This window comes from Helianthus annuus, chromosome 9, assembly GCF_002127325.2.
Source record: "Helianthus annuus cultivar XRQ/B chromosome 9, HanXRQr2.0-SUNRISE, whole genome shotgun sequence".
NCBI lineage: Eukaryota > Viridiplantae > Streptophyta > Magnoliopsida > Asterales > Asteraceae > Helianthus > Helianthus annuus.
Window position 1 is genome coordinate 159,573,001 of NC_035441.2, and position 72,089 is coordinate 159,645,089.

The window sequence follows — 72,089 nt, forward strand, 5'->3', positions numbered from 1 at the left end:
ATAGGTCAACACGCCCCACAACCTGTCTGCACATTCAAGAACTTCATGGACTGTCGTCCAGGCACATTCAGTGGCACGGAAGGAGCAGTGGGACTACTCCATTAGTTTGAAAAGCTCGAGTCGGTATTCGAGATGTGTGAATGCCCTGAGGCTCGTAGGGTCAAGTACGCCACTAGCACGTTGGAAGGAATTGCGCTAACTTGGTGGAACGCGCAAGTTCAACTCCTAGGGTTGGCAGCTGCTAACGCCACCCCTTGGAACGAATTCAAAGAACTGATCAAAAGGGAATACTGCTCACGCGACGACATCCACAAGCTAGAAGTGGAGTTTTTCAATCTAAAGATGACGGGGTCGGAGATCGAGGCATATACCAAGCGGTCAAATGAGCTGGCTGTTCTGTGTCCAACTATGGTGGACCCACCTATCAGGCGTATCGAGTTATATCTCAAGGGGTTAGCACCGAAAATTCAAAGCCACGTGACATCGGCTAATCATAACAACATCCAGGATGTTCACGCCTAGCTCATCGTCTCACTGATCAGGCAGTGGATCAGGACAAACTACCGAAACGTATCAGCGCTACTACTGCTACCACTTCAGTGACTACTCCCGCTACTCCCAGCGACAACAAGAGAAAATGGGAGGGGGATTCTAGCAAAGGTTCAGCAACAGTTCAGTCTCAGGCTCAGCAACAGAAGACTGACCACTACCAGAGTCCTAGTCAGCAATCTTCTGGTGGTCATAGGCAGAAGAGATATCAAGGATTTCACCCCAAGTGTCACAACTGTAACAGACACCACAGCAGCCAGTGCAACAAGGGTCGTTGCCAAAGGTGTCTCAAGATGGGGCATGAGGCCAAAGACTGTAGGAGCCCACGGCCCGTGAATCAGAACCAGCAACTGCAATTACCAGCTCCACAAAACCCGCAGCAGCAGCAACAGCGGGGCAACAAGGGATGTTTTCAGTGTGGGGCTGAAGGTCATTTCAAGCGTGATTGCCCCCAGTTAAACCAGAACCAGAATCGCAACAACACCAACAACCAAGGCAATGGTAACAACAACGGTGGGAACAATAACGGCAATGAAGCTAGGGGTCGTGCTTTTGTGCTGGGTCGAGGTGACGCAAGGAACGATCCTAACGTGGTCATGGGTAAGTTTCTTCTCGACGACTTTTACGTTACTTTTTTGTTTGATTCGGGTGCGGATACAAGTTATATATCGTTAAAAGTTAGTCAAATGTTAAAACGTACACCAACACCCCTAAACACTAAACATGTCGTAGAGTTAGCAAATGGTAAGAGTGTAGAAGCCGCACATGTAGTCAAGGGTTGTAACATCGTCTTAGCTGGTCAGACCTTCTCGATCGATCTCATACCCATAGTTTTGGGTAGTTTCGATATCGTCATTGGTATGGATTGGTTTTCCCAACATCACGCAGAGATCTTATGCAAGGAAAAGATAGTTCGCATTCCTCGTTCTGGCAAGGAACCTCTCGAAGTTCAAGGCGACAAGAGTGGTGCTGTGGTTGGCATCATCTCCTTCTTGAAGGCTCAGAAATGGCTACGAAAGGGGCACACCGCCATTTTTGCGCTTGTCACTGATGCATCAGCAAAAGAGAAGAGAATAGAGGATATCCCAGTTGTACGCGAATTTTCTCAAGTGTTTCCTGAAGATTTACCTGGACTACCGCCTCATCGTCAGGTCGAATTTCAAATCGAGCTCGCTCCAGGAGCAGCACCCATAGCTCGAGCACCATATCGTTTAGCTCCAACTGAACTGGAAGAACTGTCTAAGCAGCTACAAGAGCTCTTGGAAAAGGGCTTTATTCGTCCAAGCTCTTCGCCTTAGGGAGCTCCAGTGTTATTTGTGAAAAAGAAGGACGGTACCTTCAGGATGTGCATTGACTACCGCGAACTGAACAAGGTCACAGTGAAGAACCGCTATCCTCTTCCACGTATTGACGACTTATTCGACCAGTTGCAAGGGTCGAGCTACTACTCCAAGATTGATCTAAGGTCGGGTTACCATCAGCTGAGAGTCCGGGATGAGGACGTCTCCAAGACAGCATTCAGAACTCGCTACGGCAACTACGAGTTTCTAGTTATGCAATTCGGGCTTACGAACGCGCCTGCAGTTTTCATGGATCTTATGAACAGGGTGTGCAAACCCTATCTAGACAAGTTCGTGATTGTTTTCATTGACGACATTCTGATCTACTCCAAGAGTCAGGAGGAACACGAGCAGCATTTACGACTTATCTTGGAACTCCTTCGAAAGGAGCAACTGTATGCCAAGTTTTCAAAATGCGACTTCTGGCTTCGTGAAGTCCACTTTCTAGGCCATGTGGTAAACAAGGATGGGATTCATGTCGATCCATCCAAGGTAGATTCGATCAGAAACTGGCCTGCACCGCGTACACCAACGGAAATACGCCAATTCTTGGGTTTGGCGGGTTACTACAGACGATTCATCAAAGACTTCTCCAAGATCGCACAGCCGCTTACATTGCTGACACAGAAAGGTGTTACCTATCGTTGGGGTAATACACAGGAAATGGCTTTTCAGTACCTGAAGGATAGGCTATGCAGCGCACCTATTCTCTCATTGCCAGAGGGCACGGACGACTTTGTGGTTTATTGCGACGCGTCAATTCAGGGTCTTGGTTGTGTATTGATGCAAAGGGATAAAGTTATTGCCTACGCTTCTTGTTAACTCAAGGTTCATGAACGGAACTACACGACGCACGATTTAGAGCTGGGAGCTGTCGTTTTCGCGCTTAAAATATGGCGACACTACCTGTACGGTACCAAGTGCACTATTTACACCGATCACAGGAGTCTCGAGCATATCCTTAAGCAAAAGGATTTGAACATGCGTCAACGAAGATGGGTCGAACTTTTGAATGATTATGAATGCGCCATCAAGTACCATCTAGGCAAAGCCAATGTTGTGGCTGACGCCCTCAGTCGAAAAGATACTTTACCTAGGCGCGTGCGAGCACTGCAACTTACTATTCAGTCCAGTCTTCCTACACAGATACAAGATGCTCAGGTAGAAGCACTGAAACCAGAAAACGTCAGGGCTGAAGCCTTACGCGGCTCAAGGCAACAGTTAGAACAAAGGGAAGATGGCGCCTACTATGTAACAGGACGCATTTGGGTTCCGCATTATGGCAATTTACGCGAGCTGGTAATGGATGAAGCTCACAAGTCACGCTACTCGGTACATCCAGGGTCGGATAAAATGTACCGCGACATCAGAACTACTTATTGGTGGCCTAGCATGAAGGCCCACATCGCTACCTATGTCAGCAAATGCTTGACCTGTGCAAGGGTCAAGGCAGAGTATCAGAAACCATCGGGCCTACTCCAACAACCAAAGATACCACAATGGAAATGGGAGGAAATTTCCATGGATTTTGTTACAGGCCTACCAAGATCCCAGCGTGGGAACGATACTATTTGGGTGATCGTGGATCGACTCACCAAGTCCGCTCATTTCTTGGCAATCAAAGAAACAGACAAGTTTTCCACACTAGCAGACATATACTTGAAGGAAGTAGTCTCAAGGCACGGGGTGCCCACCTCTATCATTTCGGATCGCGATGCACGATTCACGTCAGAACTATGGCAAGCAATGCACAAGGCTATTGGCTCGCGGCTAGACATGAGCACAGCATATCACCCTCAGACGGATGGGCAGACTGAGCACACGATTCAAACCTTAGAAGACATGCTTCGGGCATGTGTTATCGATTTTGGCAACAGCTGGGAAAAGCATCTTCCGTTAGTAGAGTTTTCATACAATAACAGTTAGCACACCAGCATACAAGCCGCTCCATTCGAGGCATTGTACGGACGTAAATGCCGATCACCTCTCTGTTGGGAAGAGGTGGGGGATAGTCAGATCACAGGTCCAGAAATGGTAGTTGATGCTACTGAACGAATTGCACAGATACGACAACGCATGGCGGAAGCTCGTGACCGTCAGAAAAGTTACGCTGATAAGCGCAGGAAACCGCTCGAGTTCCAAGTTGGGGATCGAGTGCTACTCAAAGTCTCACCCTGGAAGGTGTGGTTCGTTTTGGTAAACGAGGTAAACTCAATCCGCGGTATGTTGGACCGTTCGAAATCACTGAAAGAACAGGCAAGGTAGCCTACAAACTAAACCTACCAGCTGAACTCGGTGCAGTTCACAACGTATTCCACGTGTCGAATCTGAAGAAGTGTCTGTCAGATGAGACCCTCATAGTTCCTTTGAAGGAACTCACTATCGACGAACAGTTGCATTTCGTCAAGGAACCTGTTGAAATCACGGACCGGGATGTTAAGGTCCTCAAGAACACTAGAATACCTCTTGTACGAGTTCGTTGGAACTCCCGTCGTGGCCCAGAGTACACCTGGGAACGAGAAGATCAAATGGAACTCAAGTATCCCCAGTTATTCGGAAACCGTGCAACCACTGTTGAGGCTGAAGCTACTACAGAATTTCGGGACGAAATTCTAAATCAACGGGGGGATGATGTGACACCCCAGGAAAACCAGTAAATGATGCAACTTACCTAGCTTCCTCAGTAACCGCATGCTAAATTTCGGGACGAAATTTCTTTCAAGTTGGGGATAATGTGACAACTCGAGTTTCCAAGATTCCACTTTCGCATTTATTGCACGTTCACTGTTTGTTTGGCTGTTTATTTGCACAATTGGTTTGCTTTGTAACTGTATACGTTTTGGAATTGATAAAGTTTATGAATGATTTGGCAAATACTTGAATGTGGTGATGAAACTGTAAATTGTATATCTTGTGCTTGTAATATGTAATAGATAATACTTAAGGGTGTTTAGTGCTTATAGTGAAACTTTAACAACTCTTAACCCTAATCCCCTTCACTAATCACCACACAATCATCAGACGTACCTAAGATTTTCTCTACAATCATTTGCTTCATCATTGGCACAAGCTCTCGATCATCACTCTTGATTCCTCTCTTTGTCTAGAATCCATCCAAGGTAATTGTTTAAGGATTGTTTGTTGTTAATCGTTGATTGATTGATTCATGCTAAAACCCTTGTTCTTCATATGATAGTTCTGTGCTTATTGATTTATTCTGATTATTGTGAAATGAATATGATTAGTTGTGTAATCACTAGCATGACACTAATATGTCTGATATGATGAAGATGTTCATTGTTGATTAGATTTCTGCTATGCAAATGTATGAATTAGGGTTTCCTGATCGTAAAAAACAAAAACGTAACTGTTGCACTGTAGTTGAATGTTCATATGGATGATGGTTTGCCCGATGTTTGATGTTACATGTAGTCCGAATTTTATAAGTGTAAAGCATTGTCCGAACTTTATAATTGAGGTGTGATGTCCGAGTTTTGATTTCATACACCTTGTCCGAATTTTAATTGTACAAGTGTTGTCCGGATTTTTTATTTCGTAAGTGTTTGTCCGACTTTTATATGTTGAGGGGCAAGGGTCCGAGTTTTAAAGGGGATGGATGATGTCCGACTTTTCAAGGGGATGGGGGTCCGACTTTTTGAAAGAAATAAGGGAGTCCGAGTTTTGTGGGGGGATAACCCCTGTCCGAGTTTTATGGGGGGATAACCTTGTCCGAGTTTTAAAGGGGGAACCCCTTTGGTCCGAGTTTCATGCCTAGGAGAATGCTAGTCCGACTTTTTATGCATGTAAAGGATGTTTGTCCGAGTTTATTAACAAGGCATGGTCCGAACTTTATGTGTAATATAAGTGGTCCGACTTTTGTGTTGTTTATGTATAGGGTCCGACATTTGTACAATATAAGGGGATCCGACCTTTGTGGCTAGTATAGGGTCCGACTTTTGAATGCTTATACATGTCTGAGTTTTGAATGCTTACACATGTCTGACTTTCTGAATGCTTATGGTTATACATGTCCGAATGTTATGATGAATCATGGAAAGTCTTGTTAATCTTGTTAAGTATGTGGATCCGGTTTAATCTGATAACCCTTAAGGTGTGTTACTGAGTAACTACGTTAGAATTAACCACGGACTCTGTCATACGACGCATGATTGGATGAACGCGAGATAACTGTTATGTGTTACTTGACGATGATTGCTTAAACACACTTCGTGATATATATTGCATGCGAATCGATGCGAGCTTAACTGATTGTCTATACATGCATAACTATAGGACTTGACTGATTATCTGTGAGCACATAGTTTAATATACCGAGCAAACCAAGGTGAGTTCACACAGCCAAGGCATGGGATTCCCGGGTTGGGAATTGGGTTGTAAGATTTGAATTGGATAATTACTCGTACTTACGCTATTGCTAGACTATATACCATCGTCCTCAGGTTAGTCAGGACACTTACGTAAATCCTACGTAAACTAGTATCTACCACTGTCTCCCGGGTCGGGAGGACACTTACGTAAAGCCTACGTAAACTCATACCTACTACTGTCTTCCGGGTCGGAAGGACACTTACGTAAAACCTACGTAAACCCCACGCGTACCACTGTCCTCGGGGAAGGGCACTCACGTAAAGCCTACGTGACCTTGTACGTATTCCTGTTCCCGGGTTAAGAAGAACACTCATGGTTGCAAATAGTCTAGTAAGGATAAATATGGGATGCCCCCATTAGTGATAACTATAACCACGGAAGCCCCCACTAGTAGTACATACATACATGGGAAGCCCCCACTAACGAACATACGAATTACCATTACGTACATACTTTCTGTGAACTCGCTCAACTAGTTGTTGACTCTCTGTTACATGCCTTGCAGGACCTTAGGTACTTATGGAGCTTGCACAGGGAGGAGCAGGTCGTTGTGGGATGTGAATCGTGGATGTTATGTTAAACGCTTAACAATTTGAACTTATGACTTACATTGGGTTTTCATATTATGCTTCCGCTACACAAACTATGTTTTGCTGAACACCAGTTATATTGTGATGGGTTGTATTGATTACTTTTAATATTTAAATGTTATGTTCAATATGATTGGTGGCTTGATCCTGGTCAGTCACGCTCCCAAGCGGTGATACTCCGCGTGTGGATTTTGGGGGTGTGACAACAGCTATGAAGAGCTAAGCGAGAAATTCCTGAGAAACTTTGGCCAGCAGAGAAAAGTGGTCAAATATCAAAATGAAATTCTGCACATAAGGCAGAGCGACAATGAGCGAATAGACCAATACATGGAGAGGTTTGTCAAGGAGAGCATGAACATCAAGGATGTCCCAGAGGTCATGAAGATCAGCAGTTTCATAAACGGGCTAAAGCATGCACAACTATGTGAGAAACTGGGGGAAGAGTTCCCTCACTCGTTTGACAACCTCATGGATAGGGTCAGAGCTTTTGTCAGGGGAAAAGACACAGTCAGCAAAGCTAAGGAGACGGACGTCACACCCCGAAGGGTCACCCCAGCTGCAAAACTTCTTGACAAAGGTACACCCTATTCCAGAAAACCTACTTTTGATAGAATGTTGCACGATAGAGCCCGACCCTCGTACTCCCCATACAGGCCTCGGGGGAGAGGCCCACCCCCTTACTCTGACAGTTTCACCCCTCTCACCAAAACACCGAGCGAAATACTGGCCACTAAGAGGTTGAAAAACTCCTTCCCAAGGCCACCACCCATAAAACCTGTGCCAAAGGCACAACCAAGCGAATATTGTGATTTTCACAAAGGATTTGGCCACAAAACAGACGACTGCATGTACCTAAAAAGAGAAATAGAGGCCGCAGTGAAAACGGGAAGACTGGCCCATTTGGTTAAGGAAATTAAGGAGGGAGGAGGGGATCGCAAAGGGAAAGATGCAAGGGAGCCTGGGAGGGCAGACGTAGATATGATTAGAAGGAGGAATGAATTTGATACTACCCGAAGTGTAAAGGCCAGAATCCTGGGCTCCCCAGACTGCATGAGAGCTCCCATCCTCATGCCACACTTGGAGGAAAACGAAGTGCAACGACTCCCCCTCAACATCTCAGCCATAATAGCTGGTCACAAGGTATCCCGGATACATGTGGACGGGGGATCCGGAGTGGAAGTAATATATTAGCATTGTTTCCTCAGATTTGACAGGGATGTAAGAGACCAGCTCGAAGAAGACTCTATCCCCTTAGTAGGGTTCAACAATAGTATGTCACACCCCTTGGGAAAAATCAGACTCCCATTCACAGTTGAGGTAGGGGACCGCGTTAGAACTATAAACCTAACTTTCACAGTGGTTCGAGCACCCTCAAAATACAACGCCATACTGGGAAGGCCTGGAATTGGAGATTTACAAGCACAGGCATCCACCCCATACGGAGCCTTAGTATTGCAGACACCAAATGGCTTTGCCTAGGTAAAATCCTCATATGAAGTAGTTTCTTCGGTGTCTGAGGGGGGAGCACCCGGGAAGCCCCGGAAGGAGGGGGTCGAAGAATGGGTCCTTTGTGACAGGTTCTCAGAGCAGACGATTAAAGTAGGGAGTCACCTAAGTGACAAGTGTAAAAGTGCCCTAAAGGAGTTGCTCCTTCTCAACATAGATGTATTCGCGTTCTAGCACGGGGATATGACAGGGATCCCAAGGAGCTTAACTGAACACCGACTCAATACTTACACCTGGGCAAAGCCAATCAAACAAAAGAAGCGGAGCATGGGCCCCAGCAAAAGAAGGGCCGCCTGCGAGGAAACCAGGAAGCTGCTCAGAGCCGGAATAGTCAGGGAAGTAAAGTATCCATCCTGGGTCGCAAACCCAGTTATGGTTCAAAAGAAAGACGGGGGATGGAGGATGTGTATCGACTTTCAGGATCTGAACAAAGCATGTCCCAAGGACTGCTACCCCCACCCAGAGATAGACGTACAGGTGGACTCCTTGTCGCAATACCCCCTGAAATGATTTTTGGATGCCTACAAAGGCTATCATCAGATACAGATGTCGATAGAAGACGAGGAAAAAACAGCCTTTATCACAGACGAAGGGACATTTTGTTATACTAAAATGCCCTTCGGTCTCAAGAACACTGGGGCCACCTATTAAAGGTTCATGAATACCCTCTTCAGGGAGCAGCGAGGACGAAATTTGGAGGTGTACGTCGATGACATTGTCGTCAAAAGCTTGACCGAGGCAGCCATGATAGATGATATAGCTGAAACTATCCATACCATGCAAGATGTAAACATGAAACTGAACCCAGGGAAGTGCTGTTTTGGGGTAGAAGAGGGGAAATTCCTAGGGGTAGTGGTTACCAAAGGCGAGATCAAAGCTAACCCAGAAAAAACCCAAACCGTGGCCGAAATGAGATCCCCCAAGTCCCTAAAAGACATCCAGCAGCTGAACGGAAGGCTAATTGCCTTGAATCGTCTTTTATCAAAGGTAGTCGACAGGACCCTCCCCTTCATGAAGGTGCTGAAGGACTGCTTTTTAAGAAATGAAGACTTACATCTGTCAACTCCCAACCCTAGCCACCCCAATCCCCGGGGAACATCTGCTCCTATACCTATCCGCCTCGAAGACAACCATAAGTGCAGTTATGATGGTAGAACGGGAGGGAAAGCAGATACCAATATACTTCATCAGTAGAACACTTAAAGGTCCCGAGGAACGTTACATGCCACTGGATAAGTTAGCATTGGCCCTTGTTTTTGCATCTCGAAGGCTCAGGAGGTACTTTCAGGGACACAAGATCACCTTGATGACCGATTAGCCCCTACAAAAGGTGCTCAGGAGGCCGGAGCTGTCAGGACGATTGGCTAAATGGGCCGTGGAACTGGGCGAACATTCTTTGGAGTTCAAACCCAGGACAGCCATGAAAGGACAAATACTGGCCGATTTTTTAGCAGAAGTTCCGGAGGATAAAGAAAAAGAACTCCTAAAATGGGAAGCCTTGTAAAGAAAAGAAAAAGGGGAGGAAGACAAGGCTGTATGGAAGATATTCACAGATGGAGCCTCCAGTGAAGAAGGGAGTGGAGCAGGCATTACCTTGATAAGTCCTGAAGGGGTTGAGTTAACTTATGCCATAAGACTGGACTTCGAAAACACCAACAATACCGCGGAATATGAAGCCCTTTTAGCAGGGATGAGGCTAGCAAGAAAGATGAAAGCAAAGAACGTAGAAGCTAGCACCGACTCTCAACTGGTGGTCAAACAGTATCAGGGAGAGTACGAAGCCAAAGACAGCACCATGGCTCAATATGTAGCAAAAGTAAAAGAAATGGCTGCAGCATTCAAAACCTTCGAGCTAAAATACATCCCCCGCGGGAGAAACAGAAAGTCTAACGCCCTCAGTAAGTTAGCCTCAGTAGCATTTGATCACCTGGCAAGAGAAGTTAAAGTAGAAGTCCTGACCACCCCCTCCCTCGGCACAGAGGAGGTGGCTGCGGTCGAAAATGCACAAGAAACGTGGATGACACCAATTGTAAAGTTCCTCAGAGACGAGACTTTACCCGAGGGGGATTGGGCAGTCAGAAAAGTGAGGGTCAAGGCCCTGCAGTATGAGTTGATTGATGGGGAGCTGTATCGAAGATCATACCTGGGCCCGTCCCTGAAATGCGTTGACATGCAAGAGGCTGAGTATGTGATTAGGGAAATACATGAAGGGATTTGTGGAATGCATTCGGGGCCAAGGACGATAGTAGCAAAGGCAATGAATGCGGGGTTCTATTGGCCTCGAATGTACGAGACAGCTTCCGAGGAGATTAAAAAATGTGACAATTGCCAGGTACATGCACCCATGACTCATCGACACAAGCACCCAATGATATCCGTCTCAACATCCTGGCCCTTCCAAAAGTGGGCCATCAATATCATCTGTAGATACGGGGTCCCAAAGGAGTTGGTAAGTGACAACGACGTCCAATTTGCTGGAAGGCCCTTCAGACCCTGGTGTGAACAGATGAATATACGGCAGGTGTTTACTTCCGTCACCCACGCTCAAAGCAATGGATTGGTAGAAAGAGCCAATCAAAGTGTTATCAAGGGAATGAAAGGAAGACTCGGGAGGAAGCAAAAAGGATGGCTGGAAGAACTACCATTTGTGTTATGGGCATATAGGACCACTCCTAAAGATTGCAACGGGGAGACTCCTTTCAGTTTAACTTACGGAACGGAGGCTGTCATCCCGCCTGAAATAGGATCCCCAACTGCCCGAATGAAGCTCAGGGAGGAGGAGAATGAGCAGGACCTCCGGATGAATCTGAACCTTTTGGAAGAAAGAAGAGAAGTAGCAGCAATCAGGGAGGCCAAATACAAGAAACAGCTGAAAAATTTATTACAACGCCAAGATGAAAAAGCTCAGCCTCGTCCCAGGGGATTTGGTTTTAAGAGCAAATGAAGCCAGCCTATAGGAGAACACCGGAAAGCTAGGCCCCAACTGGGAGGGGCCTTACCGAGTCATATGGGCAAACGGCAAAGGGAGCTGCAAATTGGAAACACTCCAAGGCAAGGAGGTCCCCAGGACATGGAACCTCATGCAACTTAGAAAGTACCACATGTGAGGGGTAAGCCCTCGGAAAAAACGGCCAAGGAGCCACTTTTGTAATATTTAACTGATAGTCTGGGGTTCGCCCCCAAGGACAGATCTTTTGTAACAACTTATGTTGGGAAGTTAAATCCCCCAAGTGAATGAAAAATGAACAATTAGCATGTCCTCTTTTGACAAAATAGCAGGTATTATATCTAGGCAGACGTGCCTAGAAACACTATAAAGCCTAAGTAATAAGTAAACACACGTGTACAAGTTATATCAAACATGACAAAAGCCCGGCCGTGGGGCAAAATAGGGTCTAGCTAACCCAAAGAAAGCGGAAAAAACAAACCAAAAACATAATCTCACATTATAAACTTGTCCTATGATTGGCCTCGAACAGACAATCCTGGTTTATCAGGCAAACCACAAGTATAACACATTTTTGTAAACAAAACTACAAAAAGAGATCATCCTTTATTCATTTACAGAACAAATGTACAAGGAAAAGCCTTAATAACGTCGGCAAAAAACAGCTAAAATACAAGGCAACAAAACACAACGAGATCAACCAAAAAAAATACCAAAGCACAACTTCCTGCAAAACGGCCCAAAGGTCCTCAGGAAGACACCAGCTTGATCCTAGGCAAAGGTCCCTACAAAACAACAAACACAACAAAAGGCAAGCAAGAGACAGGATAACAGCATACGGTCATAAGTCATACGATTAGATGCTAAGGAGAACCCCTACACAAATGTTCCCCTTCCAAACACAAAAAAGTTTAAAGTATCCTAGGGAAAGTAGTTATTCAGGTTACAACCATATCGAAAAAAACAAATGTTTAGAAATCATTGGGGAACATCCCCAGACAAAGACGGTGGAGAGGAAGGACCAGCAGAGGAAAATAGGGCTTTCAGTTCATCTATCGATATCATAGGATGCTCCAGGATCTTCTTCAGAATGGCCGGGGTCTTGCTCCCAAACTCCTCATCCAGCTTGGATAATTTCTTCTTAGCCTTGGAGTTGTACAACGGAGTCTCCTTCCTACCCAGACCCTGAGCAGAATAAGCGTAACCATCCTTCAGCCCAGCCTGGTAGCCAACATCCCGGTAGGCCCTATATACCTCTTCCAAGCCACTCTTAAACTCCTCTGACTGAGAGACGGCGGAAAGGAAGGCTCCAAATCCTTCAGTAATTAACCAATGTTTCTCCCTGGCCAACCGCTGGTTATCATCAGAAGTTATCCCATAATCTGCATATATGGTATTAAACTGCTCCTGGGAAACTGAGCCAACTTCCTTCAAATGCTTTAACTCAGCAACCAGCTCCTCCTTCTCCTCCACCAGCACCGCCAACTTCCTGAAAAAGCTCTCACAAAGAGACATGCTGTACTGATCCTCGAAAATATCATCCCTCAAAGCGGAGTTCACAAACTTATGGGAGGGAGGAACAACATGAGTAAGAAAGTCCCTAGCAGCCTCAGGAGTCCCTATCACTGAAGAATGAGATACTTTCCATTTGGGAACATATGTGAGAGGGATAGCATCAGCAAACAGATGAGCCAAAGGGGATCGATAAGTAGGACCTTCAAGGAGAGTGGGTTTACTGGTCCCCGTAGCATGAGAAGGAGAAAGTTCAAAAGCTGAGGAAAAACGAGCTATGCCCACCTCTGAAGTATTATCCCGAACACGAGAAGAGGAGGGACCAGTGGGGATTTCTATGGGATCATGAGAACTCCCCTGTATAACAAAAAGAGGAACATTAAAAACAAAACAAAGGTAGAAAAAAGAGAACGGGGGAAAAAGAGACTTACCAACAAAGGTGCGTTCACAAGACTTAAAGACCTCAGGTGTTTAGACAAGGAACCCTTGACTCCAATAGGGGGAAGATTGGAAACAGCCTTCGACGAAGGAGGGGGCTTCTGTCTGCTAGCACTTCGGAGCCTTTGCCGGATATCACGGGGAGCAGGGGTTGGCTTAGGGCTTGCAGCCTTCCTCTTACGAACCAAACGGACTTCCAGTGCTTCATCATCACTTTGATCAGAATGCTGAACAGGAGGGAGATCAGGGGAACTCTCCTCCCCATCGGAAAGAATCTCCTCATCTCCTCCCACAGCGACGGAACCCCCAACCTGGGCAGACCCTCCGGTAACCTGCACCTCCACATTCAAGCCAGGATCAACTTCATCACCAACTATAAACTTGACATCCTTGGAATCGCCTTGAAGCAACCTCCACAAGGTCAATTCTACACAGGAAAAGCACTAAAGATGACTGTACAAACACCAAGGGCACAAAAGAAAATAACAGCGAACCCAGAGTAAAAGATACATTTTTTGCCAAAGAAGGCCTTGGGACGAACCGGGTATGAAGGGCTCAACCCCCCCATGGCAAGAATCCCCTTGGAAAAAGTAAAGGCCCTCGTTGGGTTTTCATACATTCGTTTCCACAGAACGGTCTCGGTAGCAGACAGGGTAGGAACAACATCCTCAATAACGGCCTCAGCATATCTCGGCAGTGGAGATTCCGGTATTATCGTAGCGGAGACAAAAATAAACCGACTCTTCCAATCCTTCGGGTAAGTAAAAGTTGGCATAAAAGAGTAACAGGATTTTGACACACTGTTCTGCCGCTTAGCAAAAGTAAACCAATCCCCGTCGGAGATTAGTTTATAGAACATGCAGAACAAAGGGATAGAGGGCTCGCCGGAAATGGCTGCACAAGACAACTCAAAATGTACCACTCTCATAAAACCTAAGGGATGCAACTGAGAGAAGTGAACCCCAAAGTGGCGAAGCAAAGCAACCTTGAAAGGTGAAAGAGGATACCGGACTCCACAAGAGGAAAATGCCAGTGTATAAAGAGGAATTTTGTCCGTCGTACACTCAGCCGATTCATTAGGGCCCGACAAAGAAGGAGAAAACTGTTCAGGAATGTTATATGTCTCGACAAAAGACTCCAAGTCCTTCGCTGTCAAGACTGATCTTATCGCTGAGCGGCCAGAACGACTCATGACAGGTGCAGAAATGGTAATCGGAGAAATGTTAAGAAAAAACAGAGGATAATAATGGAAGTAGAACAAGTAATCAAGAAGGCTAAAGGGGTATTTAAAGAGATAATTGATAGTGGAAATAACCGTCACATCACCGTCCTTTCGAAATTAAAAAAAAGGGGCACGTGTATTGATGGGATTAAACCCCGCCATTATACTCGGCAGTCTAGTAGAGGGTGAATAATAACCGCCTAGGGTACGGGCCCACATTTGCTAACCAGAGGATTACCTTTCGAAAATAAATATAGCTCAGCCCCGGATCATGAGCCTCGGGTCTCAGAACCAGGGACTAAAGATGACTTGACGACGGGCCAATGGATTGCTCCATTTACCCGATTTGGGCTGATACCATAAAAGCCCAACACATGAGGCCCACAGATGAATTTACTTCTCCATTAAGACTTTGCCCATGAAAATATGAGCGGGAAACTAGGATTCAGAAAAGAGGGAAGCATTTAATGCCTGATGTGAAGGGCATCTTGGCTGGCTTTGTACTTCTCCAGCCGGAAGTATTAAATGAGGCCATCATCCATCCGTTGGGGGTCAGACACGTGTCTGAGCCCCCCGAAGATTATCAGAAATCGTTGGATCATTCCAACAAATATCCCACATGCAAGATAAGGTCATATGCTTATATAAGAAGAAGAAAACGGTAACAAGGAGGTATGAACACATTTAACACACTCTCATTTACTCTCCCTTCATTGGTTCCGACCAATATTCTTACACATTAAACACACTCAAGCATTTATTAGATTCACACCTTAGAGGAACTATTCCGGTGATCATACTCATCGGAATAAACTCCTTTCATTCTCCGGCAAGTTTACTTACTCTCACGCCGGAGCTTGGTCACGGATCCCCCCTCCCCCCGGGGTCCCCCGTGACGAGCCTAACGGTTTATTCTTTTGTAGTAACGAAGACAGAGGCATCTTGACGTCAGCGAAGATCCATCTAACGTCTCAGGGATTTGGGTATTCGACATATCTGAAATCCACACGTATCATACAAAAGATGCTTGACGATATTTTAAAACCAAATTGACGTACTTGAGTTTAACAAATTCAAGAGAAGAGATTTCCTCAGTCCATTTTTTTCATTCTTATTCATGTGTATAAAAATTTTAAACAAGTTATAATATAAAATAAAATACATTCTTTCTTAGAATAACATATTCTAATTCGTAACGATACACACAATGTAATAATATGTATAAAAGTTAAAACCTAAGAGTTTTATATTTATATATTTACGTGTCATAGACTCAGTCACGATAGCTAATTTAGAAATTATGACTAACCCACGAAATGTGAATAAAACAACAATGAATCAACGAACATGACAAAAAGGGAAAAGATTCGAAACCCACCGCCAGTTCCCACTTCCCACTTGTAGATGATACTCTTGTCTCTTGCACACTCTTAAACATAATAAAGTTTTAAAAATAACAGTAAATAGTAATCGTGTTTTAGTGGTTTTAACTATTTGAGTTCAAAATCAAAATGTTTAACGCATTGAGTCTCTAGACGTTCTTTTATAACAATTTGAGTCAAAATTTTAATCTTTTGAGTCCAATTTTTTTTAACAAAATTTGACTTAAAACGTTACAAAATTGGACTAAAAACATTATAAATGAACGGTTAGTGACTAAGAGCGTTAAACTTTTTTATTTTGAACTCAAGTGGTTAAAACCGTTAAATCACTCAAAATGTAATTTGTTCTAAAAATAATAATATTAAATAATTTCGAAATATCATATTTACCTATATTTTATTAAATGACACTCTTACACATATTGTAAATCTTTAAAAATAATATCCTATGAAAGATATGTTTACCTATTTTATTAAATATAACTTATAATATGATCACTGTAACTTAAATTCAGAGGTGTTTATGTAAAAAATATGGAAAATTAGTTAAATACTACGATTTTTAACAGGTAATGCAATATTATTTAGCTTTTAACAAGATACGTAATTCATAAAATATCCCCCAAAAAAATCTTTTAATTACACATCAGCAAAGTCATGTTCTTGAATTGTGATATATTTTACAGCATTTTTCTTGTGCCTGCTAAAATGGCATCAAAGTATTTTTTTCAGTAACTTACAATCAACCCCTATCATCACCCTTAGAAGAAGATGTAAAAATTGGTGAAACAGGGTTCTAAAAGAATTCGCTCACTACAACACATCAAATAAACCGCATTATCCTTACCGTTATCATTACCGATTGCTTTCTTCAGCAGTATGTTCAGAATCAAGGCTAATCCACATGGCGGTGGTCATTCATCACACACACGAACTAATTACAACCCATGAACATCCGCCACTTGTAGTCGTCTATCTGCATTGTCTTGGTCTAAAACTCTCCTCTGACAAAAGTGAGCTCACAAGCTTCTGTAGCCTTTGCGCCCCACTTGTAGGATCAAGCCGTGTAAGATTCCCAGCCACTGAACACGGGTCTGAACCACTTTCACGACTCCCGGCACACCACCCACCAGGAACAATCCTATCTGGCCCTCGAAACAATAGTTCAGAGTCGATCCTATCAAGCACGGGTTCATCTTGATGGAACTTTCGTGCAAACGGGGCGTTGCTGTCGATCATCCTAGTCATGTCTTGTAACGTAAGGTAGTGAGGGTGTTGTTTTGGAGGGTTATCCCACGCTATAAAGTGGAGATCACTGTTTACGGTTGTATTTCTGAATTCTTTTGTGTTACATATGACTGTATGAAAATAGCCTTCGGGAGATGATATGAAATTCGCGTAGTACATAAGGACCGTTCGAGGTAAATTGTCCCATCCCCATATACAAAAGTCAACAAATTGACGAGACAAAACCATCCAAGCAGATCCTGCAGTAAAATGCAAAAAGGTGGAAAAAAAGGGAAAATGAGTGTTCAACCGAAATAACCTATTAATTAATTAAAGATCAATTATCATAAAGCAAGTATCAAGGATTAATTATCATAGAGCAAATGAAATATCAAGGATTCAGGATCAAGGAGCAAAGACGTAGAATATGCATGGTTTAGCAATTTACATACATATTATAGCTCATGAATCTTGAATAATACTTTTGGATCAAAGAAAGACTTGGTAACATAACAGATAAGATGAGGCAATGATCATAGAAACTAATAAACTATCATAAGCATTTTCTTTCAAATGCTTTCCTGCAGAACCATAGCCTGTTTTACTGTCAAACTTATGCTCCATGATTACAACTAGATCTCTAAAAAACTAACTCCTTGAGTGATGTTATTGGTGGTACAACCTATATCGGGCCTGGGAATGAAAGTTACAAAAAAGAACAGCTAAAACACGAGAAATGGCCAATGCTCAGCTAAATCAAGTAAAAGCACATGTCGAAGTGCCCATGAAGTTCTCATAGATAAACATTAGAAAAGAAAAAAAATTGAACTTTTTTCAATTTCAACAGATTTCACATCCAAAATTGAATAATCTGGTAGTACCATTACCCCATACCTAATTACCTATATGTCCATATCACAATATTCAAAGGCAATCCTATAATTACTAACAGATATAACCTAAATCACTCTCTGTATTAAAAAAGATGCCATAACAAAAACCTGTAAATAATTTGAAAGCTGTTGGCACACTCCTCCTCTGTGTAATCCAAAACACATCACTCTTTTCACTCATATACAACCCAGGATCCACAATCACAGGCTTCGCTCTTTGAAACCTGCATAACACATGTAACATCTTACAGTTAAATTATATATTACAGTAACAAGTATCTATATCTCACAATTTGAACCACAAGATCTTACTCTTTCCATCCAATATTACTCGTATGATCAATAAAATTAACATCCCTCGCTAACGTAGAGAACACATAAATCAGATCTGAAACAAACACAAAAATATTGCTGAAATAACAAACATTCAAAACAGAATACCTGAATAACAAACATTCAAAACAGAATAATAACAGAATAACAAACTAACCGTCTTGAGTGACCAGTGGATAATCAGAAGCACTCAGATTAATAAACCAGTCCCAATCTCCACCGTCTCTCAACAACATCGCCGCCGCGTGGAGCGTATTCGCCACCATAGTCGGTCCACGGTACGTCACGAGGTTCGCCTTCGTGATCATCACCACATTACCAAACTTCATGAACAGTGGATGATTAACCACAAACTCATGCAACCGTAACCGCTCCTCCGGCGACGATTCAGCGTCTAAATGAACTACATAGCGGTTATTCGGATGGTACAGAGCGAGAAGCGTTCGCCGGAGCATATCGCCGTCGTGATTTGAACCGGAAATTAGGTACGCGAACCGGACCGGACGGACAGCGTCGGAAATACCGATCGGCCGGAGTTTGTTTTCGATGAAAACGGAGGTTCCGGCGGTTGTGTAGTAGTTGTAGAGGCGGTTTCCGGCGAGTGGAGTTAGGGTTAGGAGGAATAGGAGGGAGAGGGATAGGGTTGACCCGAGGGCTAATGGATAGATCCATTTGCGTTTGATGGTGTGTGGATGTTTCAAGTGCATGTAGAAGCTTCTTAATTTCTTCATAATGTAGGTGATTTGATGGTACAGAGCATCAATGGAGTTTGGAAGAAGATGGTGGTGAGTACAGATGGAAGCAAAACGTGAAGACCGGTCACGTTAGCCGGCCCGCCACCACTGTCCCGGTGATGTGGGGGGCGTCCCCCTCGGCTGTTTTTGCAGCGACCTCCCGCGTCAGAGACTAACGTTTAGAGGCGAGAGGGCAAGGGCTAACCCAAGTGGGTAAAGCAGAGTAGTCCGGAATCGAACCGCCGCAGTATGGAAGCAAACATTTCCCCCACTTTAGCCACTGGGCTGCGCCCCTGAGGACGGTGGTGAGTACAGATGGGTGAGTTGTTGGATGAGGAAAGAAAAATATGGTGGTTATGGAAGATTTTGTAAATAAATAATAATTCAACTTGTTTGAAATTATGATGACTATTAAACTTTATAAAATGTATTTTTTAAATCATAGAAAATATTTTATTGATACATATATCAGGTTCTTAGATGGTGAAGTGCATGTAATAATTTTAATTTATAAAATTAAAACTGAATAAAGTATAAGTTTACTTCTTTATCGATGAAGTTAACTTAAAGAAAAGAAAACCATCAGAATGTATTATGCTTTCAGACACATCTACTAAAGACAAGTAAATATGGGGGAGTTTCTCGTGTATTTTTGTGTATACACAAATCATGAATAATGTAACTTTAAAACTAATGTATACATTTTTTGTTTACTTTGTTTCTTAAGATAAATATTATTTACAAAAAGGGGAAACTTTACTGGGAAGATTTTTGGAAGCAAATAGTATTATTATTAGCGATTACATCCATAAAAAATTAAGTTTAAAAGTTAAATTCGTAATTTGCCCCAAACCAAATTGATCATCGTGTAATCTATATACTAGGTTCACCTTTTATAAAATGTAATTACAAAATATATATTAACGTGACTCTCGTTATTCGTAGGAAATATCATAGTACAATACCGGTTGCAGTAACTAAATAAAAGGAATATAAAATATAATTATATATACCAATTTTGATTCAAGCCGCATCTCTAGTGGGTCCTTCACGCGCACTTTATTGCATCTTAGACTCGAGTATTCATCATCTTGAGTCTTGAAAAAAACTCCTTGATTGCAATAAAGAGCACACTAAAACGTTGACGATTTTGTTTGAGGCACGTGTTCAACACGCTTCCCTTAAAACAGATTTCACGCCTCTACCAAAGACGACGCGTCTGTCTCCCAGTGTACAACAGTCGAAGCAGTCTGTACTGCCGAAGATGGCCACGCGCCCGAGGTTACACCGGGTCATTGTAGTGTTTGAACTTATGGAGCAAATAAAGATGTGACGGTGGTGAAATCGAATAGAGAAAACATGTCTCTCTAAGTACCCAACACATGGGTCTTCAAGTATTTTTTTCTTTTCAATAACTCTCCATATATTCATGTAATTTTCTTGTATCTTCTATTGTATTTTTCTTGATGTTCTTCCTCTCAAATGAGGCACATAGCCTATTGTTATACAAGAGTTAAGGATGAGTGAAAAGTCTCACTTAATTAGAGACTTAATTTGAGACATAAAGACTCAAACTAAAAGACATTAAGACTTTACTTAAAAATTTAGTCTTTAATTCACCATATACCATACGAAGAGTTTATTAATAATTATAAATTCATTAAATTATAATTCACTAATATCCATTCACCAAAATTTCCAACAATCTAGAGTTCTAGACTGAATAAAAGGTTTGTAGTCCAATAGTATTAAGATGTTACACTGGTGTCTCTCTTCTTAATTGGTGAGAGTTCTAATCTCGTTAGAGACAAACGATGTAGATTTTAGAAGTAAGTGTAGTTTCTCGATCAAAATTATATTTACAATAGGGTATTTTAGGCGTTAAAGTTGTATGTTCTAATGATTCAACCCGACTTGCTTCTTCATTGACTTTCCCGAGCACGTAACATCCATGGAAGAAAACCATTTATAAAGGACCAAACAAAGTGATTAATTTGTGAGACCGGAAATAAACTGGGCTTTTTTCGTTTACTTAAATATATGTTTATTTTTTTTCATTTTTAGTGGCTTATATACACTCCAATTCTAATCTACATATTTGTTCAACACAAGACTTAAACCTCAAGTCTCAACTACATAAAGATAAACAATTTTGCAAAATACTTTGATACGGTTAGCCCACATGCCAAGAAAACTATATACTAAAAGTTAACGTTATGAGGTTTGTAGGTTATTGCAAAGTTGATAGGACAGTCTCACAAATAAATAAACAATAATGTTTAGGTTTTTTTTTTTTTTTATTCTAATAGGGTGTATGGGATATCTTTTTCCACCTCTTATTTTCTTTTTCAAAAAGACACTCTCTCTTAATTTTTCCATTTCTCTTTTTCAAAACATTAAAATCTCCTTTTCAATCCATTACCCAAAAATTATTTTCTAAAAAACTCATTTTTTCAAAAAGTTATAAATCAATAGGTTATTTTATAAGCAATCCCAAACACCCCTAAATACCAATACTGTAAAAAAGGTCTCTAAAGCCTAGTACTTTCCGAATAATCACTACAAGGTAGGCTGTCGATGCGACTTTTCTTCAACTCCGCCTAATTGCTTGGAATCGATCAAAAGCGGTCAACCTCGGCCAAAATCAAATATAGTATGCCAACGCGGGTCGTGTTTAACTTTAAAAAATTAAAACATATGTCTATTGTATAAAAAAATAAATATCAATTTTAAAGGAATGCATATCAATTTTTGAAATACTTTATTATTTGAACATGTATATTTTTTTTAATTTATATTGATATCCAAATATTTTGTTATAAATTTTAGTAAATTTAAATATCATGACCATCACACTTTATGGGCTTTTATACCTCATTTCAATTTGACTTTTAACAGTGTTAACTAAGTTAATGTTCCTAGTTGTATACTTCTTATCAATCACCAAACGAACATTATAATTCAATTTACTAGGTTCGGGGATGCTACGACCCGACTTAATTTAAATCCCGATAACCCGACCATTTTAAAAACTTTATTTTTTTAAGAGTTAATTGCTCGGATGGTCCCTGTGGTTTCAAGTTTTTTCACGTTTAGTCCCCACCTTTTGAAAATAGCATGTATGCTCCCTATGGTTTGTCATTTTGTTACTCGGATAGTCCCTGAGTAGATGTTAGTTAGTTTGAAAATAGCAGGTATGCTCCCTATGGTTTGTCATTTTGTTACTCGGATAGTCCCCAGAGTAAATGTTGGGGGACTATCCGAGTAACAAAATGACAAACCATAGGGAGCATACATGGTATTTTCAAAATGTGGGGACTAAACGTGAAAAAACTTGAAACCACAGGGACCATCCGAGCAATTAACTCTTTTTTTAAAAAGCATTCATCCACATTTTATTTAACATTAAGTTTATTTATATAAATCCTAATGTGTATCGGATTAACTTTTACCATTAATTGTATTTTACCGGCTCATCCCTAGTTGATTTGGGTTAACTACCAAATCTATTTTTGGGATCTTACACCAAAACATGCAACTCTGAAACCACTACATATTTGGTGTGATTCGTTCACCGTCACCAAACCCTCAAATCGTTAACCAAAATTCAAACAAATCTGGTGCGATTCTTATAGATCCGATGCTTCATATAGGATGTTTGAATCTGATTTTTTTTAATCTTACAGGTCTGGTTCTTTATAGCGAAGGTGGAGACGATGAAGATGTTGGTGATCCAGAGACCTAGCTGCCATATCTAGCGAAGGTTGGTAGAGTTCTGGACAATTCAGGCGGATACTTCGACGTCGTCTCTCTCTAGCTTCATTCTGTTTGTGGGAATCACGCCAGATCTACAAAAGGTTTGCGATTCTGATGGTGGTGGTGGTGGTGTGGGTGGTAGCGGTAGTGTACGGTAGTAGTATTTATTTGATTTGTTCTTGTTCTTGAATTTAGGTTTAGTATTTGATGACGTTTTGAATTTGGTTTAGTATTTGATAAAGTTTTAGAAATATAATTGAAGAAGATGTAATTTGGATTCTGATTTTTGTTATTTTTACATATTAAATTTTATACTGTGCGATTACAATTTTACCCCTTGACCTAAAGGTCAAACTAACCGCATCTTAACGGATGGACTCAAATCGTAGCTCATTTCAAACAATAGGGACGCAAGAAGCAAAATTTTAAGTTTCGGGACTCAAGTTGGCACCGACCTCATTCATCAGAGATGCAAATTGCAATTTACTCGAATATTAATGATTCGAATATTAATGATGATTTTGGTAAAGAATCTAAAATGCCTCTAACAACACATAACAACTAGCTTTATAATATGGTTCTTGAGTAAAAAACATCATCTTATCTTAAAATTGTAAATATATTTAATATGGTTTTTTTTATATATACTAATTTGATTGATCATGAACGTTTTTAAAAGCTAATTATTTTCTTTAAAACAAGTTTACCTTTTTTTATAATACCAAATAATGCTAATACATGTCATAATACCGCAGCAATGCGTCAAGGATTACATTCTAGTTTTAGTTAACTTATAATATAATAGATAGTATTAAAGTTAAAACACTTCTTGCAGCTCTCAATCTAAATTGAACATTCATCTATACAAGATAACTGAGCCCAAATAATCGCGGTTAAAAAAAAAATCTATACAAGATAGCCGTCTAAGGTTAAAGGTAAAACAAAACTATATTAATTTATTTAGGTAGTGTTTGGTATGCAGAAATAGAAGATGCAATGGAATGAACTATTATGAGTGCAGGGCCGGTTTTGGGCCCGGCAAACCCGTGCCGGCGCCCGAGGCCCAAAATTTCAAAGGGCCCGAAAAATATTTAAAAGCTTGTATATATTTATTAAATTATATATTTAGTATATTCATCTGTTTAATATGCAAAAAACATTCGTGGTGTAGTGGCAAAAACCATCTTAAAATAATGCAAAGGTCTCAGGTTCGAATCTTTGCTCCATCACTAAGTTTTTATTTTTGTAATTTATTTACCCTTAATCATAATTTTGGGCCCAATTGTTTTCGTCGCCCGAGGCCTAAATTTTTTCAAGAATTTTCGGGGACGGCTCTGTATGAGTGAATGAAAAAAAATGTGTTTGGTTGGTCAACGTAATAGAATCACCCATTACATAAGTCATTTCACTCCTTTAAATTCATTCCATCTATTCCCCCTGTTTTTTTTTCCATTCCATTCCCTCTCTCAGCCTACGTCACAAACACCGCCCATCACCTCCACCATCTGCCACCACCACCACCTTCCGTCGTCACCACCCTCCACCAACCTCCGCCGACCACCACCACCGTCCTCCGCCGCCCGTCGCCATCGACTACCATCGCTGCCACCCGCCATCGCAAACCACCGCCACCCCGACCACTACCGCCACCCTCTGCCGACCACCACCACCATCCTCCGCTGCCACCACCCGCTACCGTCGACCACCACCACCCACCGTCGTCGCCACCACCACCACCCGTCGCCACCACCATCGAATACCATCGCCGCCACCCGCCACCACCGACCACCGCCACCCCGACCACTACCGCCACCCTCCGCCGACCACCACCACCATCCTCTGTGGCCACCTCTCGCTACCGTCAACCACCACCACCCCCCGTCGTCATCACCACCACCATCGACCACCATCGCCGCCACCCGCTGTCACACCCCAACCGATGGCGAAAACATCGGGGTGCGAGCACTAAGCGTTCAGATTGCTCATTAGAATTCCATAACACTATTATTTCAATAAAAGTTAATTGATTTCATGCAATAATCTAAACAACGTCATCACAAATATCACATTACAAACCAAATCACAAATTGTTCAAAAGACTAAATTAACTAGGCGACGTTTCTAAGCATCTCCTAGCTTGGTTCCCATGTTCCATCGCAACCTATCAGCCTGCAACATATATTAAAATATCAATACAAAAGTATTGGCGAGTATACAAGTTTGGTAATAGAATAATAGATTAAAACAACTCATATCCACAGTGTAAGCAATAAAAAAAATAGTTTCAGCCATGCTAGTGTCGCAGTCCACGCAGTGATAGCCCAAGTGTCCCGATGCTTTAGTTGTTTACCAAAGAATCAATGAGGTAAACTAGAATCCTCCTAACAATACCCCCTGAGAATAACGGGAGAGGTGCATCTCCTATAGCGCTACTATTGTTAAGGCGGAACTACACACTCTGGATTAAACGTCACATAGCACAAAGAGTCAAGAATCAAGAATCACAAGTTTCACGTACACATAGGATAAAGTTCAAGTTTCCAAAGATTCAATTTTAAGTTTCGTAGAATACATATTGCACCCCAAAAGTTTAAAGAAAAGGGGATCGAGTATACTCACAGTGATTGCTTAACAGTCGCAACTGTTATTGGATCAAAGGGAGCTCTTTTTAGAATTAGACTGGTTAGATTAAAATTGGATAAGAATTCGGGCAGAATAAAAAGATTGATCAAAGTGCCAAATCAGCCACTGGATCGGATGGCTGTCCGATCGGATGGCAATCCGGTCGGATTGCCAGTCGATTGGTGACCTGGGTGAGAGAGACGAGTGGCTGTCCGATCGGATTACCTCTTGTTTCAAAATCCTCAAGGTGATGGGGATAGGGTGGCTGCTCGATCGGATTGCTGTTTGATCGGGTTGCCACTCGACCCAAGTGCTAAGTGTTCTGGTTCCTCTGATCGGGTGGCTGCTCGATCTGATTGCTGTCCGATCGGGTTGCCGTTCGATCAAGGTTCCAAGTTTCAAGTTTCTACTTAAGTGCCATGGTCATCTCAATCGGGTGGCTGCTCGATCGGGCGGCTCTCCGATCGGGTTACCACTCGATCAAGGTTTCCAAGTTTCAAAAGATTCTAAGTGTCTGAAAAGTTTCAAAGTTTCAAGACTAAAGGACAAGTGTCACCTGATAGGGTGGCTGTCCGATCGGACGACAGTCCGATCGGGTTGCCGCTCGATTGGGCGACCCTTGTTCTTGTTTACCATTTTGTAAATTTTCTAAGTTTCTAGCTTAATGGTGACGACATGACACGTATTGAGACAATGGTAAACTTTTCAGTACACACGCGTCCTGGTCGGGTGGGAATCACCCCTGTCCGGTCAGTCGTCTGTCCCTAACGAGTTTATGTCGGAATCCGTTGTCATGCTCGTCTCCACCAGTAATAACTCGGGTTCAAACCGACCTTAGACTACTTATCAAGCCTATAGGTCATTTAGACCTGGTTTCCACCGAATAAAGTAAAAGTTGAAGAAAAGATGAAGAAAACTTAAGTTTCATTATCAAAACTCTTAGATCTAGTGTGAGGGTGAAGAGAAGAGGAGACAGTGCAACGGGTCGGGTGGTAATCCGATCGGGTGGCAATCCAATTGGATTGCCACTCTGGCCAATCCCACCCTTTCGCGTTCCCGTCTTTGATTCTCAAGTTAGATTAAGCGTTGCGTATTATTGAGTAATAGTTTATCATAAACATCAAGAGTTTCATAGATTCCGCTAGTGACAAGACTCCAGTCTCTCGCTTAACCAAGAATCAAGTTTCATGAGTCTCAAGAGTCAGTCACCAAATAAGTTTCAAGAGTCATAATCATAGCTTCTCAAATATCAAGAATCAAGAGTCCAAGTATCAAGTATCAAGTATCAATAATCATCATAAAGAATCTAGCTTTCATAGTATTAAGGATCAAGTATCTAGTTATTCATTAAGAATCAAGTGTCAAGGGTCAAGCATCTAGATTAAGTGTCAAGTCTCGTAGTTTAAGTATCATGATTCAAGTATCTTGAATAAAGAATCAAGCATCATAGTGTTAAGCATCAAGTATCAATAAGATTCAAACCAAAAATGCCAAAGTATCAATATCACATAACAAAAGGGACCAATACTAACAATAGTCTAATCTTCAGGGACTAATCTTGATAAGATCCTAAAGTTTAGGGACGCTGGGCGTTACAGTCTCCCTTCCTTTAGGAGATTTCGGCCCCGAAATTTTAGAAGAAGACTGCTCGAAGAGCTGCGGATACTTGGCCTTCATATCACTTTTCAGCTCCCAAGTGAATTCGGCACCACGCTTTCCTTCCCATCGAACCTTAACAATGGGAATTTTGCTGCGTCTCAGACGCTTGACAGTTTGATCCATGATTTCGACCGGTTTCTCCACAAATTGGACAGCTTCATTTATTTGCAAGTCTTCAAGAGGAACCTGAAGTTCCTCGTTGGCTAGGCATTTCCGTAGATTAGACACGTGGAACACCGGGTGCACATTGTTTAGTTCCTGTGGCAAATCGAGTTTGTACGCCACCTTGCCAATCTTTTCAGGTATTACAAAAGGACCCACATTGTTTAGTTCCTATGGAATGTAATGATCCATTTCATTCCTTTGTCCATTCCATTAACTCGTCCATTTCATTTCATCATCTATTCCATTACGCCATACCAAACAAACCCTTATGCTTATAGTCATATCTTCCTATACTAATAATCAAAAATCTTTTTTGGACACGTGTCACTTTCTGTTGCTTTCTCACCATATTTTCCTATGTATCTCTTACATTAAATAATAATAATAATTTTAACAGAAAATTAGATAAAAATAAATAATAATTTTTAACAGAAAATTAGATAAGAATAAATATTTGTTTTTCAATAAATAATTTTAAACAAAAATTTAAATAAGAATAAACGTTTGTTCTTTTATATAATCATAAAATTATATCTCGAATATTATGAGTAGGTATATATACTTCGGAGTTCGGTAATTTAAATTATGGTAAATTAGGAATCAAACGTTCCCATGTGATATATACTTAATAATTGTAATGCTGCTTTTATTTAAAGATGCATTTTCTTATTATTTAGTATATAAATTATTTATACAACCCGTGTGATACACGGGGTTTTAACCTAGTACATTATTCAAGTAAATAATATATTAAAATATAGACAAAAGATCAAATACAAATAACTTTAACGTACAAAACGTACGAACGGAAGGAAAAGACAAAAAAACGCGATGTTATTTTCGTAATTATCAGTAACTATCAAAATTACTCTACAAATGATCGTGTAGAGTAATTTTGATCTTTTGTAGAGTAATTTTGTAAAATGTTGTTGTAGAGTAATTTTGTTCTTGTAGGGTAATTATCAAAATTACTCTACAAGTGTATCAAAATTACTCTGCATCAAAATTAGTTTACAAGTGAATCAAAATTACCCTGCAAGTTTATCAAACAACATACAATTCAAAATTACTCTACAAATGATCCTGTAGAGTAATTTTGATCTTGTACAGTAATTTTGTAAAATGATCCTATAGAGTAATTTTGATTTTGTAGAGTAATTTTGTTAGCTATTAGTTATGGTGTTTAGTTTTATGGTTTAGTTTTTAGCGTTTAGTTTGGGTGGGGGGGGGGGTTTAGTTTTTTTTTTTTAGTTTTATTTTTTTTGGGGGGGGTGTGGTTAGGTTTTCGGGGTTTTTTTGGTTAGGTATAGTTTTTTGATCAAAATTACTCTACAAGAACATTTTTCAAAATTACTCTACAAGATCAAAATTACTCTTCAAGAACATTTTACAAAATTACTCTATAGTATCGTTTTGTAGAGTAATTTTGATAATTACATTACAATCAGATAATTACAAAAATGTCACAGTGTACTTTTTGCTTTTTTCATGTTATTCATACGTTTAGTACGTTAACTTTATTTGTACAGGAACTTTCCCCTTAAAATATATGTGCATATTATTAATAAACATTATTTATTAAATTGTTTAAGTTTATTGTTGTTCCAACGTTTTTAAAGTCTTTAAATACAAAGTGAAGACCCTTTTGCGATTCAAATAAAGCTTTTTTGTTTACTGTTGCTTTTTATTAATTTTTTGTTTTTTTGTCTTTTTGCTTAACCAGATTCAAAAGTTCGAATTCAATTTAACATTTCTAAAATATAAATGTATTTAAGAGATCAACAATGAGCTCTAAACAACAAATTAAAACAAGCAAACAAGCCCTACACAACAAATTAAAATAAACGAATCAACCTTTTTGGATATGAGTATATCTTACTTGAGTTCCAAGTCAGCAATTCAACAAATAAACATAAGCAACTGTCTTCCAAGTTCCAAGCCAGGGATTCAGCGAATATGCGATACCAAATTACCAATCGTCTATTCGTCTGGCTAAACTGCAATACCAAAATACCAATCGAAGTACTAAAGTATCAATTAATCAAATAGCAAAACTGAATGTATTGTATGTTTGAGGCTAAGCAATATATATATATATATATATATATATATATATATATATATATATATAGGTAGATGATCCTGTACAAAGTCCATCTTTTGTAAGAAGTGTAAGAAATAATTTGGGAATGACAAGTGTCTCTCATCTTAATTAATTCAAAAGGGTATATTAGTAATTGTACATTCTTGTCAATTAATTGATTTCCAATATAACTGGAAAAAAAACTGGCGATGAGAATGTTTAGGGATTGATCATTTCATCTCCATCTCTGATTCAGATCATATTCTCCGACCATTTTGTTAACCTTCCGTCATCATCATCACAGTTCACGTCATCTTCTCCGATTTGAACACCTGCATCTCCGACCACCGTCACCAATTTCTTTCGTCTCCACAAATCATTCACCGTCACCGTCATCGTCTTTCATCTTCGTCATCCTCATTTCTGATCGTGACTTGAATCATAGTCATGGTGTTTTAAAATCTGGGAATGTTTTGTATTGATTGTCCAGATGTTAAAACACCATGGATGTAATCACAATACAATGTTTTCTGGATTCTAGATAAAACACCATGACTTGAATCATAGTCAATTTATTCAAATGTTTTAAAACACCACGCCATGAATCTGATTATACAATGTCTCCATATAAAACACCATGACTTGAATCATAGATGTTTAAAACACCACACCATGAAGAATGCCTACAGATAAAACACCATGACTTGAATCATAGTCATGGTGTTTTAAAATCTGGGAATGTTTTTGTATTGATAAAACACCACGCCATGAACAATGTCTCCTGATAAAACACCATGACTTGAATCATAGATGTTTTAAAACACCACGCCATGAACAATGTCTCCAGATAAAACACCATGACTTGAATCATAGCCATGGTGTTTTAAAATCTGGGAATGTTTTCTATTGATAAAACACTACGCCATGAACAATGTCTCCAGATAAAACACCATAACTTGAATCATAGATGTTTAAAACACCACGACATGAACAATATCTCCAGATAAAACACCATGACTTGAATCATAGTCAATTTATCCAGTTGTTTTAAAACACCACGCCATGAATCTGATTATAGATCTATTTATGATAAAGTATGAAGAAATTCGCTGATTTTTTGTCGATTGATGACGGTTACCATATAATTCGCTGATCTTTAGGAGGTTGATGGGGGTTTTGAAAACGGTTACCATATTTGAAACGTTGGAAAAGTCACTATTGCCCTTCAATTTTTACATAAGGTCATTCTAATTAAAATACAATTTACATTTTATACCCTATTGATCTCAACCATTAGATCAAATATCTAATGGTTTAAAACACTTCTTACCCTTCTTACATTTTACACACTTTTTACCATATCCCTACCCTATATATATATATATATATACACACACACTAAATACTAAAATTAGTCGTTTATTACATGTTGTAATCTTCAATTGAGATTGAGGATTTGGATTTGCAATGATATCATTACCCCTAAATCCCTAATGGCGGCCATAATTTCACCCAAATACAATAAATTTCATATCGTTTACTCAACTGTCGCCCATATAACGAGAATCTTCATCGAATTGTCGCAGGCTAGAGGACTGGTCGAGTGGATCTGGAGTATTGTATAGTGCCACATATAGGGAATTAAGGAGATCATGTTTGACGTTTCAGCGTTTTTAAGTATTTGGGCTTGCAGTATTCAACTAGACTTTTTATATGGGCCAAATATAAAGAAAACTAATTGAAAATTTGTGGCTCTAAAATTGTGGTGGCCCGACTCTTAAACTATTGGAGCTGAGTTTACATAATATATTAAAAGTAAACTAGTAGTAAACAAGTGAAATTAATAAACCATAAATATGTAATAAAAAATAGGCTAAAATGAAACACAACAAACAATGGATTTCCACCCGACACTAATCTTCCTAACTTTTAGGATACGAGAAGACAAATCTCCTAAACCGTAACAATTGGGTATAACAAAAAAATCCAACTTATATTTACAATTTTCATTGCATGGATTCGACGTGAAAAACGGACTATTTACATTCCTAATTGGAAACCAAATCTTGTTCAATCATCTTTCTTGATTTCAATCAATTTAGGTCGACTATTCGACCTCCGACCGAGGTCGATATGGAATTATTTCCGAATCGATCAACGGTTCGCCTCAAAAGCTATCGAGACAAGTATCTATTTGCGGAAACCGATGAAGAATCGGTTACGCAATCTAGAGATGGTTCAACAAGAAATTCTTATTGGACCGTCGAAATTGTTGATGAAGATTGTATATCGTTGAGAAGTTGTTATGGAAAATACCTAACCGCGTCTAACAAACCTTCGATACCTGGAATGAGAGCTCGGTATTTAAAAGTAACTCAAACCCGTCTTGGGAATCCGAATCCCAACTACTCGACGATGACCGTTGATGATTCTTCGGTCACGGGAAAATGGAATTCCGCTCTCCAATGGTTACCGTTGGTGACCGAGGTTTCTTCGGAGGTTCGATTGAAGACACATTATGGCAACTACTTGCAATCGAACAAGGGTCCGCCCCCGTTAGGGAACATGGTTACACATGATCTTCCTCGGAAAGAAGGACCGATGAACAAAAGGATTTCGTGGAAAGTTGAATTGGTTGAACCGCCTTCGGTTGCGTTGACCCAGTCCGACTCATTTAAATCACGAATGACGCTTTACGCGAAGACATTTGTGTCCGAAATGCATAAGGGGAAGGAGAAGATCAAGGGGTCTGCCAAAGGTATGATCAAGAAGCCATAACCATCTACCATAGGTATGATCAAGAAGAGATAAGTATTGACCAAGTAGAAAAAAGAAAAGATGATGTATAAAAACTTCATTCAACTAATTATCTTATAAACAATTTCATTCAACTAATTATCTTATACACAATTTACATATGTTATATGTTTTTGTTTTCATAAATCTAGGAAATTGGAAAAAAAAAATTGAATAACGGATATCACATTCTATTTTATAAGGTAAAAATATTTTTTTTTGTCATAAATTTAGCATAATAAGATTTAATATAAAAGTTAGTAGGGTTTATAAGTTTGATTTTGCTAATTAAAAGTTAGTGTTTGTAAGTTTTCGACTAGTTACAAGTGTCCAAATTGTAAGGTCTTGATCCCTAAGTTGTAGGTATGTTTTGTTTCTTGTTCATATAATTTCTCAAGATTTGTTTATATTCGATTTGCAAGGGTTTGGGTAATTGTTTGATTTGCGTTATTTGTTTCTGTTCGATTTGCAAGAGGAAGAACTTTGACATTCGAGTTCGTATCAGATTTTGTCAAAGACGAAGAACATGGTGGTTTTAGCCTTTTACATGCCCGGAGACACTCGATCTTGAACATTTGAACATCTTAAGATCATAAAGTAAAAACTCGCAAATTTTATAATTGTTCAAGTCAAGTCACCACATCTAATTAATCTCATAAAATTAAGCAATTTAAAAGCTTCACCATATGTATTCTTGTGGACATTCACATTTCACTTTCTTTAGAAGTAATATGTACTCACCTATCTCAAGCGCTCCAATTGCTCGTTCATATCCAAGCTATGTTGAATTTTAAAAGCCAACCAAATAGTGTGCTTCTTTGAACACACAACTTAATTAGTTCCCCTATTGGTTAACTTAACCAGTTTTTAGCACAATCCAATTCTAATTCACCGTGTTCAACTATAGGTATTCACTTGACCAGGTTAAAAACATCTAGAATCATTTATACCATAAACTATATGTAGAGAATAGTGGAGAGAGGAATTAGAGAAAGCCATGAAGATAGTCCCCTACCAATGTGTTCAATTCCCTTTTTGTAGGGAGGAGATATTAGCAGGGGCGGATCCACATAGAGTGGGTTGAGGTCCCTAGAGCCCAATGTTTTTAAAAAAATTAGTAGATTCGGTATATTAAATTGTATAAGGACCTCATAAATATAATTAGGTGGACAGTTAAAGACACCGTTGAAAGAAAAGGAAACGTGGTGTAGTGGTAAATCCCTCTCTTTACCAACAAGAGGTTATCTGTTCAATCCTTGTATAGCTTGTTTTTCATTTTTTTAATCTAGTTCAAACCTCGCAATGACCCGACCCGAATGAGGACCGACCTGAAAATTTTAACGTTTTCTTATGAAAATTTTGAAAACCGAAAAAAATGGACCATATCGAAAAAAATCCTGAATCCACCACCGAATATTAGGTGCAATGGACATAACTCATGAGCACTATATTCGGTCCAAAATGGTACTACATAATTATAGAGGAAGTACCTTAAGAGTTCAAAAAGAAAAAAAAATATAAAAGGGATCAAATAATCTCCTTTATGTATCCACACAAAAGGGTTAATAATTTTGGAGCTTTTATATCGTTGGATATCTTCTCACGGTATGAGAGTAGTAGCAACCACCTAGCGAGTACAACATAATAACTTTATACTAAGGTTGTGTATTGTTGAATCACGCCCCATGCCACATCAGCTGGTTGGGTCGTCAAAATCCGCGCCGGATAGTTAACTGGAGGCGCCATCCGTGTCGTTTAGCCTCTCATGTGGGGCCCAATTATTTTAGAACCAATTATATTTTTTTGTTTTTCTTTTCTTTAATTTATTTTTTAGTTATTCCACAACACCTAGTTATTGGATGGTTTAGTTATTAACCCTTCGTCTACGTAGCGCTAAGGTGACAACACTTTTTGCTAGTTATTGGAGTGGTTAGCCTATGGATACTTGAGGAGCTATACCATACATTATGATTTAGAGCATCCACAATAATGGATTTTTTCTCATTTTTAGAAGCTAATGTAGGAGAGAGAGTGGTGAGGTGGAGGAGAGATGATGTTGATTAGTTTGTGGTGAAATATGAGAAAAAATGAGTTTGTGATAGGGGGAAGGAAGAGAGAGTAGAGAGAGGAAATGTCAACATGGCAACCCAAAAACATCAAAAAATGGATGGTTATTAGGGATGCTCTCAGAAAGACATTCAACTCACACCCATAACCTCTTGTGACCAATATATACTCTCATTGTGAGCTGAGTGCTTGCAATCCAAAGCTTCATATACGATCACCAAACCATCCATATGAAATTGTGGAAGCTAAACTGTGAACACTCACTCGTTAAGGAAATTTAAAAAATTCCAAGAACGGTATAAATCTTTTTATAAGGCTGGTGGGTGTGGTATAAAGCCTCTAGAGGCTTTATCACGCAACATCAGCTCCACCTAGGCGCTACCTCATATGGGGGCTTTAAAGCCCCTTCCTTTAATTTTGCAATGGTTTAAAGCCCCTTTAAACAATATAAAAAAAGAAAAAGAAAATCAAAAAAGAGGGAAATGTAATCGGTGGAAAAGAAATGGGTCCCACATGCATACTTAATAGCGCTCGTTATTGGGCTGGTGGAGGATCGATGCCGCCCCCCTTTGGCGAACAGAGGATGGGTAGGAGGCGCTAAGAGGCGCTAAAAATGATGATGTGGTCAGGGGCGATATACCACACCCATGGGCTTTTTTTGAAAGGTAACTTTTATTCACAAACACCCACCCCCAAAAACAGGGCAGGCAGCCAACACTACAACAGAAAAACAAAGACTACATGATATCGAAATTACACCATCTCTTCCAAGACACCAACCTATCTTTGGAACAGTTCTTATACCACAAAAAACCAAGCGACTTTATATTACGAAAAATCTCCTCCGGTCTAGCTTCAATATAAGAGAACCGTTTGTTATTTCTGGCTAACCAAATGCACCAACTCGCCACTATCATAATCCCTTGGATCGGTTCCTTCTGTTTCCTTCCCACATTGCAATATTTATACGACTCCACAATATCTTTGACCGAGAAAAACAGGAACGGATAAACCTTACACCACCCGGTCACATGGTTCCAAACTCTTGAGGCAACACTGCAAGAACAAAGGAGGTGCTCTGCTGTCTCGCGACCGTCCTCACATAAACAACACGAGTCGTCGCCATGGAAACAGTTTCGGGACCGAAGGGCCCATAACGTAGGAATGCGGTCCATAGTAGCCCTCCATATAAAAATATTACATTTTTTGGAGCCCATTTAGACCACTTAAAAACAAACATGCTGTTGAAGTTGAACCCACTGTATAGAAAACCTTTAGCAACCTTGACCGAAAAAACTTTATCGGAACCTCCCTTCCATTCCCACGAGTCAGCTTTGTCTACCAATTTAATGTTATCAAGCAACCCAATCAGATCACTCCATTCTTGTAACTCCACATCAGTGCTGGGACTTCTAGACCATCCCCAAACCCCCGCAAATTTCTGCTCACTAAGGTTGAAATGCTCCGAAACAACGCATCTTTTTTCTTGTTCCAGCTTAAACAAATGAGAGAAACAGGTTTTTAAAGGAACATCCAAGAGCCACGCACCTAACCACATTTTAATACACAACACCCATGGGCTAAAACCTCAATTTGCAACCAAATATAATATAATAACTATTTGGCAAGTTATCTCAGTGGTGTCACATCCAGCCGATCTACGCTTTTGCAATAAAAGACCTGCTTGATATGCACCTGTTTTCAGGTCTCTCAACTGCAGGAAAAAAGATCCTTCATGCTGTCATCCTAACAACATTCTGGAGTGTGTGGTGGTCGAGAAATGCTGCGTTATTTAGGGATGTAAAACCAACGGTCTCGCACATTGTGGAGGAAGTGAAGGCTCTCTCTTTCTTGTGGGTAAAGTATCGGTCTGACAGAAGCAGTCTCCCGTGGGAGAAATGGAAATGTTTTAGCTTGTAGTTTCTAGCAGGTAGTTTATTTTTTCTGGTCTGCGGGCTTTTGTATCTTAAACCAGCTCCTTGCTGGATGTTTTCTTAATAATATAGTGACGTTTTTGTTGGCCGTTTAAAAAAAATATAATATAATAACTACACATCCATTAGAAAAGTATGTTCTTTTACCTATGATCTTTGACTTTGACCTTTGATTAAATAGTTAGTAATTGATTATACTAATAATAATAAATTGTGCCTTCAACGACATTTAATTTTTTTTTTTGATAAAAGGCGGAATATTATTGAACCTGAGCAAGCTGCTCAAGGAGAAAAAACAGTACATGGGAAAAAAAAATAATAGAGAAGATACAACCTCAGTCATGTGTTACATGATCTGATATTACCATATGAACCTAAACTCCCTCCAATTCATCCATTCTAATTTCAGTTTTGCCGCCCTTGAACTTAGCCACAGAAACGACAGTGCTTTTACCTCCCCCATCATCTTCGATAACTGACAAGCTTTGTTGTTGAAGATTTTGTCATTGCGTGCTTTCCACAACGACCAGCAAACCGTAGCCGAGATCATGTAAACCGCCTTTTGCTTATTCCCCTCCATCTGTAGATTGTTGATGTAGTTTAACAGGTCAACCACACTTAATAAATAACGCGGCAGGGTAATTTTCATCCACTGTGATACCCCAACCCACAACTGCTGCGCGAACTCGCATGTTATCAGAAGATGATCAGCCGATTCTAACTCTTTGTTGCACATGACACACACAAGGGATGGCATCGGAACATTTCTAATAGCTAGCGCCTCCTTGGTTGGAATCCGATTTAGAACGACCCGCCAGAGAAAATAGTTAATCTTTTTCGGGATCCAGCTAGACCACTTCAAAACTTTCGTCTCAGGAATAAATGGCATCTGGTCCAGTTCACCTCGTATGTCACACGCACGAAAAGGAGCCAAAGTGTCACTCGTAAGCCACATCCACTCGTCTGGTCCGTCGCCCAAAGCTTGACGTTCCAGCAACCTTACACAATCGTTCCAATCTTGTAGTACCACATTTCCATTTAATCCACTTGCACTGCCCCATGACCAATTAATTTTCCCCTGTGTTGCGCAGTACCGCTGATTCACGTAACAAAATTTATCCGATTCTAAAGCAAAAAAGTCTTGGAAAAAGGTCCCGCAAAGTTGTTTCGGCAGCCCAAACATCTAACCAAAAGTATGTTTTATCCCCCCGACCCATCTTCACCTTTAGTTTTTTTTTTGAACATCAATCAGGCGGTTACCTGTTCTCCTTCCCAGATTCACAATGCTTTTCCAGATTCCACCGAGAGAGCTCTTTAGTGGTATGAAAGAGAAGCCTCGTCCACCAAAATGAAGTGCCTTAATGATTCGTGCCCATAGTTGCGTAGGGTCACTCTTTAGCCTTACACTCCACTTAACCAATAACGCTTTGTTTGTGGATAATAAACTTCCAATCCCCAATCCGCCTTGGTCCACCGGTGCTACCACCTTATACCACGACACCCAACTAATTGCATCACATTTGTAACTTGTTAAATATTAAATGATTAAATTTAAAGTAAAATATTTTGCATAATAAAAAAAATAGTTATTTAAATGTCATCCATAAAAGCAAATCTAACGTTCATCACCTTTCTGTCATCACCTTTCCCCATCTTTCAGAACCTTCTTCCGTCCCCACTCACCTTCTCCATCTCATAAATCCAAACTCCAAAATCATCCAATCCCCATTCTCTCAATCCATAACTCAATTGAACCATCCCCCAACCCAAATGGAGTTTTTCCAGAGGGCAAAATCCGTCCGGCTAAAAAGCTACCACCACAAATACTTACTAGCCGACGAAGACGGGGAACACGTGTCCCAAGACCGTCAAGCCACAGTAAAAAACGCTCGCTGGACGGTAGAATTCGACCCCGATTACGACAACGTCATCCGGTTAATATCCTGTTACGGCCGCTACCTCACCGCATCAGAGGACCACCACTTACTCGGTGCAACCGGTCAAAAGGTCATCCAATCCGTTCCCCGTAAAATTGATTCGTCTGTTGAGTGGGAACCCGTTCTAGAAGGTTCCAAAGTCCGGTTGAAAACCAGATACGGTAATTATTTACGAGCTAACGGTGGAGTGCCTCCCTGGAGGAATTCGATTACTCATGATATTCCTCATAGGCATCATAATTGGATCTTGTGGGATGTTGAAGTTGTGGAGATCAATATGGATCCACCGAAACAGGTCCCGGATCCGGATGTTGATGTGGATCTGGATCTGGATAGTTCTTCTTTTCGCCTCACTTCGGATCCTTCAATTCTGGTTTGTGAATTGTTTTCTGATTGCGCCATAATATATTAGTTAGGGTTTATTGTAGAGATAATTGCAAAGAAACCTAATTAATTCATATTTTTCGATTTACTGATATTAGATAGAATATATTAGTTAGGCTTTAACTAATCGAAAAATATGAATTAATTAAGCAACTGAACTGTTGTGTGTGAATTTGCAGGGGAGTGATCAGAACTTTGGGTCTGGGAAGAATGAAGGGAGGATGATTTATTACAAATTGGCGGATGATGATGGTGTTGTTGTTGATGCAGAAGGGTCGTTTTTGTTCAAGGGTAAGACCGTAGAGGATTTGACTCAGAACTTGGAGGAAGAAACAGAACTGGAGAATATAACTGTGTGTTCGGTTAACCCTTTGAATGGCAAGCTTTATCCCCTTCGGCTAGCATTGCCGCCAAATAACACTACTATGCATGTTATTGTAGTGCCTGCAACCTCCAAAGGTTAGATTTTAAAAAGTATTTTTCACATTTTGGTTTGGTATAATCACGTTTCATTTTTGATCAGATGGATGGAATTTTGTCGGCAATCGAAAAAAGCTTTCTGTCTAAGATCAAACCTAAGGGGCAAAATGGTCAAAAAGGGTGTTCAATATATTTAAATGAACTACATTTAGATGATTTTATGCATATAGAAATTTAATAACATTCTGGGTGACTTTTGATCACTTTGAATTGATCAAACCATGTTGGGTGACTTTTTATCACTTCACCCATGCTAGAGATAAGGTATAAACCGAAATGATATATACGCCCATAAACAGGTTGAATTGCCACTTCTAGTTGACATTCTAAGAGACGTTGTGCGTTTTGTTTTTCATCAAACATTCTTATTTGGAGTAATGTTTTCGATAAACTCTTATGTTAGAATCACAAGGCCAGTGGCGCAGGCGCCCGACCCCTCGAACTTTTCGCTCAGTAGTGTTATGTATGTAGTTTTCGTATAGAAATTTTTGGGTATATACGTTTTCGACCCCCTGTCGGAAATCTCAAGCTTCACCACTGCACAAGGCACACAAATATTGATATTAACACATGTAAATGTAAGAATTAACATTACGTGATTCAACAACTTGTTTATACCCATTATTGAATGAGATAGTACATCAAAAGATCAATATAGGTTTCTTTCTTAACAGTAATTGAGAAGAATGATAATCTTGAAAAATGTTTTTTTTTTTGATCATGCAAATCACTTTTTTGTGGCTCCAATGGGGTCAGCCAGGGGCCCAGGATCGCTGATCAGTAGAATCTAAACTCAAGTTATGCTTGCTTCATGTAATGAAAATGTACTTGGCAAGTTTCTTGAGGAAAAAAAGGTTTTGAGTGATTTGATTGTTTTTAAAATATGAAATCTTCAAAAGGAGAGAGAACTTTTTCTTGCATCTTGGGAAACCAGATGGATGGCAAACAACCCATGTGGGCTCATGAAATATTGAACTTTTTGTAACTATTTTATTATTTATTTGAGGTCCTTTATACTTAAGTTAAGCTCTTGTAAATTGTCATCTAGTAGAACTTGTATTGAAACGTACCCAAGCGCTTCCTATCTGTCCACTTTTGACTTTTAAAAAGTCAAGTGAGTCATAGTTCAGATTCAAAATTGGTAAAACAGTTTAGAACTTGAAATAAACAGTACCCAATGTGGGTTCATTATCATTATTATTTATATACTTGAATCAAGCTTTTTGCAAATTGTGATTTATTAGAACTTGAATTAAACAGTATCCAAACCTTCCTGTCTGTCCACCTTTTGACTTTTAAGAGTCAAATGAGTTGTAGTTCAGTTTCAAAATTGGTAAGAACAATTTAGAATCTGGAGAGAAGATTGACAAGTTCATTAAGCTGTAAAAAGTTGTTGTAAATAGAACATCTATGTATTAGGTTTGACTTTTCACAATTAAGAGTGGACTTTCGTTGTCATGGTTTTCTTTTTTTGTTTTAATCTTTAACGGTAGCTAATAGACAATTTTTTATGTGTTTTGATCAGCGGCAAAGGATTTCTAGCCGAGGAAACTGCACATTATTATTATTATTATTATCTGCATCTAAACTCCTAAGCATGCACGATATCAAGACATGCAAGAGTGATGTATATCTTGTATCGGTGAATCATGAAGAGACAATGAGTGATTCCTGTGTAAGTTGCGATTCATTCTTGGAAACTTTAATCCGAATCTCTTCACCGTCACAACTTTTGTAACATCAAACACATTTGATTTCAGTGTATTAAAATTTAATTTCATACCCTGAGTTTAATGCCTTCTTTCTCCCAGTATGGGTATGTGTATAGTTAGTCTTGCAACTAACACCGTGTGGTTCCTTAACTTGGTTTAGACGACTGAAAAAATAGCCACTTGATTAGACATGCTTGACGCAGTGGGTCGGGTGACTATGAAGAATTATAAATTTATTAAGGTTTTTCGATAGTATGAATTTAAGACTTAGGATGGCTTTCTTGATTATTATTACATCTTTTATACAGAAAATAAGTGGTTCACAGCGGTTAAACATGTTTTTGAGCTACAAAACATTTAATAACCTGATACTAAATAAAATGTATGAAACAGAGAAGAGGGTGTGTAAAGGTTTGTACTTTCTAGTGGCACATCTAATCTAATCTAAGACGGTAATAAACGAACAGGTTGTCCTTCCTGGGTAGAGGTGTTCTATAATTTGAAAAGGCATGAATGTAAAAGGCTATATAAAATGTAAAAATATTATAGATCCAACATTTGACCTACTTAAATGGGTTGAGTTATTAGATCAATGAATCCATATATGGACGCTTTTCTTTTTCTGAACAGCAAAACCACTATATATTTTAATATATAGTGCCAGCAAGCTGCTGGAACGCTTACAACCCGAGCCAAAAAGGCGAAATGACAACTACAACATATTCAAAACATTAAATTATGACCAACACTCCCAAGACATAACTGGGCGTTTAGACCTGTTGGTGACCCACAAATATGACTTGTCCTTTATACGTTGAACCATCTCACGCACCGGGATGAACTTGTTCTCGAAAACCTTGACATTCCAGGCTTGCCAGATGTTGACCCCATGGATGGGCTTTATCACAAAAATATATCATATCACCCATTCATTTTTCTTAACAAAAAAAAAAAAAAAAAAAAAAAAAAAAAAAAAAAGACAATTTAAACCCCCTTCTGCACCTATGTCTCCGGACCTTCTACAAGCCTCGTCTCCTCACTATTCTACGTCTGTCAAATGGGCTTGGATGGCCCATCTTTCACTAGGTCTCCTCCAATTGTGGAATGCCAATAACCAGAGGTGCACAAATCGTTTTTTTTAAACCTGATTCCGGGTATGATCATGTATTGAGAGAAATTGGGTACAAGTATTGAGTAGAAAAACCATACCCAAAGTACCCGAGTAGGGTATGATCAGGTTCAGGCATAACCTAGTATGAGTCCAGGTTAAAATCCCCAAAAAATAAATTTTTTTATTAGTTTACACAAAGTTTAAGAATTACATTTGGTTTGTAATTTGTAAAAAGTAATTATAATAAACTATAATAACATAAATTCACTATTTTACAAATTGTTTGCTTTATAATATGCATTAAAAAAAACTTAAATATAAAAGTGTTAAAGTAGACATAAAAATATACTTTAAATATTAGGGTATTCTACCGGATGTTACAAAACAATATCGGGTATAAGGTATAACTGAGTATGGTATACGGTATTTTCGGGTATAAGTTTGGTACGGGTATTCAGCTCAAAATGTATACGCTATCCATACCATACGGGTAGGGTCAGCCTTCGGGTTTGGTTACATGTATAAAATACCTGGGTACAAAAATAACCAGTTTCGGATTTTTTTCTCGGATCCGGTTCCTCCGAGTACGGGTTTTTCTGTGCACCTCTACTGATAACCGGTTGCGAATGAAAAGGCCAAAGTGAATCCACAGAATCACATAATTTTATTTTATTTTTGCCAATTTTCAATTGCCACTATTTTTGCCAATTTTCAATTGCCGCTAGTTTATTTTTTAAATTTGGTTTAAAATTTAAGTTTTTTAATTGGGTTAAATTAGTTTAGATTGGTTAAATGACAAATGCGCTTAGATGGGCCAAACTAAAATCGTTATTGAGATTGGTTAATTGGGCTGGTTTTATTTAAAAGGTTAATGGGTTTTAAAGTGTTATTAGGTTTTAAGCTTTAATGTTTTTTTTTAAATCTATACATATAATAAATGTATATAATAAAGTAAACCAATTTGAGACACATGGCAATCATTGAGGCTATCTAGAATTCTATTTTCCCGCCTTAAATATAATCCTTTTAGTTTCATTAGTTAATCCTAAATTCAAAAAAAAAAAAAAAAAAAAAAAAAAAAAACTAATCCTTAAATCTTGGAAAAAATAATTTAATCCCTACTTAACATTTTTATCCAAATTTTAATTTTCAAAATCAAATTAATACGATGATATGTTGTTAATCATGATAACATGTTACGGAAAAAATATACATTGTCTATCAACTAATTTTACTAAGTTTAAAGTTTTATTTCATATTGGGTTTTATTTAGTTGATTTACTAAGTTATATATTTCGATTTTTTCTTTTTTTGAGGATTGAAAATGTACTACAATCTATCTATACATATAAGTAAATCAATTTGAAATACTTGAGGTTATCTATAATTCTATTTTTCTGTTTTAAACATAATCCTTTTAGTTTTATTACTTAATCCTAAATTAAAAATTTAATCCTTAAATCTTGGGAAGAATAAATTAATCCCTACTTAATATTTTTATCCAAACTAGTTACTTTCCGTCCGCGCGTTGCGGCGGGACCCAATGACTACAAAAGGCGTGTCAGTAACGTCAAACAGATACCGAATATCAAATCATAAATAAAATGACATGGTAAGGATAGTCACCCCGTCATAAAAAACGATTTTAAATAACCTAATATATAATAATAGGACCTACACGTTGGAAATTCGGTTGTTTTCAGTTCAGTTATTACGGTGCTAACACGTTAAAATATGGATGAGCTCGGTACTGGTAACGGCAGCGAAAGTACCGATCCGGAAAATCATCGAAATTAGGTACCGGCACCGAAAATGCTCGGTACAATACGGTATGGTATTTGAAGGTAAAAATCAATAAATACATGTATGGTGCTAGACCGGTGTCGAACCGAAAGTAACGATTCTGAAAACGACAAAAGGTGGGTACCAAATTGGTACCGAAAATGATTTGGTATAGTAAATTTGTTACCGATACGATACCAATTTGTTTACAGGATTTGATACGATTTGCTTATCAATATTCTAAATATCCAAGTTAATTTTACATGCTACAATTCATTCATTACAGAAAAAGACAAAAAAGAAAGCAAAATAAGTTGTTGTGTATATAAAACCTCATCCAAACAAAATACAGTTTACTTACTGTGTGTATGAAAAGTAATCTAAACGATGCAATTACTTGCATTGCTGCTTTGCTACAGGATTTGATGAGCTCGGTACCAACCGATACCGAAAATACCGTTACCGAAATCCCCAAAATTGGGTACCGGTACCGAATATACCTAGCATGGTACCGGTCGGTACTGGTACGACACCGGTAGTTGAGGGTAAAAACTGGTGAATACCTGTGCAGAACCGGTACCGAAAATACACTGGTTTGGTAAATTTGAGACCGGTACCTATACCCGATACCATTTGATCATCAATGATGTTACTATTAATTCCATTCTAATTTTAATTTAAAAAATAAATAATAAATCAACTTTCTTTTTCACTGTTCATTGACTTTCTTTTTTATTATATATAGATTTTAATTTTCAAAATCAAATTAATACGATGACATCTTATTAATATTGAGACCATGTGTAGTGGGCATTATAGGGCAAAAAAACGCCCCCTCCGCCATTACATAGGGCATTATTTTTGAAAAAAAATTGGTGGGGCATTATATATAAAACGCCTAATTCAATTTGTGGAATGGTTGACTGGGTTTGACCCACCAATGAGAAAATAGTTTGTTTTTTTTTGTTTAATGATTGGAAGGGCATTATCAGGCATTATTCCCACTACGCCACTTTTGCAATAACGCCCCATGCTGACTGGACTGCCACGTGTCGAATAATGCCCCATGGTGGGGGCATTATTTTGTTTAACCACTCCACATGGTCTGATTACATTTTATTAATATTGTTATACTTATTTTTGAAATCTACAATTGATTACATTTTTTTAATATTGTTATACATAAATATTATATCTTTTAGCATAACTATTAATATATATGTATGACAAAAAGTACTATTGTTTATTAATATTATCCAATGTTGGTTTATTTTCAGTATTACTGGATTCACCTATGATCAGTTGTATCTGACATTATTAATAATTAAGAGTAGAGACGAGGTAAAACTACTAATTCTAGATAGAGGTGGTAAAATTATGAATAAAAGATTTAATGTTGTGTACAAATAAATATATAGATATTTATGAATTATGTGAATATTTTTTGGATACAAATTACTTTCGGTAATGTGCGAGTTATAATTGTAACCTTTTATTTCTCATTATATAAGTGTAATGTAATACGTAAATACAATAATGAGTATTATATAATATATTTATTTTTGTATTATTTTAAACGACAATTTGATTACATGTTTTTTTGATTAATTTTATAATACTAACATAAATCATCTTTATATTAACTCATTTATATCAATTTGGTATATAAATGTCTCCGTCTTTTATTTACATTTACAAGAAATATTTATTATAAAGTTTAAATTGTTCGAACCCGTGTAACACACGGGAAACTAATCTAGTAACTATATATATAGGAGAAGGATCCGTTATGAATCATCCTTTATTGCGAGAACCAATGTGAACACAACCAAAAATACCTAAAAATAACTAAAAAACACATAATTTTTTTTAATATTTTTTAAATTAAAATCACTATATTTCGTTACTAAAAAAATTATTATTTTTTGGCTACTAAAAGTAGCGATTTTTACATAAAAAATATTAAAAAAAATTGTGTGTTTTTTAGATTTTTTTAGGTTTTTTAGGGGTTTAGTTTTTAGCATTTTAGCTTGGGTGTGGGGGGGGGGGGGGGGTAGGTTTTTTTAGTGTTCACATTGGTTCTCACAATAAATGTGGTTCTCAAATGAACCTTGCCCTATATATAAATATATATATATAGTGTAAGGTTCATGCGAGAACCACCTTTATTGCGAGAACCGCGAGAACCAATGTGAACACAAGCTAAAATAGCTAAAAAAACCTAAAAAAACTCTAAAAAAAACCTAACCCCCACCCCCCAAAAACCTAAACCCCCCCCCCACCCCCCCCCAAAAAAAAACCTAACCCCCCCCCCCCAAGCTAAATGCTAAAAACTAAAACCCTCAAAAAACCTAAAAAAACCTAACCCCCCCCGGCCCCCACCCCACCCCCAAAAACCTAAACCCCCCTCCCCCACCCCCCAAAAACCTAAACCCCCCCCCCCCACCCCAAAGCTAAAATGCTAAAAACTAAACCCCCCAAAAAACCTAAAAAATCTAAAAAAATAAAAAAAAAAATCTAAAATTTTTTTTATTTTTTTACTATTTTTTATGTTCAAATCGCTACTTTTAGTAGCCAAAAAAAAAAAAAAATTTAAAAAAAAAAAAAAAATTTAAAAAAATTTTTTTTTTTTGGATACTAAAAGTAGCGATTTTTATATAAAAAATAGTAAAAAAATAAAAAAAAAATTTTTTGGGTGTTTTTTAGATTTTTTTAAGTATTATTGTTTGTGTTCACACTGGTTCTCGCGGTTCTCGCAATAAAGGTTGGTTCCTAACGGATCTTTGTCCTATATATATAAATAAATATATATATATATATATATATATATATAGGGAGAAGATAATGCGAGAACCACCTCTTATTGTGAGAACCGCGAGAACCAATGTGAACATACCAAAAAAGCCTAAAAATAGTTAAAAATCACACAAATTTTTTTTAATATTTTTTATATAAAAATCGCTACTTTTCGAAGCTAAAAAAAATTTAAAAAAAAAATTTTTTTTGGGCCACTAAAAGTAGCGATTTGGGCATAAAAAATATTAAAAAAAATTTAGATTTTTTTTTATTTTTTTAGATTTTTTTTAGGTTTTTTGAGGGTTTAGTTTTTAGTATTTTAGCTTGGGGAGGGGGTTAGGTTTTTGGGGGGTGGGGGAGGGGGTTTAGGTTTTTTTTTTTTTTTTGGGGGGGGGGGGGAGGGGGGGTTTAGGTTTTTTTTAGGTATTTTAGGGGTTTTAGTTTTTAGCATTTAGCTTTGGGGTGGGGGGGGGGGTGGGGGGGTTGGGGGGGGGGTTAGGTTTTTTTTTTTTTGGGGGGGGGGTGGGGGGTTTAGGTTTTTTTTTTTTTGGGGGGGGGGGTTAAGTTTTTTTGGCTATTTTAGGTTGTGTTTACATTGGTTCTCAAGGTTCTCACAATAAGAGTGGTTCTCGCATGAGCCCCTCCATATATATATATATATATATATATATATATATATATATATATATATATATATATATATATATATATATATATATATATATATAGTGGAAGGTTCAAATGAGAAGAATTTTTTTGTAAGAAGAAAAAAGAAGAAGTTTCAACCAATAAGAATGCTTCATTTTACTTCATTTAATATTTGCATTTAATTTTAATATAAGGGTATATTGGTAAACTTATATAAATCATTAATTTGTATTCTTCCATTTTAATAACTAACTAAATTAAATTTGTAACTCATTTTCAAAATACATACTTTTTCAAAATTAAAAAAAACAACTTAATTTAAAGTGTAGAATAAATTACTAGTTGTGTAGGATAAATTACGAGTTGTGTAGGATATATTTCGAGGTGTGTAGGATAAATTTTGGCTGTGTAGGATAAAATTCTATAATGTGTAGGGTATATGTAGGAAAATTTTGATATGTGTAGGTTTTGTAGATTATATGTAGAATAATTAATGATTAGTTGACTAATTAATTAAAGAGAGAAAAATTAATGATATCAGTTATAAATGAAATAGTATTTTACTAATATGCCCTTTCTTCTTTTTCTTCTCACATTAAATTTTTCTCAAATGAACCTTCCCCTATATATATATATATATATATATATATAGAGAGAGAGAGAGGAGGGGGAGAGAGATTGTTTAACATACAAGACCATCTTATCGTGCGAAACGTACACGAGCATCTCAACCTCACATCTGACCTACTCTAGGCATTTAATTGAACGTGGTGGCACAATAGTAATTAACTTGACATAATGACGCACGTTATTGCATAATTACACACATTATTGCGCAATTACGCATGTGTTGGGTTAAGCCCTAACTACGCACCTTTTACTACATAATTACGCACATTATAATGCATAATTACGTGTGTTAGAATGCATAATGTCACACCCCAACCGATGGCGGAAACATTGGGGCACGACACTGAGCGAAACAGATTGTCCAGGAGAATCCATAACAACTATATTTACCAGATATTTAACGTCATGTCCCATACCATAACATATCAAAATAAAACAGTTATTACAGACATAGTGTTCTCAAAGACAAAACATTGTTCTGACAACTCATAAATTATTTAGTTCGTTTCTAGACTCCCATAGCTTGATTCCACAAAAACAGATATAGCATAGCATCCTAAACACCTATCACATACGTTAAAATAAAGTCAATACACATAGTGTAAAGGTGAGCATACAAGTTTAATAGTATAATAATAGCGAAAGCGATTTACGCATAACCGGCATGTAACACGTAGAAATGTGACGCAAGTAAGTTATCGACAATGAAATATGCACAGACATGACTGCGAGTTGTAGAATGCGCAACACATATCACCACTGTGACACGTGAAGAAATACCCTTAACAACCCCTGTCCACGACAGGTGCTGAGTCCAAACTATAGTACTATCGTTGCTAAGGTGTCAGACAACAATCACTGTGTAAACATAACATACAAGCATTCAGCGAATAACATGTATAACATGCAGAGCGGTTAGCGTATAAAATGTGTTTGCGTTGTGTGTCGATGTGATTTAGTATAGGTAATGTATGTAACACCCAAAAGTGCGTTAAGCAAAAAGGGATCGAGTATACTCATAGTTCGTGTTAAATAAATAACACAAGCTTGGATTGAAGGGAACGCTGAGAGATTAGCCTGATCAGATAACGACAGTATAAGCGTTGAACAGTGCGTAAAACGGTGTTGAGTGAGCTGAGTGACGGATAGTGATCAGATCGGATGACCTTCCGGACGGATGACCATTCGGTCGGAGGGTTGTCCGTCTGGGATGGATGTGTTTGTGTATGATGTGAACTTTGAAGTTTTCGTTGTAGCATTTCAAAAAGTGAGAAGTATTTCTACAAATCAGGTCATCCGGTCAGATGGTCATCCGGACGGATGACCGTTCAGTCGGATGGCCTTTCGTTTGCAACTGACATGCTTTGAGGTTTTGTGAAAATGTTTAAGTGTTGAACATACCAGTCACCTGATCGGATAGTCATTCGATCGGATGGTGGTCCGGTCGGATGGCTATCCGTTCGAGCAACCTGTTTCGTTTCAAACTTTGTAAAATCCGTTAAGTTTTGCGATTGAACCGAGACGGTATGACAACGTGTCAAACAACGGAAACCCCTTTCGGGTCCAACTCATCCGGTCGGACGGGAATCACCCTGTTCGATCTAAACCAGTTGTTCATGACGGTGTTTCATGTTCAACCCGTGAATCGGTTGTCTCTCCGATAAAAACCCGTTCTCAGCTCGGTTCTCTACCAGAGAAAGGGGTAGAACACCCGAATGAGTACTGGTAGAGAACCGAGCTGAGTACAGATTCTAACGATTTTGAGTGAAAAGTGAAGAATGTTTGAAGAAAAGTTTGAAACACTTGATTTTGTTTAGATTTAGGTGAAATCGGTGTTTAAACGTTGTAGAAATTCTTTAGATCTGAGTTGTTCTTGGTGGAATGAGGTCACACTTTGGTGTTCATGAGAACTCCATGATGACATCACCCTTGAACAGCCCAAATCCACAGATTTCCTGGTGAAAAGTTGAGATTTGTGCGTGAAATTGATGAGAAAGTGTGTGTAGATCAAGGAAGTACAAGATTTGAGATGAAAACTTACAAGAATCGCGAGGAATAGAGGGAAAAAAGGGCCGAGAATGCGCTGGTCAGAGGAGAGCTATCACATCATGAACAGTGATGTGACAGGTGAGTATTTATAGGGGAAAGAGGAGAAAGGCGGTGGGAGTGATTCGATCGAAGGGCCTTCCGATTGGATGGCCATCCGATCGGATGGTCATCCGGACGGATGACCATTCGATCGGATGGCTTGAGTGAGTTAGTTTCCGACTTTTTGTTTCGTGTGTTGAGCGTTGCGAGTAAGCGATGCGATAGAATTAAACAATAGTTACACAAATAACATAGCTACTAATAATCATAAAAGTATTACTTAGTGTTCTTTTCCGCGATGAGATTGCGTTGCGATAGAGTTGCGATTGCGTTTGCGAATAATCACCTCAAAATAAATATAAACATGCACAAGTAACGCATAATAGCACACACACATAAAACAATATCCAGAACTGCGATTCGAGTTGCGATGCGATTGTGATGAGATAACGTTAAGTAGATTAGCGTTTAATTGCGTTTATTGCATTGTTATTCCACATAATACAACTAAAATAACGTAAACTAAAGTATCGATTATCGGGTCGAAGAGTACAGGTAATAATTAAGCAAGGAATGACATATCGAATTAGCAATCTTTTCTTCCTTTGACTTTGACTTCAAAAAGTCGGGTTGTTACACATAATTATGCAAGTTATAACAAATCAAAACCCGCATGCCACCAAACATGAAAATCATGTTAAATTCAGAATTACGCATGGGTTTTTTCAACCCTAATTACGCATGTTATATGCATAATTACGCACGTAATTAGGGTTGAAAAAACCCATGCATAACTTATATATATATATATATATATATATAGGGTAAAGTTATTGTAAAAAAGGTTAAAAGTGTGAGAAGTGTGAGAAATATTGTGGAGATGACATGTATCCTCAATCTAAATTAATTCAAAAGGGTAAACAAGTAATTTTATCATTGATTCAATTACTTCAAAACCTTCCATAACTGCCACCTTATTTATAGGAACATGATTTTTTTTAAAAGATCTCTATAAAAACACTACGAATAACACTGCAGCCACCATTCAGCACGTATATAACACCATTCAATAATTATATAACACCATTCAATAAGTATATAACACCATTTTAAAGATCTCTATAAAAACACTACGAATAACACTGCAAAATCACCATTCAACACATATATAACACCATTCAATAATTATATAACACCATTCAATAAGTATATATTATCATTCAATAAGTATAAACACTATTAAAGACACTACCTCCATTTCTAGAATGTGGTCTTAGTATAATGTTCATAGTATGGTTATTGTACATTGTGTTTTAAACCTGCATGCATGGTGTTTTACATCTGCATGCTAGTAGATGTTCCAGATTCCATATGTTAAAACACCATGGTGTTTTAAAACCTACATTCCAGTAGATAAAAAAACACCACGCTTTCCAGTATGTGTTTAAGACACCACACTTTGAATCACAGTACAATTAAAACACCACTATATGAACATAGATAAAACATCATGGACTAAACAACTGATCGAAACATATTTTTTTTCTATATAAGTATTGCAATATGGTACTCATATTAAAGATAAAAAACGCTCGTTATTATGGTGTAATTTAAAAAAAAAGTTACGTATAAAAAGTTATCGGCGTTTAAAAAAGACAGGGGAAGTTGCATGTGCATTAATGTTAGTTTCTTAATTTAAAAATGTTAAATTTACCTGTATACTCTTAATCTAGAAAATTAATATGTTTAATAGTAAACATTATTTACAATTTTGTCATTATGATCTCAACCATTAGATCAAAGATCTAATGGTGTAGATTCTTTCTTACCTTTCTCACAAAAAAAAACCCTTTTTTTTACAGGAACCTCTACCTATATATGGTTGGGTTCAACGAAGAACACTAAAAAAGTGAGGGGCCGAGAGGAGCAGACTTAAATGAACTCCGATTGGAGTCATTCGAGTGGCATTGGAACTAGCTCGTCGAACTCTAACTAGAAACTTTAAATCCTAAATTTTAAAGCTAAACCATAAACTCTAAACCTAAACCATAAGACTAAAACTTAAGCTAAATTGTAAAATCTAAACTATAAACCCTAATATAATACCATAAAAGCCAAACCCTAAATCCTAATAGCTAAACCCTAACCCTAAAAGCTATATATATATAGGGGAGAATTTAAATGAGAACACCCATCTTTTGTGAGAACAGTGAGAACAATTATCAGCCACACATTTATATTCCTTGGAATTTTAATTAAAAGGTTAAATTGGTAAATCTACAACCCAATGATTTAGACCACCCAGTAAAATCACCATTCCCCCAGCTTGCTAGGAGCTTAAAACTGTCGCCCCTGGTTTCAGTCGCCGGAAAATACGCGCATCCATGATTCAAAATTCGCGTGCAGTCACGACCTCCCTAGATCTCTGATGAACTGGTTCGATTTTATCCATTACTCTGATTCGATTTGCAGATTGGTAGTTGTAGTTTTGCGGTTCGTTAGAGATGGAGAAACATCAGATTCTTCCAATTTCTTGGATGCGACGACTACCAAAACCCTAACTCTGATAATTGGGCATTTGTGTGGTATGTACACTATTTCATCTTTCCATTAAGTGTCCTGATTTTGTTGAATTTAGGGATAAAATATGGGCATGAAAAGGAATTATTGTATCATTTCTCATTGCACATAACCTGTTTGTTAAAATGCCAAAGTGAGTTTTGTGTTTTACATAGTGTAAAGGTAGTTCTGGTGGTCAAAAGCATTATATAAATTCAATATCATATTAGCTAAAGCAACGTTTAAAGTGTATCCTAATTTTGATTTGGAATCGTCGGGCAAGTAGAACGAGTTGTATATTTGGTATCGCATGCTATCTGCTGCCCTGCCGTTACATTTTAATTCGCTGCAAAGTTTGTTCGAAATAGACTTTGTATATCATTAATGATGGGAATCCTTCCGAGAGTCTGTTTTCCTACTTTGGTACACCTAATATTATAGGATCCCACATTCAGTTTTGGTGTGTGGGCCCCCATACAGACGATTGGGTTACAGAGGTTGATAAATATTCTACCTACTGATTAATTAAAAAATAACAACCAGATTGGTGGATCTACTTCTGCAGGTGGTCTACACACATCTGGGCCAGGCATTATAGAGTTAAAACATGTCATTTTTGACCCATTTGGTTTGCTGAGTAAATGGGTGATATTAGAACTTGAGCCCATGTTGCTCATTCGAAATGTTTTTCTAAATCTAGCTATATGGACGAACTTTGTATGTGTATGTTCTGTCTTCTTGTCTAGTTCTGTTCAGCTTCACTGGTCTTGGTAGCCATCAAATTAAAGTGGTACACTTAAATACTGTTGTATTTAGTTTGCTTTTCAAGTAGTTTTCCCATTTACTCTCAACTATTAGCAACATGGGTTTTATCTAGTTTCTTATGTAATCGATCTGAAGAATAGAAGATAATCAGAATAAATAATCCTAGAAATTGTTTTGTTTCTTCATTGATAATAATCTTTGTTTCACTGCTATTTCCATGTTGGAGGGTTGAGAGGTGTTCTGTGGAGTCTAAGTCAAAATTATGTGGTATTATCTGTGGCACTTTAAACCAATTTTGTTGATATAAGTAATAGTTTGCATCAAACCATTTTTATTTTAATTAAAATTCATTCATTCTTATGTAATAGGTTTGACACATGTGTAATATGTTCATTGTCACTAGTCGGTGTCGAAAACCATATCGGTACTGGTGGGGCATGAAAAAGGATCACTGGCAAACGAGAGTTATGAATGTTAATAGACAAAAGTCGTGTTAAAATACTTTTGACATGTGCTACTATTGTAAAAGACTATTTCAAAGCTGGAAGATACGAGGACATGTACGTATACGTACGTAAGTGATGTTTAAGTGAAAAAGTAAGGCTGCATCGGACGAGTGAGAATGTTAATGGTGATGTAAGAATTTTTATGTGTCTATTCATTTATGTATGTGTAACAGTTGATTATACATATGCGTAAGTGTATGTTTTACAAATGTGTGAGTGAATACTGTATTCTTATGATGCTAACCTTCGTTTTCATGGGTTGTTTGTCCAATGAATTTGGTTACATTTGAGACAGAATATGCACTTAAAAAACTAAGTTGGTTCATATTCCATTGTCACGTATCTTTGTTTGTTTTAAATATATGTTGTTGAATTACACATGCGTAAATTGTTCACTATCACATATTTGTATGAGTTTTACACATGTGTAACTATTCGCCGTTACATATCTTTGCATGTATTACATATGTGCAGATGAATTACACATGTGTAACTGCCCTCTGTCATATATTTGGGTCTTTTTTTACATAATGTGCAACTGGTTTACATATGTGTAAGTTGTTTGTTTTATACTTGTGTAAATTACATGTATTCTTATGTGATATGTCTTGCACATTTGAAAATTATTCAATGTAACTTATTTGATTCTCTTTTACACTTGTGCATCTGAATTACACATGTGTAAACCTTTTACTATCACTATATGTGCATTTGTATTACACATGTGTAAATTTGTTCATGATCATTATGTTTGTTTATTTTATACACATTTGCAGCTGTATTACACACATGTAAAATGTGAAGTTAAACCAAAATAGTATTATAAATAATCAAAAATATTAAATTGCATAACAAGTCATAATCATTGATATACAGTAACCATGATAAGATGAAAACATAAGTTGTAATCCTTGATATACGCTAATTACGATAACATAGGAACAAGTCATAATCCACAATATCATCCAGTCTTTTTTTTCCCTCTCAAACTCCAATATCTTCTTGATCACATCTTCTCGGTGAATATTCACTTTTCAAAGTACAATCTTCGCATCATTTTTCGGGCTTCCACAGTTGACCTCTCAAAGTTCTTTATATCATTTTCCAACCAACAGTAGAATGTACCATTTTTTTCTAAAATGTGCCTGATCAAAGTAACAAATGTACAATACTATTAAGCTATTTGTTTTTACTGTTACTCTAAACAAATAATTCGGCTGACTTACACATGTGTAAATGATCAAAACTGCTCACTTACACATGCGTAAATTGCTTATTCACACAAATGATATATTAACTAAGATGATTTACACATGTGTAAACAACTTACACATGTGTAAACATCTTGTGTACACATGTGTAAGTTGCTTAATTACACAAATATAATATTAACTAAGATGGTTTACACATGTGTAAGCATCTTACTTACACATGTGTAAACATTTTTTTTACAGTGAACTAAATTGCACCCGAGTTCAACCACAAATTAAGCTTTAGATTTTCTCACCATGACTCCTGAAAGCACTGGTTGTGTATTCGATCACATTAACCTTGAAAGAATCTGCATTAAAGAAAATTTAAGATCAAGGGGAGAGCGATATATTTGAAGGAATCTGATTTTAAGATAATGTTAATTTATTTTGAGGAATATGTTAAAATTTGTTGCCCCAAATATAGTCATCTACAAACTCCAACATGATTTACACATGTGTAAACCTTTAGATATATACTTTTTTCTTTACCAATTTTTTTACCCATTATAATCAATGATGATTGGTAGCATGATATCTTAATGAGTAGATTGAAATCTACAAAATCAGTATCTATGATGTTAAGTTTGTATGCGCTAAACTTTTATTAAGGGTTATCAAGTTTTAAATCATATTGAGCAATAACTATTCAGTGTAAATCCCAAATATCCACCATGAAAATCCCATTTCACAACAATGCAAACTGCTACTGCAACTTATTATGCTGAAAACTAATAACACTAAAGTAAAAATCCTATTATTTTATCTACCAATTTCAAACAAAAACTCAAAATACGATAAGACCCTAAGAGTCGTAAAAACCCAACTAAACAAAATCAGACTCTGTATTGAAACCATACTGTTGCTGTATCTAGTGAACATAAGATGGCACGTGATTGATCAACAATCACTATTCAAAATCAATTTTCATGTGATTGATTAACATCAAATCCGGAACCTGATAACTAAAAATCACATCAATGTCCAAACAAACTTGACAATTTTAGAGTCCAATTCAATCATAGAAACCCCGATTCCACCAATTCTCCATATACATAACTAAAATTAACATCAATTTCCAAACAAAGCTAACGATTTCTGACTCAAATTCAGTCATAGAAACCCTAGTTCCACCAATTCTCCATATACATAACTAAAAATCACCTCAACGTCAAAACAAACCTAGTAATTTTATACTTAACTAACAGAATCCAAATAATCGTACTTTAAACTATCAATCAGATCCAAATCACAATAAAAACCAGACCTGAAGAAGAAGAGCAAAAACGTGAATCGTTTCAGAGACTGATTCTAGATTCTTCAAGTGAGTGAAATCGCATTGTTCTAATTGGAGGATTATCTAAATCGAATCCTAATCAAAAGATGTTGATTCTTCGCATTCCTCTGTTTTAATCGAAAGTTTGATTCTTCTTAATTTTGAAATTGAAGGTTTTTTTTTTGTTACAGATATTGAAGAAACAGTGATCTAATTAAGGTATTAATTAGAGGGGTTTATGTTCCTATCATAGTGGTTAATCTTCTTTGAGGTATTTGAGCTCCGACTGGTTAATCAACCTGCAAAACAGAACACCGTTACTCGTTAAGAGGGGAATGTGGGGGTTTCCCTCTTAACCGGGCTCCGGCGTGAGAATAAGCGACTGCTTTGAGAGTAATTAAGTAGCTAAGAGTAAGAGCTAAGAGTAAGAGCCGAGAGAATAGAATCCATAACCTGAGGAATGAAGGTCTCTATTTATAGCCGGAGAGGTGTAAGAGGTTGTGGGCTGATGGGCCTTGGGCCAGAAACGGACAACGACGAATATGCTCTTTGCCTTGCTGGCCTCGACTGCTTAGTGGCTTCTAGATGCTCGTCGGTGCTGGCGCACCTTGATTGGAGCCACGTGTCATTGTTGTCGGCCTTGTTGTCCCTTCTGTCATCAGCAGACAAGTGGAGATCGTGGGACAGTTGTCCCCGTCTCTTGATTGGTGCCATGTAGGCGTCCTTGTGTACTTATCGTCAGAAGATCGTGGCGCACGATGGAACAGAGCCTGCTGGACGTTCATTGGCTCTTTTTACTGCCACTTGTACCCTGTGTACCTCTGTAGGTAACAGCGCGTCTTCTTATGGAGAGGATTTTGCTTGGTGGCAACTAACCCGCGCGGGGCTAGTGTGCTCACTTATACCATTGTTTTTATGCTAAGTGTTGCTATCTGACTTTATTATGTGCTCTTCCTCGCGCGGGGGTAAGTCATAATGTGACGTAAGTTGCGCGAGGTTGTTATTATCAAGTTGTTATGCTAAGGAGTATGGTCTCACGTGCAACCTGTTATGAGGTTTGCGCGACTTTTTGGGACCATACCCCTTCAAGTCCCCCCAGTCCAGTGCTGCACCATGCGCAACGCAAGTGGTTGGAGCTCTGGACTTAATAAAAATAAGAGAAGGGGAAGTTGTCCTTTTGGTCTTGACTTGTAAGGCGCATGTAGAAAACTGTTGTTTTCGATGCGCAGGTACTAGGCAGGTGTCGAGTGATATCTTGTTTGTCCTTTTAATCGCGCGAGGTATTAGTAGTTTACGTATATCTGGCGCGACTCTTGTGACTTCTGCATGAAGTTATTTGCACGTTTTATGGCGGGAAACTTCGAAATTTGAACCTCTGACAGGTTGGTGAGATAAGTCGCTGAGGGCGACGTTTGAGTTGACCCCTGGCACGGGTGTCATCATGCCGCCTGCGGCGGTTGCACTTCATGTCAGGAGAGTGGATGCCACGCGCGCGTGGTAACCGTCGTCCCTGTTTTCCCGCTCGACGTGGCAACCTCTCGTTGGTTGCCCTTGCGGCTAGTGCGGCACGGTTACCCATCGCATTAAATGCGATGGGTATAAATATCCGGAGAGAAAGGTGAGAGATTCACTTTCTCTTCGTTTCTTCTCCGATTTCCTCTCGAAACTCTTTGAATCTTCAAAGTGTTCTTCATTTTCTTCAAGATTTCTTCAAATCTTCAAACCTTCTTCGAGCCTTTTCTCCAGATCCTCTTAGAAACATGAGTGAAGAGCATCAAGAGGTTCCTGCTAGTGAGGAAGGACCGGTTCCAGTCCTTAGATGGGACCTAGGTCTGTTCGAACAGATTGTTCGAAGCTTCAGATTCCCACCGGAGTGGGACGCCCGGTATCCGGCTCAGGGCCAAACCGCGGCTGATGCCCCACCCGGCTATATTACCCTTTATGAAGATTTCTTTCTTCAGGGTAATTTCCGGTTGCCGGCGACCAACTTCCTGGGTAGTATCCTTTCTTACTACCAGTTTCACATATCTCAGATGAGTCCACCCGGGATGGTGAGGGTGCGACACTTCGAGTTCTTATGCCAGTCTCATGGCATCGAGCCAACTGTCGACAAATTTCGATCATTCTATCAACTCCAGAGGACGATGGGGTTCTTTTCGTTTGCCAGCCGAGGTGCGGCGAAAAAGATTTTGTTAAATCCACCAAAGAGTTTCCATGACTGGAAACCCAAGTTCTTCTTCATCAGGGAAGAAGTCGTGCCGGTCGCTATGACCTTTAGGGAATGGACTGAGGCCATACCCAAGGAAGATCTGCCGATCCCGAAAACGGCTTTGTGGTACCAACAGTTGACCCCAACCCCTAACCGGGTGTTTGGGGAAAATGTTTTAGTTGCAGCCAAGATGAGTGACCAGTGGTCACCTAGCAGCAGGGAGGTTCCTGTGCTAAAGCTTGGCGATCAAGGTTAGACCTTTGTTTGTTTTTTATTTCTAAGTAAATTTGCTGCAAATGCTTCTTACCCTTTTTTATTTATAGAAGCGCAACTCTACCAAGCTGCCTTCACTACCTTTGGTGGCTCCATGGGTGTTCGCGCAGTGCGCGATGATGAAGAGAGCTGGTATGACCAGATTAAAGGAAACTTCATGTTTCCAGCTGCTGATGCTTTCGCTTCGCCGCCGACCGCTACTGAAGGTGCGCAATACCCAAAACCTCGTCCATTGCGCTCTGTGACTCTCGCTGGGAAAGAAACTTTCTATCTTTCCAGCGAGGAGTCCGTAGGGTCTTCCAACGGCGAGCTAAGCTCTTGGTCTAAAATATTTGCAGGTGTGTTGCGCGACCTGGGGATTGACCCAGAGGAGAAAAAGAAGAAACCGGTGAAGAAGAAGAAGAAAGCGGAGCCGGAGGTGACCAGCAAGGGCACTGGCCCTAGTCGCGCAACAGCTGCTGCTGGCAAAGGTACTCTTCGCCTTCGTCAACGTGACTTGGATGATTATGTGATCATCAGTGACTCATATGAAGGTTTAACTCATGTAGCTAAGGGAAAAGCTGGTGCTGGTGGGTCGAAGAGTTCTGGGAGCGCGGGTTCTCGTAACCCCGATGCTGGCGCGACCCCCAGTTTTCCCGAAGATGTAGAAGAGGAGGAAGATGCTGGTGCCCGACTTATTGGGCGAAAGAGGGGTAGGAGCGAGGCTACAACTGGTGTGGCCTCCGCGCCTCAATCTGTTGTGATCCCTGCGATAGGGAAGACGAGCAGGCTGCGCTCGTTGTATCAATTTTCTCCTGGTATGTTCTTTTCTTCTTGTCTTTTCTAAAAAACTTCTTTGCTTATACGTGCCTTGTTTTGTAGAGATCAAGAAGAAGACCCCTGAAAAGGCGGTTACATTCGTTGAGGCGGGGGCAAAAAGGCCCAAGATAACCGTCAGGTCCACTGACGCTGCAGCTCAGGACGCCGCGAAGGCGGCTGAAGCGCAGCGAAAGGTGGAGCAGGCGCGTAAGAAAGAAGAAGAGAAGAAGATTGCTGAGGAGAAGAAGAAGAAGGAAGTAGAGGAGAGAGAGAAAAGAGAGGAGGAGGAGAAGAAGAAAAGAGAGGAGGAGGAGAAGAAGAAAAAGGAGGAGGAAGATAGGAAGCGCAGGGCGGAGCAGGAGAGGCTGGCTGAGGTGGCTAAGAAGCAGGCCTTGGAGAAGGAGATGGCGGCGAAAAAGGCTGTGGATCAGCCTTTGAAGTCTCCAGGTCCTGAGGTCACCAGGCCAGCCAGCACCGGCCCTGTTAACATTTCGAAAGGGTCCGGTCGCTACTCTTCTAGCGGCGCGAGCTCTGGTGGAGCTGGGGGTTATAACCCCACTGTGGTAGGGGCGAAAGATACCGTTGGAGATATCTACTACAAGACATATACTGAAGAAGAGCGCGGTGATGCCCTCCATCAAGCCCCCTGGAGTTTAAAACAGAAGGATACATTTGCTGAGTTTAGCGCTTCGCGTGAATGGTTTTTGAATTCCTTCCCCCCTGGTGAGGTTAATCGGCAAAGGGCAAAAACCCATGAGATGTTATATCGCACTTATATTCTTGGGGAAGCCAATGCCCGCTCTGCCAACCATCAGATCGTTCGCGAATGGCGGACGATGGTCAGAGAGCGTGCCGATTGGGAGGGTTACCGCGAGCGTACTCTGAAGCGAATTGCGGAGTTTGAGAAGTCGAAAGTTGCGCTCGACGAAGAAAGAGCCAAGTTTGAGGCTGACAAGAAGGCGGAGGAGTGGGGCCGCGAGGGGCTGCAGAAAAAACTCCACAATGCTGAGGAGCAACTGGCCAAGGAGAAGGCCGAGTTCAAGCGTATATGCGCCCAAGACAACGAGCGTACTTATGCTCTACGACAGAAGATCGTTGGTCTTGAGGCTACAGTTGCGGACTTGACCTCAAAAGTGGAGGAAGCGCAGGGTGAAAAAACTGCCAAGCAGCAGATGGAGGTTAGTTCTACTGATTCCCGCTTTTCCTTTTTGTTTACGAGATTTCTCTAAGTCAATTCTCAAGGTGTTTGTCAATTTTTAGGTTGAACTGACTGAAGCCAAGGTGCAATTGTCTAACCAGGACAAGGATCTCCATGCCAAGGACGTTGAGATAGCGGAACTCAAGCGTCGCTTGAATGAGCAAATCGACAGATGCGAGTCTTTGGAGATTGACCTTGAGGCTGAGAAGGTCAAGGCTGCTGATGCTGAGGAGGCGCGTGCTGTGAGCACTGCCGCGCTGAATGTGGCTCAAACCAACTACTCTGAGGCTCAAGGTATCGTCGATACACTTGTCTCAGAAGCGGAGTGGATGCGCACTCGTGGAGTAGTGATGGTAAGTGCCTTGTGCTTTTTTCTTAAGAGTTTTTTTTTCTTTAATGCTTATCTTTTGTTGAAGGTTGCCAACTCCATCCTGAATGCGAACGAGCTAGATCGCGCTGTGGCGGCTCTGACAGATGCGGCGCGTGCGGTGGGTCACCGAGGAGGTTACCTGGAGTGTGCTGATCATGTTGAGCAAATGCTTGGGCAAGAATTTGACACAAGCCACTGCTCAGTAACAGATCGTGCCGATGCTGCGCTGGCAAGTGCTGAAAATTCCTATGACAACCTCTCCTTGCCTATCATGGAGTTGGTTGTTGAATCGTTAAAGAAAGACGACTGGTGCCAGCGTCTTAAGGCAATCCTCGACCCACCGGTCACCGTCGAGTTGTCCGACGAAGAGCCAGCTGGTGATGATGGCGGTGATGGTGATGATGATGGCAACGATGATGATGGTGAAGACGACGGAGATGATGGTGATGATCGTCGCGAAGAGTAGGAGAGTTTGTGGAGTAGTTAGTTGGTAGGCACTTGTGCCTTTGTAATTTTGATAGTCTTATGTATGATGCTGCGCAGTTGCGCAAGATGTTAATGGAACCTTTTGTCTTTTTCTGTTGCAATTACTGCATTGTTATAAAAACTTATGCTAAATTAGCTCGAATAAATGGAAGCGTTTTCTAAGTATAAAGTGGCCACCCGGTCTCGCGCTTTGTTTGCGGAGGGCCTTGGAGGTGGTTTGAACCATCTCACAATGCTGGAGTGTTTTCGCGCTAATCAGAAGTTTAACATGCATTTGTAACGAAAAAACAATGTAATAAAACATGTCGTATGTTTTCATTCAAGTCAGAAGTTGGCTCTTAGGCCTCATACATATTTGCCAATGGCTCGTAGCCAGCGTGGCGAAATTGAAAAAATGGCGCAAGGCCGAAAAGATTACATATAGCATTTGCGCAATTGTTGCGCATTCCAAGTTCTTGGTAAGATGTGGCCGTCTAAGGTGCGCAATTTGTAGGCCCCTTTGCCTAGGACCTCATGAATCAGATATGGGCCTTCCCATTTAGGTGCCAATTTCCCTGGGCGTTCCGCATTTGATGCTTCGTTGTCGCGAAAGACGTACTCCCCTGGATTGAAGGTACAAATGCGAACCCTTGTGTTGTAGTACCTTTCCAGCTGGGTTTTGTATTTGGCCTCTCTGATTCTTGCGATTTCGCGTCGTTCTTCTAACAAGTCTAAGTCTAGACGCCTTTCCGCTTCATTGTCAACCGTGTTGACCGTGGTCATTCGCGGCGAGGGCAGGCCAATCTCCGCCGGGATTACCGCCTCTGAGCCATAGACTAGGCTGAAAGGGGTTTCGCCGGTACTCGTCTTTGGCATGGTCCGATGAGCCCATAGAATGCTTGGGAGCTCATCGACCCATCCGCGCCGCCTTGTTCCTAATCTGGCCTTTATCCCTTCGACGATGCATTTGTTCACACTTTCCACTTGTCCGTTGCCTTGTGGGTGCGCAACGGAGGTGAAAGTGTGTTCAATGTTCATCTCTTTCATCCAGTTCTTAAGATCATCTGAAGCAAAGTTGGTGCCGTTGTCTGTCACGATCTTGAGCGGGAGGCCGAATCTGCATATGATGTGCTCCCATATGAACTTGCGCACAATCATAGCCGTGGTGGATGCAAGGGCTTTGGCTTCTACCCACTTCGTGAAGTAGTCGACAGCTACTATAATGAACTTCACGGCGCCGGGAGCATCCGGGAAAGGTCCCACCATGTCAATTCCCCATTGTTGGAAGGGCCATGCGGTGGACACGGGAATGAGATCATTTTTAGGACGCAGTGTTTTTGGAGAGTGTCTCTGGCAAGAGTCACACTTGCGGATCTCTTTCATTGCGTCAACATGCATACCAGGCCAGTAGTAACCGGCGCTCATGATCTTTGCGACAACCATCCTTGGTCCGGAGTGGATGCCGCAAATCCCTTCGTGGATTTCCCTTATCAAATAATTCGCGTCCTGGGGGTCCACGCAGCGCAGTAGTGGTCCCAGGAAGGATTTTCGGTATAAGATACCGCTGTTCATTTCGTACTGTAGGGCTTTGTTTTGGATCTTTCTTGCTTCCGCTTTGTTCTCGGGAAGCACCCCCTCTTGCAAGTATTGGATGATGGGGGTCATCCATGATGTCTGCCCTGTTTCGATTACGTTAACTTGGCGCAATAAAACCGATGGGTTCTTGAGTACCTCTATCCTTACATCCTTGGCGAGATGTTGAAAGGAAGTCGAGGCGAGCTTGCTCAGGGCATCTGCGGGCTTGTTTTCTGAGCGATTGATATGTATGACTTCGTGGGTTTTGAATTGTTGGAGCAGTTCTTTCGCTTGTTCCAGATACAAAGCCATGACTTCACCCTTCGCGTCGTATATGCCGTTTACTTGACTGGCTATCAGGAGTGAATCCACATGTGCGCGCAAGTTTTTTGCTCCCATCTTGATGGCGAGGCGTAAGCCTGCCAGAAAAGCCTCGTACTCAGCTTCATTGTTGGTGTTTTTGAAGTCGAGCTTAATGGCGTAAGTAAACTCGTGCTTTTCTGGGCTTACTAGACGTAAACCTGCTCCCGCGCCATCTTCATTTGATGCCCCGTCAGTGTAAAGCAACCAAGTTTCTTCTGCTGTGTTCTCCTTGGGCGTCTCTATCATCTCGCATTCTTTGATTCTATCAGCCGGCACTTCCGTGATGAAGTCGGCGAGGACCTGCCCCTTAATGGCTGGGCGCGGCCTATACAAGATGTTATGGCCGCCCAGTTCAATGGCCCATTTCGCCAACCTGCCTGATGTCTCAGGCTTCTGAAGTATAGTGCCAATGTGGAAGTTGGTAAGCACAGTTATCACATGGCCTGTGAAGTATCGGCGCAATCTTCGGGAGGCGTGTAGTAGTGCAAGAACCAGCTTTTCCATTGTGGAATATCTTGTTTCCGGGTCTGTGAGTACCCTGCTGACGTAATAGATCGGGGTTTGCACGCCATTCCTGTCTACCAACAATACTGACCCTACTGCCTTATCCGAGGAGGACAAGTACAGCACAAGGGGCTCTTTTTCAAACGGTGCCGTCAGCGTAGGGAGTTCGATCAGACACGCTTTCATTTGTTGAAAAGCTGTTTCGGCTTCCGGGGTCCATTTGAACTCTTGCTTTTTTACGCAATTGCGCAACGTGCTAATGAAGGGATACGACTTTGCGGCGTGATTGGAGAGAAAACGATTTAGCGCGGCCAGCCGGCCGGCTAGTCGTTGCATTTCCTTGATGTTTCTTGGTGAAGGCATTCGTTCTATAGCTTGGACCTTCTCAGGGTTCACCTTGAAACCGCCGTTTGTGACAATGAAGCCCAGAAACTTCCCTTCTTCCATGCCAAAGGAACACTTGGCTGGATTTAGCTTCATATTTACGCTGCGCAATGAGTTGAACGTTTTTTCGATGTCTTTTAACATTTGGTCCTCCTCGGGACTTTTCACCACTAGATCATCGATATAAACTTCAATGTGCTTTCCGATGTCACCTGCGAAGGTTTTGTCCATCAAGCGTTGATAAGTCGCGCCTGCATTTTTTAAACCAAAAGGCATTTTGGTGTAGCAGAATATTCCAAGATCAGTCCTGAAGGCTGTCTTGTCTTCATCTTCTAGCTTCATCTGCACTTGATGGTATCCTTTATAGCAATCCAGAAAGCACTTCCATCGGTATGGCGCGAGAGAATCAATTTTTTTATCGATCTCAGGCAAGGAATAGCAATCCTTTGGGCACGCCTTGTTGAGATCAGTGTAATCTACGCACATGCGCCATCCGCCATTTGATTTTTCTACCATCACAGGGTTCGCGACCCAGCTTTGGTATCTTACCTCTCTCAGGATTCCAGCCTTGAGCAACTCACATACTTGCTCATTCATCGCTTTTGTCTTATCCGCGCCTAGGCTGCGCCTTCGCTGGGCTTTTGGTTCTACAGAGGGGTACGTGTTTAAGCAATGCTCAGTTATGTTGCGCGGGACGCCGGTCATGTCTGACGGGGTCCAGGCAAAAATATCCATGTTGCGGAACAGCAGTTGCTTTAAATGTTTTCTGATGTCTGACGAAATGGCGTGGCCAATTGTCACTGTCTGCTCTGGGTACTTGCGGTTTAGGACCCATTTTTCTGGCTCGGTCGTAGAGACCTTCGCCGCTTTTGTTGGGCGCAGCTCTTCAGTTGACATCACTTCTTTCTTGGCGTAAATGATTGCGACGCCTGTCTTGGTAGGAAAACCTATGGCAGAATGAGGTGTTGAAGTCACCATGTTTAGTTCGCCTTGTGTTTCCCTTCCAAGAAGCACATCATGCCTTGATTTCACTGGCATTACCATAAAGTTCACATTTGTTGTTCTTGAATGTTTCCCGTCAGAGAGTGTGACAGGGAAACTGATTTGGCCGAGAGGGAAGACCATTTCGTTGCAAAAACCGGACAAAGGATAATCGACTGGCTCGAGTCTCGCTTTATCTTCTTCATCGAATTGATTGAAACATTGTTCGTAGATGATGTCGGCTGTGCTTCCTGGGTCGATGAAGATGTACTCTGTTTCATAGTGACCAATTATACCAGTAATGACGACGGGTCGTGTAGCGCGAGGACCGCCGCGCACTATTGGGAATATGACTTGCTGTTCTTGCCAAGAAGGCTCGTAGGGCCGTTTGCCTTTTTCTCTCGCGGTGTATCTTGGTCCGTTGACCATGTGAGTCTCTAGCCGTCTCACCTTTTTGTGGCTGCCTTCATCGTGACGCTGGAGCTGACGGGTGTCCTTGCGCACATTCTTCACTAAATGGCTTAGCTTGCCGCTTTTGAGCGCTCTTTCGATTTCCTGGCGCAAACTGTAGCAGTCATCGGTCAAATGCCCCGAGTCTTTGTGAAAATCGCAGTATAAGTTAGGGTCTTGCCCTTTCTTGTTTGTCATCGGCCTTGGCGCCTTGAAATCGACATTCTCCGTCATCAATACCTCCTTTGGAGTTTTTGTGAGCGGAGTCCAGTGTTTGTCACGGTTGTCGTCTCTGACTGCTTTCTTGTAACCGATTCGGTCAATCGTATCTCGCGCATCCTCTCTGTAACGTGGCCTGTCGTCGCGGCCTCTGGGTCTCTCAGACTTCCAGTCATGACTCTTGTACTTGTTGCGCTTGTTGTTGTTGTCGCGCGGCCTCTCGTTTGCTCTTGAGAATCGATCTTCGGAGTAATAACCCTTTCCACCAGCAAGGGACTCCTCGGTTTGCGCGACGATCTTTGCTGCTTCCATCAGTTTATCCCACTCTTTTGGCATCCCATCTTTGCCTGTGATGGTTCTAATGAGGCTATCACAGCGTATAGCCTTCTTGAAGTGGCAGCGCATGAGTTGCTCACTGACGCCGCCAATCTCTAAACATTCTTTGTTGAAACGCGTGATGAAGTCCTCCAGACCTTCACCATCCCTTCGCCATATATCTTCTACTTCCGCCGTATCACGCTGATAGCGACGTTGTTGGCTAAAATAGCTTAAGAATTGTGTCTTGAAGTCTGTCCATGACTTAATTTTTCCGGGCGGAAGGCTGTCAAACCAGGCGCGAGCCGCTCCGGTCAGCGTTTGAATGAACAGGTGGCACCACATGGGCATGTTCCAACCTCCCATGCAGCCCACACTCGTGAATGTTCTGACGTGGTCGTCTGGGTCAGTCAACCCATTGAATTTCCCAACGGTTGGGGGTAGCTTCTCTCGTGAGAGTGGTGCGAGTGCGATTTTCGGGATAAACTTGGAGTGTTCCGCAGCTTCCGCTGGCCTGTAAGCCAGGCGGAAATCTCTTTCAGCCTCTTCTGTATAGCCAATGTGTTGTCTTGGCTTATAGTACTCGTGGTTTTTTGGTAAACGATTGAAGACTGACGACTCTTCATCACCTTCCCATGTAGGATCATATGGGTCGGTTTCTTCCCATTCATTGTTCATGTTGCGCGGCGTGAGCCGGCTGTGAACAGGGCCTCGTTGAAGGTTCGACGGATATTCATAGTGACTATCTGTTTCCCCTCTTGTATCGCGCGTGTCTTGTACGCTTAAACGTCTTGTAGGGGGAGGCCTGTTGGTTCTGCCTTGAAGATTGGCTGGTGGTGGCATTTGGCGCACCCCCTGACTGGGAGGAGTGACCAAGGACGGTTCTGCCGTCAACACTGCCTGCTGCGCGATGAGCGATTGGTATGCTGCATTGATAGTGGCGATGTTCTTGGCATACCACGAGGCTGGGGTTTCGCCCTCTGGTAAGCCAAGTAATGCAGATACATTTTGAGGTGGCACCGGGTTGGACGGTCCTTCGCCGTTGTTACCTGGGGTAGCCATTTGTGTGATACGGGTAACGCTCCCGCGCTGACCCCCCGTGTTGGTGATCTCAACTTCACCTATCTCTTCGATTTGGGCTTGGAGGTTTTGGACTCCTTCACCCAAGGCCGTGTTGGAGTTGGCTCCGAAGCCGAACTCTGGAAAGATTCCTTGACCAGTCATAGTCGAAGGATGAAAAGATGTCAAAAGCTCAAATAAAGAAGATGAGGGTGGTTATAGAAAAAATCGGTGGGCGCCAATGAAGAAACAGTGATCTAATTAAGGTATTAATAAGAGGGGTTTATGTTCCTATCATAGTGGTTAATCTTCTTTGAGGTATTTGAGCTCCGACTGGTTAATCAACCTGCAAAACAGAACACCGTTACTCGTTAAGAGGGGAATGTGGGGGTTTCCCTCTTAACCGGGCTCCGGCGTGAGAATAAGCGACTGCTTTGAGAGTAATTAAGTAGCTAAGAGTAAGAGCTAAGAGTAAGAGCCGAGAGAATAGAATCCATAACCTGAGGAATGAAGGTCTCTATTTATAGCCGGAGAGGTGTAAGAGGTTGTGGGCTGATGGGCCTTGGGCCAGAAACGGACAACGACGAATATGCTCTTTGCCTTGCTGGCCTCGACTGCTTAGTGGCTTCTAGATGCTCGTCGGTGCTGGCGCACCTTGATTGGAGCCACGTGTCATTGTTGTCGGCCTTGTTGTCCCTTCTGTCATCAGCAGACAAGTGGAGATCGTGGGACAGTTGTCCCCGTCTCTTGATTGGTGCCATGTAGGCGTCCTTGTGTACTTATCGTCAGAAGATCGTGGCGCACGATGGAACAGAGCCTGCTGGACGTTCATTGGCTCTTTTTACTGCCACTTGTACCCTGTGTACCTCTGTAGGTAACAGCGCGTCTTCTTATGGAGAGGATTTTGCTTGGTGGCAACTAACCCGCGCGGGGCTAGTGTGCTCACTTATACCATTGTTTTTATGCTAAGTGTTGCTATCTGACTTTATTATGTGCTCTTCCTCGCGCGGGGGTAAGTCATAATGTGACGTAAGTTGCGCGAGGTTGTTATTATCAAGTTGTTATGCTAAGGAGTATGGTCTCACGTGCAACCTGTTATGAGGTTTGCGCGACTTTTTGGGACCATACCCCTTCAGATATTGACTGAAAGAATTTGATGGGTTTTTGTGTTTTGTGTTTTGATAATAATGCCCCTTTTAGTCTTTTAATAATTTAAGTTTCCTCCTCATTTAAACATCTCTAATCTTAGCCCTTAATTTAGGATGATCTCTGGATGTAAATTGTTCTTAGTGTTCTCACAAAAATGGGTGTTATCAAGATAGGTAGAGGATCCTGTACAAAGTCCATCTTTTGTAAGAAGTGTAAGAAATAATTTGGGAATGACAAGTGTCCCTCATCTTAATTAATTCAAAAGGGTATATTAGTAATTGTACATTCTTGTCAATTAATTGATTTCCAATATAACTGAAAAAAAATAACTGGTGATGAGAATGTTTAGGGATTGATTCGAATTTTGTATTTTTTTTGCAAGATCCAATACGATTGTTATCTACGTATCATTCTTCATCAATTATAAATACAAGAAGTCTTATGAAATCGTTAGAGACAATACAATTGTTTAACTTCTGCGCCCTTCTTCGATTCTGGTGTTTTAAAGGGTTATATACATACAACTTCGATCTTGAATTGGTGTTTTAATGTTTTTTGGATTCTAGATAAAACACCATGACTTGAATCATAGTCATGGTGTTTTAAAACCTGGGAATGTTTCGTATTGATTGTCCAGATGTTAAAACACCATGGATGTAATCACAATACAATGTTTTCTGGATTCCAGATAAAACACCATGACTTGAATCATAGTCAATGTCTCCAGATTTTTAAGACACCACGCCATGAACAATGTCTCTAGATAAAACACCATGACTTGAATCATAGTCAATTTATCCGGTTGTTTTAAAACACCATGCCATGAATCTGATTATACAATGTCTCCATATAAAACACCATGACTTGAATCATAGATGTTTAAAATACCACACCATGAACAATGTCTCCAGATAAAACACCATGACTTGAATCATAGTCATGGTGTTTTAAAATCTGGGAATGTTTTGTATTGATAAAACACCACGCCATGAACAATGTCTCCAGATAAAACACCATGACTTGAATCATAGATGTTTAAAACACCACGCCATGAACAATGTCTCCAGATAAAACACCATGACTTGAATCATAGTCAATTTATCCTGTTGTTTTAGAACACCACGCCATGAATCTGATTATAGATCTCTTTATGATAACGTATAAAGAATATGCAACCAAAGACCTCCCTACAATTAAGGTGAATCATTAATTCCGATATTTAAGGAAAAAGAAGTGAATGTAGGTGTTTTTGGTTGTGTAGGTTATAGTTACCATATTTCAAACATTGAAAAAGACACTATTGCCCTTCAGTTTTACATAAGGTCCCTCTAATTAAAACACAATTTACATTTTTATACCCTATTGATCTCAACCATTAGATCAAATATCCAATGGTTTAAAACACTTCTTACCCTTCTCACGTTTTAAACACTTTTTACCATATCCCTACCCTATATATATATATATAGTGAAGAGTTCAAATTAGATAGAGTTCAAATGAGAAGAAACTTTTTGTAAGAATAAAAAAGAAGAAATTTCTACCAATAAGAATGCTTCATTTTACTTCATTTAATTTTGTATTTAATATTAGTGTAAGGGTATATTGGTAAAATTAGATAGATCATTAATTGGTAGTATTCCTTTTTAATAACTAACTACATTAAATTTGTAACTTATTTTCAAAAAAATATATATATTTTTTCAAAGAAGAAAAAAATAATTTAAAGTGTAGGAGAAATTACGACATGTGTAGGATGAATTACGAGTTGTGTATGATGAATTTCAAAACATGTATGATAAATTTTGAAGTGTGTAGGCAAAAATTTTAGTGTGGGGGATGCTACTCTTTATGACTAATTAATTAGTCAAAGATAACAATAAATGAGATGAGTGAAAAACTATTTAATGTTTTACAATTATACCCTTTGTTATTTTTCTTCTTAATTTAATTTCTTCTCAAATGAACCTCCATATATATATATATATATATATATATATATATATATATATATATATATATATTGTAACACCTCGAAATTTTGTGTCCAATAATGTGTTGACACGTGTCATGAGTTTACACGTGGTATTAAATACTAAATAAAGGACTAAAGTTGACAAACCTTGAAAGTATGTAAATTCGAGCATTAAAAATGTCAACGAGGGGTAAATATACTGTATACTAACCCTAAATGATGCTCGTACCTTCAAACGAATAAATCATGGATCGTACGGAGCGAAACGCGGAAGAAAGTGAGAGATTACAAACTACAGGGGTTAAATGTGTCAACATGTTTAATTTATACCTCTGAGTGACCATTTGACGAACCCGAGACTTTGTAACAGTAAAATACGCTCACTAGAATATACGATATGAATTTCGCGAAGTTCCGTTTTAAAACAAGAAAGTTATGATCAAATTCGTATGTGAGGGGTTAAAAGCGTCAACAATAAAAGTTAAAGGCTTTTCGGATAGTAATTAAACTAACCGGGGACTTAACAATGCGGGTAAAAGTCACGAGGCCCTTAATTGTAAGTAATCGAGGACCAAATCGCAAAGTTACCCCTTCGAAACCGAAAGGTCAGGCCAATCATGACAAAAGATTTGAAAATCTTGGAAATCCAGCCTCAGGCGGGCCGCGTTATAGAAACAATCAAGCTGATGCGGGCCGCGCGCCATATAAAGATCCGTTTATTGACTTAAGGATTCAGGCGGCCCGCGTCTGAGTTGCTTGATCCTTAAAGCGGGCCGCGTGAAGGTCCCAGATGCAGAAATCTTGGACAGATTCAATGTTTGAGCTTGTAAACGATCATTGATGCATTAATTGAAGCATGGGCGCCCTCTACATGTCCCCTAGCACTCAGGGACACCTGCTGATCATCCATGAACCATTGTAGTTGAGTTGTAATGATCTTGAGCTAAATTTTTCACTATAAAAGGCAAGGTAGTGTTCCATTGTTCAACACACCTCAAACCTGCCTTCTTGATCATTTCTGAAGCTCTCAAGCATTCTTCTAACATCACTAGTCATGCACCAAGCTTCTGTAAGTATGCCTACCCTTTTGTGGCTTAGTTTTTGCTTAGTTTAGCTTAAAAGTCAATCCGTCGTAATTAACGATTGACTTTACGATAAATCACAAATGGTCCAGTGGTTTGTCGAATCAAAGGTAGTTATATGTTGGTAATCATGTGGGCTTTAAACCCCTAAAAGGGCACCCTCTGATTCCCACTCTAACTAGTCCGAATGTCGAGTCAAACGTGCTTAGAAAAAGTTAAAAGAAATGCTATTTTGCGATTTCATGCATAATCAGTAATGTAGATGGTGTGTAACCTGTTTTAACACTCATAAAACATGATAATAAGTATATTAACTAGTCTAAGCTTGTTTGATCCGACCATTTACTGTTTTGACCCGGTTCGGAGCCGAAAGTCGCAAAACTTTGACTTTTGCTTTGACTTCAGTTCTGACCCGTTAAAGTATGATTTAGATAAGCCTTAGGACTCTCTTAGGACCAGGTTACATGATGGTATAACCCTCTGTGACCGGTTCGTTGTTTGTCCGAGTCTTTTACACCTTTCCGTTAAATGCTTAAAAGTTGACCGTAACGCCCTTTTTAATTTAAAACGAGAATTTCGGACATGTGAAAGGATCATAACCTTAGTTACTGATTTCTAAGCATGTCCCAAAAATTTCACGTCAATCCGAGGTCC

General features: G+C 39.8%; 6 protein-coding genes and 1 long non-coding RNA gene across 8 annotated transcripts; 5 read left to right on the plus strand and 2 right to left on the minus strand.

The window, feature by feature from the left end:
* The first annotated feature begins 7,195 nt into the window (after nt 1–7,195).
* Nucleotides 7,196–8,059, plus strand: LOC110876619. The gene has a single exon (XM_022124784.1). It carries the CDS (start codon nt 7,196–7,198, stop codon nt 8,057–8,059), a length of 864 nt encoding a protein of 287 aa, XP_021980476.1.
* Nucleotides 8,060–16,479: 8,420 nt separating this feature from the next.
* LOC110879238 (beta-glucuronosyltransferase GlcAT14B) lies at nt 16,480–19,492 on the minus strand. Of its 2 annotated transcripts, XM_035977775.1 has the most exons (5): nt 19,368–19,492; nt 18,486–19,113; nt 18,308–18,383; nt 18,104–18,219; nt 16,480–17,362 (listed from the first exon to the last, which is right to left on the minus strand). In XM_035977775.1, exons 2-5 carry the CDS (start codon nt 19,057–19,059, stop codon nt 16,848–16,850), a joined length of 1,281 nt encoding a protein of 426 aa, XP_035833668.1. In that variant the 5' UTR covers nt 19,060–19,113; nt 19,368–19,492; the 3' UTR covers nt 16,480–16,847. The 2 variants fall into 2 exon arrangements, with proteins under 2 accessions (XP_035833668.1, XP_021983350.1); XM_022127658.2 differs by having other exon boundaries at nt 18,486–19,434.
* An 11,988-nt stretch (nt 19,493–31,480) lies between these two features.
* On the plus strand, nt 31,481–32,125 carry LOC110879239. Its single transcript, XM_022127659.2, has one exon. The coding sequence runs from the start codon at nt 31,481–31,483 to the stop codon at nt 32,123–32,125; it is 645 nt and encodes a 214-aa protein (XP_021983351.1).
* A 4,380-nt stretch (nt 32,126–36,505) lies between these two features.
* On the minus strand, nt 36,506–37,902 carry LOC118481817. Its single transcript, XM_035977104.1, has 2 exons — nt 37,828–37,902; nt 36,506–37,240 (listed from the first exon to the last, which is right to left on the minus strand). The coding sequence occupies exons 1-2, from the start codon at nt 37,900–37,902 to the stop codon at nt 36,506–36,508; spliced, it is 810 nt and encodes a 269-aa protein (XP_035832997.1).
* LOC110879240 lies at nt 37,789–40,743 on the plus strand. The gene is made up of 3 exons (XM_022127660.2): nt 37,789–38,454; nt 38,645–38,924; nt 40,471–40,743. Exons 1-3 carry the CDS (start codon nt 37,915–37,917, stop codon nt 40,485–40,487), a joined length of 837 nt encoding a protein of 278 aa, XP_021983352.1. The 5' UTR covers nt 37,789–37,914; the 3' UTR covers nt 40,488–40,743.
* An 18,433-nt stretch (nt 40,744–59,176) lies between these two features.
* Nucleotides 59,177–59,461, plus strand: LOC118482196. Its single transcript, XR_004867666.1, has 2 exons — nt 59,177–59,347; nt 59,412–59,461. It is a non-coding gene; the product is annotated as an uncharacterized LOC118482196 (long non-coding RNA).
* Nucleotides 59,462–59,752: 291 nt separating this feature from the next.
* On the plus strand, nt 59,753–61,386 carry LOC110874852. Its single transcript, XM_022123237.2, has 4 exons — nt 59,753–60,295; nt 60,437–60,526; nt 60,609–60,899; nt 60,963–61,386. Exons 1-4 carry the CDS (start codon nt 59,753–59,755, stop codon nt 61,380–61,382), a joined length of 1,344 nt encoding a protein of 447 aa, XP_021978929.2. The 3' UTR covers nt 61,383–61,386.
* Nucleotides 61,387–72,089: the final 10,703 nt, after the last annotated feature.

Coding starts and splice junctions, on each gene's coding strand:
- LOC118481817 (XM_035977104.1), bottom strand. CDS start 37,902: ATGGTTCAATTGAGTTATGGATTGAGAGAATGGGGATTGGATGATTTT. Junction 37,241..37,827: donor GGATTTATGAGATGGAGAAG/GTGAGTGGGGAC, acceptor TACGTGAATCAG/CGGTACTGCGCAACACAGGG.
- LOC110876619 (XM_022124784.1), top strand. CDS start 7,196: ATGGAGAGGTTTGTCAAGGAGAGCATGAACATCAAGGATGTCCCAGAG.
- LOC110874852 (XM_022123237.2), top strand. CDS start 59,753: ATGGCGGCGAAAAAGGCTGTGGATCAGCCTTTGAAGTCTCCAGGTCCT. Junction 60,296..60,436: donor AAGAAAGAGCCAAGTTTGAG/GCTGACAAGAAG, acceptor GCTCTACGACAG/AAGATCGTTGGTCTTGAGGC. Junction 60,900..60,962: donor GCACTCGTGGAGTAGTGATG/GTAAGTGCCTTG, acceptor CTTTTGTTGAAG/GTTGCCAACTCCATCCTGAA.
- LOC110879239 (XM_022127659.2), top strand. CDS start 31,481: ATGGAATTATTTCCGAATCGATCAACGGTTCGCCTCAAAAGCTATCGA.
- LOC110879240 (XM_022127660.2), top strand. CDS start 37,915: ATGGAGTTTTTCCAGAGGGCAAAATCCGTCCGGCTAAAAAGCTACCAC. Junction 38,455..38,644: donor CTTCGGATCCTTCAATTCTG/GTTTGTGAATTG, acceptor GTGAATTTGCAG/GGGAGTGATCAGAACTTTGG.
- LOC110879238 (XM_035977775.1), bottom strand. CDS start 19,059: ATGAAGAAATTAAGAAGCTTCTACATGCACTTGAAACATCCACACACC. Junction 18,384..18,485: donor TCCACTGGTCACTCAAGACG/GTTAGTTTGTTA, acceptor TGTTTGTTTCAG/ATCTGATTTATGTGTTCTCT. Junction 17,363..18,103: donor AGCTTTCAAATTATTTACAG/GTTTTTGTTATG, acceptor ATTTTACTGCAG/GATCTGCTTGGATGGTTTTG.